General features: G+C 52.2%; 1 protein-coding gene across 1 annotated transcript; it reads left to right on the forward strand.

Moving 5' to 3' along the window:
- Positions 1–7126: 7126 nt before the first annotated feature.
- WDR1 (WD repeat domain 1) lies at positions 7127–51408 on the forward strand (the record flags this gene model as incomplete). The annotated part of the gene is made up of 18 exons (XM_080697273.1): positions 7127–7237; positions 11801–11866; positions 15155–15239; positions 20290–21015; positions 21065–21186; positions 29292–29382; positions 32364–32511; positions 33675–33855; positions 40550–40627; positions 40746–40826; positions 41282–41515; positions 43089–43181; positions 45197–45348; positions 46126–46213; positions 48686–48796; positions 49890–50063; positions 50257–50401; positions 51302–51408. 18 exons carry the CDS (start codon positions 7127–7129, stop codon positions 51406–51408), a joined length of 2793 nt encoding a protein of 930 aa, XP_080553399.1.
- Positions 51409–70684: the final 19276 nt, after the last annotated feature.

The raw sequence follows: 70684 nt of genomic DNA on the forward strand, positions 1-70684 counted from the left end.
TGCTAAGGGTGATCCAGGGCACTAGATTAAACCCCCACACAGTACAGTCTTGAAAGCAGGAATTCCAAAGTTACCACATGCTCCAGTATCAGTCCCTTCCTATGCAATGCCAGCCTGCCCAGCATTTCATTGCAATATATAAAGCTATTTATATACACTTCTATGTGCATAGAAACAGTTATCATCTATGGAATATATCCCTACTTTCCTCACTGGCTATAAGTTATACACCCGGTCATGACCTGGGCTTCACATCAGACAGCCAAATAGATGGACTTGGCTAAGGACCAAAGTTAGGATGTCCAGGAGCACATAGGTTAAAGCCAAAGATCACTAAAATCATTGCACCATCCAGTTGCAGTCCAACAGTAACAGAACCAGTATGTGCAAAGTAAGAGTCACATGTCTGTAAAAGTTGTAAGAACAGACCTAGACTCTTCTCCCGTTATCTGTACTGGTACCTGCTGGGAGTCAGGACACCTAAGGTTACTGCTACATGGTTGAACGACACCTGCTAGGCTTTGACACACTACATAGAGCATCCAAGCAGTAATTCAGCCTGGTGCCTTCAGGATGCTGTTGTATGGAAGAGTCAAAGGGCTTGTTTCCTCAGTTTTCAGAGGATATCTTAAATAAGAGGTTTTTGAGCTTGTAATTAGTTGTATAGCTAATCCTGGATATATTTTCCCAATCCCAAAGGGTAACCTAGTTGAACCTGCAGATATGTCTAGAGGCGGACAGTGTCCAGTTATTTGTGGGAAGATAATTCTAATGTTGAAGAGCCGAATTCCATCAGCTGAGGGGCATGACCAACAGCTGAGATCTGAGGAAGCCTGGCCCACAAACAGACATTGACCACCTGAGTCCCACAGCCAGAATTCCTGACCGAATGCTGCTAGGATTTTTACTTTGTTGTCCAACCCACACTCACGTGTGACAGTTCTCGAGTAAGTCTACTGGTCCTCTCTGGGGAAACACTGGACAGTAAGGTATGCTACCTCAGTTCTAGGGCATAGCCAAAAGAAATCTCAGGCTAATTTTGCCTCAAGGATGACTCAGGGAGTAAAGGCAGTTCCTATGGCCCCTACAGAGATCCAGGCTACAGCAGTCTTCAATGGGACTTTCTAGTGTCCATCAATCAGCATCCATCTAGAATACTAATGTAAGAACCAGAGGTGGTTCAACAAAGACAAATTACCAAGATTCACACCCATGAGCAAGAGAACATCCATCCTGGGAACAGTTTTGGGGCATGACTATTAGAAATTCAGCGATTACTTGGGGGCCAGTCAGTCTTACCCCTTACTGATGACATCACTGCAGTAGAAATGTTTCTTACTCTGATGTCTAGAGCTGAATATGATTTGACAGTATTTTATATCAAGACAGTGCTGGACTGTCTCATCTCAAGGTCATGAGGAGTTTACCACAAGTTGAACAGGTGAAGATGGATTCCTAAAATGTAAGGCCGGACAGGCAACTTTCAGAAGCCATGGTTACCGATTTTCAGAAAGTCATCTAAGGAGGCAGAGAGCCTGTCCTCTGGAGAAATTCCCTTGGCCTGTGAAAAGCCATCTAAAGTCTCTGCTTTATGAGGTCATTCTCTGCTTTCTGGGATGATGGGATCAGCTGATCCATCACATGGCTTCCTTCCATGCTGGGTCCATGGGAAGGAACACTCAAGAGGATCTTGTTTCTAGAAGCCTCAGCAGTCCTCCGCTGGTGTGATCAGCTTCTCCAACATGCTAACTTGTATCTATTTGTACCTGTCACAGCTACAGCAGTCGGAAGAAGACAGCCAAACTGCCAAATCTCATACCATGCACAGCCCCACAAAGCAGGCAGCCTAAAGGGAATAGTACTGGAAGTGAGCACGAGTACCACAAATTGGTACTCCCAGGAAGAGAAACCTAAATTCCCAGCCTTTGCATTCTGACCATAGGGACAGGTAAGACCTTTATTTTCTAAACATGGAGAATTATTAATACTCAAAATACTCAAGCCCCACCCAACTGTCAAAGCCTGTAGGCAAGAATAAAGTACCTTTCATCTTTGTAAAGTTTCCCCAAAGATCCTTCTTGTCCATGCATGGATTCCATTAAGAAGCACTCACAGAATGAGCTCTACATCCTATTTCCTTCTGAAGACAGACCACCGTGTGACATCAAGATACCAAAATTCTTGGTAGGTTGCCACGGCCTGCCTCCCTTGGCGTCTGTGTGCGTGACCCTGCACGCATGACGTGGCACATGCTTAAAGAAAGCAGGCCCTGAGGGAGCGTTGTCCCTGGTCAAACTACTCCTTGCTCTTAGATGTTCTTTCATAGCTATTGTTCTTTTGGTAATGATTCTGTTAACTTTCCACACAAATTGCTCTGGTGATGTAAAATCAGGACTGTGGGAGAAACCGATTCCGTGGAAGATAAATTTTCTGGCAAAATATGTCTGAGCTCTCAGACTTTCCCTGCCTTGCTCCAAGCTATAATAAAATTGGCTAAAGAAGACAGAGGGGAAAATGTGTCAGCAACTGCTGGTATAGTCAGAGCTTAGGTGCTGCAAAAGCATTTAGGTAGGGAAGGGGCTGCAGAGGTCCTTTCTATCTTTGACCTTCATTCTAATCATTAACCTATAGGAAAAGCTTTAGGAGTCAGCTGAAGCCATTTGCCCTAAAACTACAAGAAAGGCAACCGGTGCCTCTGTTTACCTTCTCTCCTCGTGATCCGTCCTGGATATAGGAAAGATAAACTTTGTATGTGACTTCAAATAGCCTAGTTGATGAGCAACCGATACTGCCCAATACAATAGAGCCAAGGGCCAGGAAGATTCTTGACCCTTGCACTTAGTACGTGCACTGCCCAGAGACAAAGAGGCACCACCTGGCTAAGGGATAAGTATGTCAGAACAAAAGACATAATAAATGTGCAGGTATGGAGTTTTGATGGAGATAAAGGAAATCTTGTGAGAATAAGAAAGCATTTTGTATGAAGAAAAGTTTATCCTAAGATTGTCCCAAATGGGAAAGAAAGGATCAGCATTAAAAGCAGGAGGTTAAAAAAGCAGGCTGCAGAAAGGTTTGTGGTATGTGATGAAAATGGATTAAAAGACGAATAGGTTTCTAATAAGCCTACTGCTTGAGGAAAGTGCTCAGCAGCTACAGGAGTACATCTGACAATTAAATCTAAGGACTCCAAAGTCTGCAATGATATTTATCAAAGAATAGTTATAGGAATCAACTCGCCTGTGCTTTTTGGCCATGTCTGCTAAAAAAAATATTGTAAGTGTTGTCTCATAGGATTGAAGCTTTCAGACTTCAGATGGTGTCACAGACAGGACCTGTCAGACATCCATTGCTGCCCTTTGGATCGTCAGACGTACACGGCTCGGATCCATCTGATCTCCCCATGCCAACTAGATGGACTAAGCCCTAGGAACGGAAAGTTCCAAAAGGGTTAAAGATTCTAAAAGCCAAATTCCCCAAAAAACTCTGGGTGTGCCTCTTGTCCTTTTTGGAATTTGCCCTCTAAGGCTGCCCATCTGCAAGGCCAAGGGGCTGGCTTAAATCACAAGATCCCGGGCTAATCTTAATTATAAGACTAGTGTTCTTTTACCTTGTTTACCCGTCCTTCACTATTGTTCTTTGGTGTTAACACTTTTCCTAGGAATCTCACTGGAAAGGATATAAAAATCTTGGTTTTAGAAAATAAATCTGTCAATTGCCTGAGAGGAGGCAATTGTCCATATCCGTCATTTTTCAGGTCTCTCCCTCTCAAGTCCCGGAGAGGAATCTCCACATTTAGGACCGTGAACAGGGATTTGAAGGAGTTTATTTCATTACAGGGGAGCGATCACTGCAGAAAAAAAAAAAAGCCTCTGCAGAAAACAGCCAAAGCCTTTACCCCCACCTTCCAGGAACCCTGTCCCAGCAGTTTCAGTGCTCCGACCGAGCTCGGTCCATCACAGTAGCTAGCTTAGAGGTGGCTGGATGCTAGAATCAGAGCCTAGGACCCCAAGCTCTGTGCTCCACACAGGAGCCCTGTGTTTGGGCCAAGCTTTTATCATCCTCTGTATTCCTTTCTCATGTGGAAGCTGTCCAGCACTGACCAAGGCCCCCAGTGATTTCAAAGACCAAGTTTTAAGAAACCAGATCACCTGTGGGATTTGCACTGCCCTCCACTGAAACTAGAAAATGAATCCTTTTGTTCCATGCATGCAGTTTGTAGAGCAGCACAGGGTCTCGACTCCTCTGGGCCAGGAGGATCCCCTGCTGTCCCCATATGGTGTCCTGCAACATCTGCAGGCCAGCTGCACTTCACAGCTCAAAAGTGCCACAAATGAAACTTCACTGGCTAACAACGGTTAAGCTTATAAAACCATTGTTTGCCAAAAATGAACCACCTACACTTCAGAGGAAAGAGTCCTTTCAACATCTGATAGATTTCAGACAAGTTGTGTGCTTCTGAGCTGAGTGGGCCACTTTCTGAAGCTGCCATTGTTTTCTTTGTCCCTATAGTGGCTCACGTACTCCTAGTCATCTGCCACGAGTTGTGATGCTCAATCTGTCGTGAACACGAGTCCCTGTGCCCTCAGCATGAGTGTGGGCCTTCATTAGAAACCTCAACCCTGGCAAGCTCTGACCTTCCATGATGGTAAAGGTCAGGCCCCAGACGCAGCCGGATCTAAAGAAGAGATCAAGTTCCTTGCTTCTGCTGCCTCCCTGGCCCCTCCCAAGTTCCTCCCTTCCTGTCCCATTGCAGTCTCATTTGATGAGCATTGACTACAAGTAGTGAATGAGCTGAAAATAGGGAGCAGCCAGAGGGAACCTGCCCCAACAGGTACCTTGGACCTGCTGATCTTGTTGGTCTGTAGGGGCAACAGGTGGTATGTCAGATGACCATGAAGACATTCTGTTCCAAATGAAGTCCACATAGTCCCCCATCATGTTGGCCTATCCTGTCGCCAGCCCTGCGTCCTCATTAAAAGACACTCTAAAAGATTAAGATATTGACTAAATAAAAGATATTCCCATGGGAGAACCAGAATATCCCTTAACCCAGAGCCAGACATGGCAGTCATGGTCTTTAGAGTTGCACATGGAAATTCAGACTGGCATTAGGGAGAAAATGTCCTGCTTGAGAACATGGGGGTCCCAGAGGCAGCCTTCATAAATCATTATCAGACAAGGAGAATTGTTCTTCCTATAAGAACCCCAGGAAGATGCCTAAAGCCACATTAAAGACAATACATAACACATAATCCACTTTCAGGACCCTAATCCTCAGACCGCAAATCTTCATTCTCCCTCAAGTAGCACAGAACCTACAGCAAGCCTGGCTCACGGGGATGCTCCACTACCTGACTAGAAGATGGCCTCAAACAGGAAACGAAGCTCAACCTGTTCTGAGTGTTCCTTCACCCAGGCCGTGCCCTCATGAGATATGTAAGACATGGCCAAACCTTACCAAAAGATGTCTCCTACCGAAGAGCTAAGGTGCAGACTGATGACCAAGCTAAAACCTACATACCAACTGTGTGACTTGCCTACTTCTCAGTAAGCACCAGATAGAGTAGGCTATACCTCTGGTCACCGCACAAGGCAGAATTCCTCCTGAAAAGCTGGCACCAGAACACTCAGGGGATGAGAGGCATTGCAGAAACAGAACTCATGCTCAGACATTGAAAGAAAAATGGAGAACAGGTCTGAAGCCATCTGTGTCTACACTAGGGGAATGCATCATTGATGTCCAGAGATATACTTCAGAGCTTTCCATAAGCCAATGTGAGCCACACATCACTACATTCACCATCTACCTCCAAATTTTGTTAATGAGAAAATGAGCTCTAGATTATAGTTTGACCTATTTTGATGCACCTGTCCCCATTTTGTTGAAATCTCCAAAGAACTTGCAACGTTGTGGGTTTACATGAACTGAAGTCATGTGGCTTGGGGGGGGCAGCTTACATGCACAGCATAAGCAGAAGTGGCTTTCCTATCACTAGTAAGGTTCCCACAGATTTCTACCTATGCTGAAAGCTCAGAACCTCACATCTGCCAACGGTCAAGCCTGGACCCTGGAGATAAGGCAGCCTGTAGAAAATGTGTACAGGACAAAAGGGACAGGACTTAAACTCAACTGACTTAGGAACAGAAGCTCAGAGGCATGTGAGCCAGTCCACCAGTAAGTTTCTCCATGCTCGTAAGTCCTTTTATTTAACATAAGACAAGGAGACAGAAATAGAACTTGTATAGAGTCAGGGGAGTCAAGGTACTAGAATGGAGATAGAATTAGCCACCAGGAAATGCTGCAGAGGAACTAAGGCACACTCAGCCCTCCAGGCGGTATCATGACTTCAGTTGAAGAGCACACAACAAGCAAACCAACCATCCTGCCAAAGCACTTCTCCCTCTTCAGTCTGTACCTCTAAAGGACAAATCTCAGTGGAAGGACCACAAATAGATGGCATGGTGGCATGATCCAAGCAATCCCAGGAGGAGGTGCTCACCGCCAGGCACAGTCAACAGCACATCAAGTAGGTACACAGACGGACCAGTTCTTAGGGAGCCGAGTCCATAGTACACGAGTAATGGGAGGACAAAGAATCCACGGATTCTTACTATTCTATGATCATCTACTCAGTCTGACCAAAGCCCAGTCCTGCACAGATACAAGACCAAAGGCTTGCCTACCTCTATAACATGGCCATCCCAGTCCACAGGTCTACATTGCCCAGACAGTGGTCAATTCCTAGCCAGGGCACAAGATGTATATAGCCCCCTGCAAATCAGATTCAAAATGGAAAGCCTCCTGTCACACCTGGCACAGATAGCCTTGATCAGGAGGACAAACTAGTGTGAAGAGACTACAGAGATTCTTGAAGACTGGAGACGGGCTTGTGTGGTCCATTCATAGAGCCCGATGCTCAGGGACTCCATGACCCTTCAGGGCTTGCAGTTTCAGCCTTGATCTGGGGTGACGGAGTGTTCCCATTTCCTTCTATGTCATCAACATCCCCAGTGACCCAGACATTCTAGAGGCAGGAAGGTAGGTCACTATTCTCACAACCGTGTTTTTCTTCAAGACAGGAGAATGCTAGGCAATTCTGAAATGGGGGGACAGACAGTATCAAGCATGGTGCAGTCACCAGAGCAGCAGCCAAGTTCATCGTTAGCCGAGACGCATCCCTGGAACTTGGATGACCTGCTAAGTCCTTACTCCATTGGTGTCATCCCCTTGGACACAGTAATGGGATGCAAGGAGGGCTCGTTGCTAGAGAAACTCCAAGTGAATGCCACTGTGCTAGCAAAAGAGATTAGGGCGGTCTAAAATGACAGCTGTCTTCTCACCTAGCTAAGGCCTTCAAACACCCTTATGTACAATCCACCCCATTCCACCTGGCTGCTGTTCCTGCCAGTCTCACTAGTGTTATGGGTCACCTCCAGGAGAGAAACACCAGTAGCCAATAGTGAGTTTGAAAGAAGCTGTATTACAGACTCGAGTCCGGTCTCAGCTCAACAGACAGCTGTGAGGAACAAGAGCCCCGAACAAAGGCTTGGGCTACTTTTATACCCCTCTGCAGGAGGCTGAAGCATAGAGCAAATACTTGTAACTTTTAATTGGCTAGCTAGAAAGGTGAAGTCAAAGTTACATTACATCTTGCAGTGAAAATGTTTTAACCTGCAGTCGCTGGGGCAAAACATACAGGCTTCATGGTTGATTGAACAGAATAGAACATACTCTCCTAACCATTAGAATGTTTAGTTAGGGCTCATTGCCCTGGTTGGGTTTGTTAGTAAGTTTTCAGGTGCCTTTGTACTCATTTTTTTTCCAGTTAAACATTTAAAATTTATTAAGCTTTTTGGTCAAAATAGTTGGAACAAATATATACAATTCCATTTTGCTAGAACTGTTCTGAGGACCAGGGTTGACCAAGGCCTGAACTCCGTCCCACATCTCAAACCTTGCAAATCGTGTCACGACCAAGATACAGTATGAGAATTATTTTCAAATGTTATTTTGAGGTTTGTTCTAACTTAATATAAACTAAAGTGGCATTCTGTAACATTAACCCAGGGCAGCAACGTTCTGCCTTGCACATTAGCAATCAAGACACCTTAATTCCAGCAATGGCCCGTGACACCCAGTCTCCAACCCCCGGGGGACACCGCGAGGAACTTGGGTTAAATCAAGCTAGTTTTGTCGCTCAGCCTTGGGGCCCCTCTGGATTGGGTGTTGGGAAACCTTGATTTCTGACACCAAAGATTTTTCAAATAAACCACCAAGGTGCTGGTGGCATCTCATGATGATTAAAATTGACTTATTGGCTTGGAATGCAATTTGAAAGTTAGCATGCATACAATTTTAGCAATATTTAAAAGGGTATTTCCCCCTAAGTACTTTTAAAAAGGTTTTAAAAAGCCCGCAGGCAGGCAGTGGGCCCTGGTGTCGGGCGCTCAGCACGGGCCAGGCCAGCTCCACGGTGCGGCCCTGCTATCTCCCTTGCGCGGCTGAGGTGGGCTTGGCGGCAGCGCTCCCCACCTTACCTGTGTGGCATACGCCCGGGCCGCTCCTACCAACAAGAGTCAGGCCAGCTTGGGGCTGCGTTTAGATCTGAAGTACCGCAAATATTGGATCACTCAGCCAAAGGAGGTCAGACATTTCTCAAACTGTTCTAGAGTGTAATTCGGCATGATCTCATTACACTGCAACCAGAGCCAATACAGGCAGCCGTCGGGTCTGCTCGCCAGCATCCGTGGTGTGCTGTTTATAGCTGAGGCGCTGGGTGCCGCGGTGCGGGAGCCCGCCTGGCCTGCTGGGCCACGTCACACGTCTGTGGCTGAGGACCCCGCCTGGGCTGAGGAGCGTGGATGTGCCCCGCGGGGCCACGTGAAGGCCATGGGTGGCAGAGAGGGGGAGCTGGAGGGCAGAGGGAAGAGAAATCGGACACCTTTTCTCTTGGATGTTAGTTTTTGGTCTATAAACTGGAAAGGAAGGCTCTGACTTAAATACATTTATTTGGAGTAATGGCCTTTATTGAGCAATGTCCGCCAACTTTGCCTCGACTGGCATTCCCTGGCGCGGCAGCACCCTCTCCGGGCTGAGGGCAGAGCGGTGCCAGGGCCCCGCCGAGGCCACCTCTCTGCTGTCACCGAGGGAAGTAGAAGTGTCACTGTTGGGAGCGCAGCGGGCCTTTCCTCTGACAGAAAAACGGCTAGCTCAACTATGCGAGACAAGACTGGTCTCCCGCCAGCTCCCTAGTTGATCTTGTCCCGGAATATGTACAAGTTATTGGTGGCAGCGACAGCTATGATGTTGTCCACGGGGTGCCAGGCAGCGTGTAGGATCTTCTTGTTGAAGTCCAGACTGTCCACACTGATCTCATGAGCCCTGGACTAGGTGAGTCCCAACCCTCACACCCTTGCTGGGTCCACTGACCTCATCCCAAGGGGTGCCTCATCCACTGGAAAGCCATATCCAAGCTCTCGTGTGAAAAGCACACAACCCAGCCAGCTGAGTCGAATCGGGGCAACGTAGAGGCCACCTGCCCCATAGCATCCTGTGGGACAAGCAGCAGCTTCTGTTGCAAGCACATAAGGCTCGGCTCTCCTGCCCTAGCTCACTACATTTCCTCTCAAGCTTTATGGTCAAGCACCCTCACTGGTAAACTTGTACACAGAAGCTCCCACCTCCAAGCCCGCATCTAGGAAACTCAAGACACTTGGCTATTCATGTGGCTGTTTTTCTATTGTATCAATGACACAAGTCAACCTTATCCTAGAGTATGTCTCCTTGGGTTTCAGAACAGTTATGGTGCAATTGTTTTTGGTTAAAGGGAAAGGACCATTTCCTTAACTGACTTCAGAAACTTCATAAGATCACCACAGAGATTCAGTGCTGGCAAAGTCATTTCTTGTTCCTGGTCTAGCAGTTGGCTGAGGGCTCCACCTGATGGCCATGTGGTAGCACAGCAGATGTAGGGACTAGCACATAGACCAGAAGCCTGGGGAGCTTGATTCTAACATCTCAGTCCCATCCCAAGATAACCCAGGGCATTCAGTGCCAGACCAAGATTCTCACAAGTCAAGCCCTCCCTGAGAGGGAACACATAACATCTCAGAGGGGGTAAGGAGATCATCTGAGTTTTGAGAGTGAGATGAAGGGCCATGAAAAAGAAAAAGATGGCAGGCACTGGCTTACAAAGGGCAGAGACAGCCTCCAAAAACAGCCTCTAAGTCATAGCTTGCCTGGATCCTGGGGAACCCTTGCTTTGTTGAAGGTGAAAGGCACGTGCTCCCTCCCTTAGGCAGGTACCTCTAAGGCTCCCTGCACAGAGCCACTTTGAGAATGCTTCAAGAAATGAAGAATCACAGAAGACTATACCTGTGTTGGGGGAGGGAGACCTGACCAATGGAGGAAAAGGTCAACTAAGGCAAAAAGCATACTGAAGGATGGCTGCCCAAAATCACTCCCTAGGACGGCTCCCTTATCCCCAGTTGAAGGTAAAGTATTTTCACCATATTCCTTCCCAATCCTTGCGTCCCAGGTCCACTTGCCCAAGAAGCCAGGCTGGCTCAGTTATCAGCAAGCCTGACTCCTGTACATGTGGTATATTCTGTGTGACACACTTGAAACAAGCTTTGCTATAGGCTTCTGGGTATCTGAAATATAACCAGAGCCCAGCTTCCAGGCCATCGACTGCACCATCTCTAAAACTCCTGGGCTTCATTGTGGAAATAAGGGGTGTTACATGGTGCAAAGTCAAATGCAGCATTACACCAGAAGCGGTGCTCCCAGAACACTCCTTGAGCGCTGGCTTTGGCGACTTCAGTGTGGTCCAACTGCTCACCATCCCATGGGGGTCAGTTTGTACATTCCCTTCACTGAGATCTGAAGGCCACCCTGAATACTCCATCCCCCTGAAGATCTTGTCTTTCTAGCAAGCCCCTCCACCTAGGACATTCCTCCAGGACATCAGATTTCCTCTGAAACACTATCTCGGGCCACCTTTGCAGCTGCATGGCTTCTAAGACATGCCAGGTATACATACTCCTGTAAGCTGCACCCTCTAGGCTGGCCCTACATCAGCATCAGGGCTGAGCTGGCCCCTTCTTAGCTAACAAGCCTAGTGCCAACTCATTCTCTGGCCCAACACCACCAGAACAGAGACCCCTTAAGAGGCTCCCAGCAACATCCATATTGGAGATGAAGTGTGTAGGCAGAAAGACTAGACATGCCAAGATAAATAGGGTTCAGGCACTCAAGACAGATTTCTAGCTCTGAGTCTCCAGGGCAGATGAAGATGCATCCACTTTTTGCATACAAGGACCCAGCCATCAAGCAGAGCAGGACTTAGTAGCTCTGGTGACCAGATACCTCTACTTACAGAATTATCCTCAGGGGTTGTTGGACAACAAGTAAACCATCCCACTAATTTCTTATGCTGCCCATGAATCACCTGTGGTAGGAAGCATTTGATAACAAATTGCAGTTTAACAAACGTGTATTTGCAGATGTTTCTCATGAGGTCTTTTTTTTGCGGGTTTGGGGATGGAACCCAGGGGCATTTGACCTCTGAGCAATACCCCCTGTCCTATTTTTTATTCTTTATTTTGAAACCAGGTCTCACTGGGTTGCAGAGGGCCCAAGTAGCTGAGGCTGTCCGCAAATCGCGATCCTCTGGTTTCAGCCTCCCAAATGCTAGGATTACAAGTGTGCGCCACCACGCCTGGCTTCATGAGGTCTTAAAATTTACTTTCTTGTGCAAGAAGACAAAAGTGTCTCTAAGCTCCTCCCCTTCATTTGCAGGAAAATCCAGGAGTTGAAGTAGACCCAAACTATGAAGGCACCGTATTCATAGCGTCTACCTTCAAGGTGAACAGTCTGACTTGAAAGCTTTTAACTCTCAAAATTGTGGTAAGGCTGAGATGCTTACCAAGAAGGGCCTTGATGTCTTCTTTAAAGACTAAAATGTGTAACATGAATAGCAAAGTCAAGTCGCCTAACAAACCAAGGATGATTGTCAAGTTCACTGCCACCAAGCAAAAGAAAAACACTTCACCTAGCATAAGCGGGAAGAGCCATAGTGCTTCCTAAGAAGTTGTCATACACTCGGGTCAAAAGGCTTCCTGGAAAAGCATTCTTCAACCACAATCTACACTACTGAAGTTCAGGAGAGTGGGTCTGACTCAGATGGCCCTGATGAAGCATGGGGAGGCAGTACAGAAGCTGAGAATCCAAGGAGGGTCTTGAATTACTCGAGGAGCCTTTTGGGATCAGGGGATGATGCAGTCCTCGTGCTGAGGTTCCCTGGCCAGAGAGCTTGTTGGCAAGGAAACTCAAGGACGGATTCAGACTTCTCTAGTCCCAGAGTTGGACAGTCGGGGCTGCCCATGCATGGTATCTCTGTTCTAATCTCACTTTGTATCTCTAGCCTGATCCTCTGTAGTTCTGCACTAGAGATGCTGGGCCGTGGTTCCACTTCTGAGGTGTGACTGGGTGGGGCTGTAAAGCATCTTTATGTCCTACAAGCAGCAGACCTGTAAGGCAATTCCTTGCATATACCCAGATGTAATGGGGGGGCATGTTTATTATTAGGGTAAAGGACATGCCAACAGGCCACGAGATCTTCCCCTATTCTGCACAGCCAATCCTTGCAAATCAGCTGCTTATCTCAAGTTAGCTGAACACACTTTGAAGGGTGCTCAAAGGGATATGGCTCCCACACAGATGTCCCTCGTCATTTTGGTAGTCCCCTCAGCATCCTTAGATAATCCAAGGATCTCACAGGCAGTTATCAACTGTATGTTGGTATGGTAGATAACATCCTAACGCCCAGCATATCTGGGAATACGCTGCACAACTTTCTCAGCTCCGAGACACTAAAGATGGAAGAAAACCAGTTTCCTTCATTCCAGAAGCATACCCATTAGCAATCTGAACACCCAATACAAACAGCAGGGACTCAGGGCCCATACACACGCCCAGGCCTCGACTCCCAGCTCGAGAGCCATTGAAAGTTCTCACCTAAACTCAACCCGATGTGCCTACTCATCCACCCTCAGTAGTAGCCAGGATGCTTTCATACAACTCATCCTTATCCAGGGGCGAAGATACTTCAGTTACCATTCCTAAAGTCTAGCCCACCCCTGCGAGCAGCCAACCTGACATTAGGGCTGTGTCTCCATTCCCAAGTGGAGGCCCCAGTCGACGTTTTCCCCAGGTACGCCTTCTTTTGATTTCATTTCCATCATCCTGAAGCCCAAATTCCTGCACCATCCTCTGGAAGATTCCACTTGGACAGGGGCCAGGCAAAACAGGAAGCAGCCAGGTACCAGGAAGTTCCCAAACAGAACCTGCCAGCTTGTGCCAGTAAGGAATGGGGGTCAGACTCCAGGGAGGAACCCTACATTCACAGGGCCCCATCCCAAACTTCCACAGAATCCAGACAGTCTGTTGCAGACAGTCTCAGTAACCCAGGACTACTGAAGGCCTCTTCCTGGTCTGTGCATCCTAGGAAGCTGACTAGCCAGAGATCACTCAGAGGTAAAGTAGCAAGGGACAATGATCAGGAAGTAGGAGCCTTTAAAAGCGACTAGTGCAAAACAGACGTCCGGCTCAGCCTTGGCAGCTTCCCTCCTGGGCCAGGCTGCCTCCCTGTGTTTGCAGAGACTTTTCCTGCCTTAGGCATGTCAGATCTCACCTGAGTCTGCCTACACGGAGTCTTCTGTTGGCAAAAGAGGCCAACCTAGTCCTAGACTGAGGAATGTCAGAATTTAGGGGACTCTGACATCTGCCTACACAGGGGAGGTCTTTGGATTAATAACCTACTTGAACCGCAGGTGCCCTGCATAACTCCAGGCTACCTCTTGCTCCAGGAAGGTCACGTAAGTGTCAAAAAATTCACACTAGCCAGGACCATATCCAGAAAAAGCCACACATTAAGAAAGCTGCCTGTGTCGACACGTCAATCACAAACTGTCCCACTCCAGACTATTAGATACCAAAAATCTCTAATATAGGCAACCCCAGGAAGCTCAAGGCCCAGGTGGTGTGCTCCAGCTGAGTGCCATCAGTACCCTACAGTGGGTAGCAAGGACTCCTTGCAGCCTTGAAGACTCCAAGGGCCATTTGACCCTAATATTAAGCAATGGCACAGGGACATATGTTCTTTTGTTACCAGAAGTTTGGGATCACCGGCAAGAGCATCAGGCAGCTTCACCCTCCAGCCTGCTTAGAGTGTACTGTCAGCAACTGCTCGTGTGAAACATCAGCAATATAGACTCAAAACCGCCTTTGTTTTCGATGCTCACAGATTTGTGCTGCGAGAAGCAGAGAAGCAAGGCTCCCAGGCCCAAGCGCACAGCATGGGACAGTTTGTTCCAGGGGCCCAGGCGCTTTGGACTCTGCCCTTGAGGAGGGTTCCCAAGCCTACTGGGAGAACGGGAAGGTGAAGGGCCGAGTAGGACACTGGGCCTTGTCCCCGCTTTCAGAGCCAAGTTACCGTGAAGCCCGTGGGTGTTAGCATACCGCCACTGAGGACATCCCATCCCTAGAGAAAAGCGGACATTCCCACCGTCCCCTAGAACTGGGCAGACTCGGCACCATCTCGCCGCACCCAAGGCAAAGCCCTCTCACCTCGGACGGTCCGACCTTACCTTTCAGGCCCCTGCTGTCGTTCACCAGGGCTTAAGATCCATTTCTATCCCCTTACTCATCTGGGTGGGGCTCAACTTCAGTTCAGACTTGGGGTCATCCACCCCCCACAGGTAAAGCTTAGCAGCACCCCAGCACCCTAGAATCCAGGGAACCAAGAGTGGAGTTGTGTGGATAGGAAGCTGTTCCCAGTGATTTCCTGGGAGAAGCTGCAATTGCCCTCCTGACCACCTTGCCCAGAGAGCCAGCCCCCCCAGGACTAGACTCCAGCTAAAACTTCATCCTATCCAACAGTTGGTGCTGCAGGGCTTCAGCCAGGCTCCAGGGGCCTGCGCCGGGAGGATGAACCAGAAGTCATGCTGGCCCCTGTGTTCCTGGAAAGTGGCTCCTGTTTGAGTCAGTGGGTAGCTGGCTGGGGGCCCCTCCTTCCTTGCAGCTCTCTCAGCTGAGTGTGGGGAGCCAGGAAAGAGTTGGCCCCTTGAGCAACCTGTGAGTTTGTCTCCAAAGGTGTTCAGTCTCCCTCAGGTGGAAAGGCGTGTCCCCACAGTCAACAGCAAACCTACAGGCAAGCTTTTTGTGTACCAACAGCCAAGTGCGTCACCCTAAGGAGTTTCAAGGTGCGCACCCCCCTTATTCCACAGGGATCTGCTTCGGTCTGCCCTTGCATGTACCTGGGAGCGGGTGGATTTTTTTCCTGCCGCCCTCTCATCTCCCTGCTCAGTTATTCTGGGGAGGGTGTTCTGCCCCATCCATCCCCCAGGCATAGCAGCAAGACTCTTAAAATAAGAGTTAAAGTTTAGAATTTCAAGACCATCTTTATTTGCAGTTCTAAAAAGTAACTTGATTAGATCTGCCCCGCCCCACTTGGAATCAAGAGCATCAGAAGGGCAGCACTTAGCAACAAGTCAGTTCTTACACCCACAGGTCTGACCATGCTCATCTCTGGGCTGAGCACAGATGGCCATGAAGTTATATGTAAGCTGGCCAGGACTAACGAACCTTGTTTCTGCCTAAATGCGTCAAACTGGCGACTGTTTCAATTTGGAGCAAGGCTTTCGGTCTCTGGGTACGTCTGGTTTCTTTGAAACCCTGACATGCTGGTTCTGGATTAGTTATGTGTCCTACTAGAAGAGCTGGTGTACTTTAGGCTGTAGGAGAGGCTTAAAAAGCGGGACAATTGAGGGTGGGCCCCAGGTCTTGTCCAGTGGTGTATTCACACATCAGCCACTAGCTATTACCCTAGTGTCTGCCTGGCACACTGGATGTTGAACGCAGAACTTAGAAGCGTGTTTCTTGGGAGAAGTCAGGTGTGAAGATAGCCGTTCCTGTGTTTTGGAGAAACTCCAAAGTTCTGAAGGGTGAGAGCAATGGTAGTGAAGTAGGTAAAGACATGATGTCCCCAGCAACAAAGTGGAATCCGCCCAAAGGAATGTCTTTGAAGCCTGGGAGGAGGGCTGGGGGAGGGCTGAGATAGCTTCATGGAGGGTGTCCAAAGCCCTCTTAGGTTGGGCACTGAGGAAGGGTTCCAGGACTTACAGCTTGGGTCTGTCTGGTGGGTGTCACTACCCCAACCTTGAATGAGTTGGGAGGAACAAGTCTGGAGAGGGGGCACCAGCTGAAGGGAGGAGGAGATGCAGAGCAGGGAAGCCCAAGCCGTGCAGCCCTGGGCGGAGGGGGAAGGGCCCAAAGGGGACACCGTTCTGACCTGGAAGACTGGGTGGGTGGTCCTAGACATTTAAGGGAAGCTACAGGTCTCTAGGGCTCCAACTCCCTCCTTTGCAGATACAAGAATTGGCAGTTTTCTCCAGCAGTAGTAATGTCATGCTCCCGAGAGCCCTGCCAAGCTGCAAGCGAGTGGGACAGCTGGTGTAGCTTGGTGCTTGTGGTAATGTGTTTTTTCCCTGAATACCTAATTCCATGTGAGACAATTTAACTAAAAAGTATTAGACTATTTCTTCCAAAGCAAAGCTCTGTAGATCAGGTCCATGGCTCTCCATTTAGATTTCACTGCATTTTGAGTTCCTGTTCTAGAGATAATTACTGGGCATACTTTCATCCAGCTTGATACTGGTGTATGCAAGTTTATTAAGTGGGTTTCATGGTCCTAAACCCATCAGCCTCAAGCCTAGGTAACAGCATCAGAGTTGGCATCAGCTGCCCCGAACACGATCGTCCCAGCCACACCAGCCAGTTTCACTTGAGCTGTGCTGAGGGGGGCTGCAACACCTGCCCTCAGCCACGTCCACACCTGTGCCGTGTCCTGCTGGGTGCAAACATGGACATAAAGTGCACAGTGGACTTTAACGCCCCCTTGCTCCAACCTGGATGTAGCAGAGCTCTTGCGGGGCCCTTGCTCTGCTGGAGGAATTCGAATCCACACTTCTTGCAAAGCTGACTGGGAGGTGGTAAGCCGACTCCCTCGGTGGATGGCTCATTAGTGATAATGAGCTAAGTTAAACTTCAAATAAAGGGAAGTAGCTGAACTGAGCATGCCAGGAGACTACAGCAGAAACCCAAGTGCTGGTAAGTTATTTCCAGACTTAAGTAGATATCTTGGGCAAAAAAAAAATACTTATTTCCTTTCCCATGGCAAGTCAAAAATCACTGCAACGTGACCAGAAGTTACTGCAAGATAGCAAGTCACACTTCAGCGGCCGACTACGGAGCCGAGAGCCATTTCACTTTGGTCCCTAGGACATGTGCAGTTCTTGGAGAGAGTTGGTCTTGTCAAGTTACCCATTGGGTTCTTTTGAGCTGATGTAGGATGGCTGGAGCAGTGTACCCATGTGTAATCTGGTCCTGCAGACAAGCTTGGTTTTTCCCCCTGCCAGATGCATGGCATATATGATTGGATGTTACACATATGGTTTTGACTCTTGGATGCAGTGAGGGAATGGGATTCAGGGTACTTCTAGATTTCAGTCAACAGCTTGATACTAGAGTATGCAAGTTCATAAAGTGGCAGAACTATGAGACTTGGAAGGTACGTTGTAAATAAAGTGCTCTTTAGGCAAGAGGCAAAAATAAGGAACTACAATTGCCTAAGCTTTCAGGTTCTAGATACTGCACCAAGTACCCAAGATGTGTCAGCTAAAAGGTTGAGAGGCCCCAGAGCTCAAGTCCATGCTCATGACTCAGCAGCTTGACTGGGCTGAACAAATGTGGCCCCTGATGTCACACGTGCGCAGGGCTAGCAGGGATAAGGAGAAGCTAATCCTGCAATCAGCCGAATATGGATTCAACGTTCTGCATTCAAAGTGTAGTTTGGGAAGTGACAGGCCTTAATCATCAGGAATAGCCAAGAAACGAAGTGCAGCAGCCCAAGGCAGGTGCCAAGTGGATTAAACTTTGAGCCAAGGCAAGGTTGGGGCCTTCTAGGGCTATACAGGCCTAGGGAGGAGTCTGATTAAGGAGTGGGGGCATTGAAGGTTTTTAAGACCACTGACTGCAGTGAGTAGATACCGAACACCTGTGGGCAAGTAATTAAAGTCACCTAAATAGAATGAAGCCGCTTGGGGCAAGGCAGGCAGTGCTAGTGGGTTACTTTCAAGGTGATTAGGTTTGTTGGAGGATCAGGTGCATGGGGAAACAAGGCTGGGGGTGACTGAGGTTTCTGGCCAGTACAACTGGAGTAACAAGGCTCATCTCATGATCACTGTGGGAAGGGACATTCCAGAGTGTATGTTAGGGGTGGAAGGCAACTGGTCTTGAGCTGTGCTGTGGCCTGGATAGGTGCCTTCCACACATGCCTACGGAAACACTAGGGGTGCAAGTAGATACACAAAAGGGGTGAGAAAAGTAGCCAGCAAACATATGCAGATATTATCAGAGTCCCCACCCTAACAGGATGAATTAGGAGTGCAAGCTTTTTTTGTTGTTTTTGTGGTCCTGGGGGCGAAACCCAGAGGCTTTCTACCTCCAGGCTATACTCCCAGACCTATTTTTATATTTTGTTTGGAAACAGGGTCTCACTGAGTTGCTGAGAGCCTCACTAAGTAGCTGAGGCTGGCTTCGAACCTGCGTGATCCTCATGTCTCAGCCTCCCAAGAGAGGGGATTACAAGCGTGCACCACCACACCCTGCAGGAGTACAAGTTTTGCAAGCCCCGCTGGGGCTTTTGTGCCTAAGGAGCCTTCAGGGTTAGGAACTTCAAGGCTGTTACAAGCCCCCACAGCTGAGACAAGCAATGGATTACCCAGCAGGGAAGAGTTGAGAAATCACAGGTGGCCCTTTTTCCTTTCAAACCCTGTGGATTGCCCAATTCACAAGTGATTTTTGTTCACAGCTGCCCCACATCCTAGCTTTTTCTAGCTAGTTACCCACTTGACTTCCTAATTAAGCCAAAAAAAAAAAATAAGTCGGAGCTGAGCATCCTGACAAAGGTTCAGAGACATTTGAGCCCCGTCTTTGCTGATCAGTCTTGCAGTATCAACTCAGGTTGTATGAACACATGTGAAGGTGATTATTTTCCTAAGAGTCCTGATTAGATGCACGAGTGGGTGTAGCTGTAGCTCTTGCTCTAAGCCTCATATAGGCCTGCCTGATAAGTTCTGGTTTCTCAGAATAAACTCGTCCACGAGGGGCTCCATTTCAGGAACCACAACATTTTATGGAGACGTTTCTAGGGCTCTTCAAAAGTTCACAGAATCACCTTTACGTATTTCTCAGATGATTACGGGTGGAAAGTGTGGTCATCCACTCAAGCCCTGAGATAGCCTCTAGCCAGCCAGCGGCACCACAGGTAAAGGAGGAGAAACCAAGAACTTGTTTAAGGGCTGGAGGGCGCAATTCAAGGTGCATGTTAAGGGCAGGTGACCAACATTTAGCTGATATCTGAGCACAAGTGCTAGAAAGAATCCCAGATAATCACAGAAAGCCTGTAACACGTTGCTGGAACACCAAAGATACTGAGGTCAGAGCAGGAAGAGGTTTCGAATGAGAGCAGTAGACAGTCTGATGTAACCCTCAGGCTCATCAACGAGCTTGTTAGGCCCTTTAAAAAGATAGCCTTTATGAATTTAAAACCCCATAGGGTTTAAGCTGATACAAAGTAGGAAGAGGGTACCCAGGTGGAATCGATTATCAAGTGAGCCACGAGGAATACCAGCTCCACGGTGCAGGAGTAACAGCTCAAGCCTTAAGTGACAAGCAGAGCCAGTAGGACTTCCTGGCATATTAGAGAAAAAGCCAAGGGTCCTGAGTTTTAGAAATTTAAGTACCCACATACTACTTATTAAGCCTTCCCTTTTGCCCTCTTGTCCCTACCTTAACTTGAGCATCAATATTTGGTCGGCTTTGTTTTCCTTCCCTGCCTGGGGGGCTAACCCCTACCCCCCCCAACCAAGTTCTTTCCACTCCCCTGGTCTTCTTGGCACCCACATCCCCTTAACCATCGGCTTCTTAGCTTTGTAAGAGGTTCTGAGAGAAGGAAGCCCTGAAGCTCTTACGTGGAGGAACGGAAACTCCCGACTCAGTTACGCCCAGGAGAAAAATAAGATACACGAAGTTCGCAAAACCCACACTAGCGCTCCCAAGCTTCTGTCACCGCCCGGCTCCCGCCGAGGCTGGCTGCTGTGGCCCACCCCGCTGCCCACCGACACCCCCGAGCTTCCCCAGCCCAACTTCCACCGCCCTCCACCCAGCAACAGCAAGATGCTGTGGGTCTGGCTCCCGCGCGCCTTTTGAGGCCGCCGGCTGCTCGCGCCGCCTTTTCACGGGGCCGCGGGGCGGGGCGGTGCTCTGCGTCACTTCCGGGGCGGGCCCGGCGGGCGGGGAGGAGCGCGGCGCTCCGCGCAGGCGCGCTGGGCCGCAGCCGCCGAGCCGAGCGCTTGACTATATATGGTCAAAGCTGGGGGCGAGCCGCGCGCGGGGCCGCGCTTCCGGGTCGGGCTCCGCAGCGGCGGCGCGCAGGCAGGCGCGAGCCGGCCTCGGACCGGCCTCGGACCGCCCCTCGGCGCGCGGCACGCCCGGCGCCGCCTTCCGCCGCGTCCCCGGCTCGGCCTCGGCCAGGTGCGACTCGCAGCGCGCGGGCCCCGCGGTTTCTCGGCGAGCGCGGCGCGGTAACAAGTGGGCGAGGATGCCGTACGAGATCAGTGAGTGCGCTGGGGTCCGGGCGGGGCGGCGGCGGGAGGGTGCGGGGCGGCGGCGGCCTCGCCGTCGGGGGTGCGGGGCGGCGACCCCAGCCCAGCCCCCGGAGGTGGTGCCGCGGGCCGGCGGCGGAGCCCCGCAGGGCCCCCGGGAACGCGGACCGGGAAGTCGAGCCGGTCCCCGCGCGCCCGGGAAGTGGCGATCGCCCCTCCCGCGGAAGGCAACAGGTGGCCGGCCCAGGCCCGCCCGGGACCCTCGGCGCCCGCTCGTCCGCCCCGCCGGTGCGCAGAGCCCGCCCCTCACGCGCCCCGCGCGTTTGTGTCTCCGCAGAGAAGGTGTTCGCCAGCCTCCCCCAGGTGGAAAGGGGCGTCTCCAAAATCCTCGGAGGAGACCCTAAGGGCAACAATTTCTTGTACACCAATGGCAAATGCGTCATCATAAGGAACATCGACGTGAGTACCACCCCTCTACTTCACGGGGCCTGCTTCTGTCCTGCCCCGGTGTGCTACCTGGGGGTAGGTGAAGTCATCTTCCGCTGCTGCCCCCTCATCTCTCTGCCCAGTGGCCTGGGGAGGGCGCCACGCCCCCTCAGCCCTGGAGCCACACCTCGGGGCGCGGCTGGGAAGGTTCCTGTTCAGCCAGCCCCCCCTCCCGTTTTTTTGATGGGGAAATTGAGGCTCGCATTAGTTTGGATTTTGAGGGATCACGCAGACCCGGTCAGCTGCTGCTGGTCTGGGCTTGGTTGGTGATTTGGGCCTCTCTGAGCCCAGCTTCCTTATCTGCAAAATGGAGAGGTGAAATGATTCCCCCACTTCCTCTGGCTGCCTGGGCCGGCCGAATGAGCTGATAGCCGGCAAGGCCAGCCACGCCTGGCACACACTGTGCACTTGGTAACCGGCCCTTCTGCTAATCATATTAATACCCTCCCACCGGGGCTAACACACTCTGTCCACTAAAACACCCAGTCCTCTGGACTCCAGCCTTATCTGCTGCTGTGGATCTGAGCATCGGAGCAGAAACCGGAACCAGTTTATTCCCATGAATCATCCTCTGTGGGCACCCTTTACCCAGACTGAGCGTGCTTCTAGAGCCAGCTTTTCGAGAAATCCTGCATATTCGTGTTGTCCCCGCAAATATTTAAGTGACCCACTCTACTTCCAGGATTCCAGGTCCCCTACTTCCAGGATTGCATGCTTGAATCGTGTTGCTCCTTAGATACCAGGGGGAAGCTGGAGGCACCAACATGGCCTTTGGGGGTTTCTCCTGTGCTCTGCCTGGTGTGGGACTGGTACGGAGGTTCTGATTCCCTGGATCACAAGGGATATCTGCCTTAAGTCACATGGAGCACCCTTGGTGGGCTGAGGGTGAGGCTCATCAGCCACACTTGGCCCCCAGAAGCGTCACAGCTGGCTGAGGGAATGTGTGGGCTCTATGAACTTCGTTTCTCTGCCTGTAAAAGTACAGGCCACTAGCTGATCTGAGGCGCAGCCTCTGTGCCCCATCCATTTGGTTAAGCCAGCTGGTTGCTGCTGCCCCTTCCAGGGAAGATGGACCTCTACTTGGTGGTTTCTGCCCTGCCAGGGATTGCTGGGCACCTAGAGCGAGGGGGTGGGGGGTGCCTTGAAGTACTAACAACTTGCTGCTCAACGTGGACTCTTAGAGAGCTGATCCATCCTTGTGTAGAACTGGGGAATTCTCACCAAGGACCTAAAGTAGTAATGACCCAGAAATCTAGAGAGTAAGGGCCTGAGATTTGGAAAAGCTGAAAAGCTGCGATGGCCCTAAGGAGGCCCTCACTTGGTAATTTGACACGTAAGATGCACCCGGTGGTGTGCCGGGTAAGATTCACTAAGGCCTTTTCACAGGCATGGAGCAGTAGGATATTTGGTGTGGGCCCAACAAGGCCTCCCTGCTCATTGCAGGGTGCGTTCACTTGCATCTAGAAGGGCTGTGCAGCGTTCCTGCCTCAGCCGTGCAGGCTTGTCCCTCCCTGCAGTGAGCATGCCTGTGCAGGAGGTGTTCCTGATTCACAAGCCTGTTCTGCCTGCCCCTTCTGAGGGATGGTGGCTTACCATGAAGCTGCATCCTCACCCCACTAGTTTTTAAGTTTCTGCAACACCAGGACAACGTGGGGTGCCCCAGCCCATCCCTCTGTGCCAGTGTGGGATGCCCCTGACTCGTTCCTCTCTGCCAGGTGTTGTCAGCCCCTCTTGCTTGGTCCTCAGATAAAGGTGGGTCAGACTTTTATTAGGGCAAAGTACTCCTGGGGAAAAGTGAGACGTGAGTTCTCAAGAACTCTGAGGGTATAGGAGGGAAGGTGGTCTGGGTAGAATAAAGGCTTAGGAAGGAAGGAAGAGACTGGGACCCAATTATGGGAGATCAAAATGTCACATTGGCATCTCACGCCACACATGCCCCGAAGCATATTTGGAGATTCCGTGCACTCTCTCCCCAAAGGGGCAGCTCCATCCTTGTGGCTATTGAAGCCCGAGACTTTGGACTCCGCTCTGCCCGCCTTCCCTGCTGGGTCTCAGTTGGCCCTCCAGTAAGTCCTACTGACGGCATTAGAAGAGTCTCCCAAACCTGACAGATTCACACCCTTCTGCTGTGGCCCTTGCAGGCTTCCATCTCTCCCCTGGACTGTTGCCCCCAGAATGAAAGTCACCCAAACTGTTTTCTCTGTTTCTGCGCTTGCAGTCCAGCGCTCTGTTCCTACCCAGCAGCCAGGGGTTCTGTGCAGATGTGACACCAGCTCTCGTTGGCTCTTGGCCTCTCACCTCAGTGAGAGCCAGAGTCCTTCTGCAGCTGAGGGGCCTCACCGTGGGCCCTGCACCTCATGGCTGTCTTCTCTGGCCAGCGCTTCTCTTACTATGCCACGTGTGCCTCTCAGCACCAGCTGTGCCCCTGCCTTGGCCTAGATGGTCCTTCCCAGATGGCTCCAGTGCTTGTCTTTTAGGTTTCTGCTTTGATGTCACCTCATTATAGAGGTTCCCCCTAAATCTACTCTTGGTCTTCTCTGTCACTTAGCGCTGACAACAGACACGAAGCTGCCTGGCTAGCAGGCCACTTGAGGTCCCTGGCTGGACCTCCGCTCCGGGGAGGGAGGGCTTCCCCCTCTGCCATTCATCACCCATTCATTCACCGCCTGTCCTCTCACCGGAAGACTGCCTGGCACATGGCCGCTGCTCAAGAAGATACTCGTTGGTTGCAGTACTGAGGATTTGCTGCGTGAGAAGGAATGCTTGTCTAGTTTAGATCACAGGAGCCCCCTTTTAAGTTTCCAGGAGAGTACGCTTGCCAACTCCCAACTTTCCACTGGGGAGCTACCTCTGGTTTATTTTGTTGACTTCAAAGTGTTTGTGTGAAGGCGCGCGTGGTGGCACACGCTTGTAATCCCCGCACTTGGGAGGCAGAGACAGGAGGATCGCGCAGGTTCGAAATCAGCCGTACTGACTTAAGAGACCCTGTTTCCAAATAAAAATATAAAATAGGTCTGGGAGTGTAGCCCAGAGGTAGAAGGGCTTCCAGGAACCCCAGTACCACCAAAAAAAGAAAAAAAAAAAAAACCAAAGTTATTGTGTGAGCTGGGAGAGGTCACACGTGCCCATAATCCCAGTCCCTGGGAGGCTGATAGAGAAGAGTTGCAGGTTTGAAGCCAGCCTCAGGAAATTAGTGAGCTCTTAATGTCAAAACAAAAAAATAGAAAGGGTTGGGGATGTTACTCAGAGGCGGATGCCCCTGGGTTTAATTCCCAGGACCAAAAAGAAATTTATTTTGTGAGCCTAGCATAATGATGCTTCTTAAGCTGGTAGGAAAAGGGTGTTTCTTGTCTCTTTCAACACATCCCATTGCCTCACTTGGAGAGGAAATTCTCTCCAGGGTTAAAGCATGAAGTGACTCCTGAGGAGGGGAGTCTGCGCACGCGCAGCCGGTGCTGGTGCCTGCTAGGGTGTGCAGTGGTCCTTCCAGGTCTCTGTTCTGGGGGCAGTGTTACCTGAGGCACTCTGTCTCCAGGCCCACATAGCCTCTGCTTTCTGTGACCTCTGCAGGCGCTGAGGAGGGTTGCTCCCAGGGACCATGAAGGAACCTGTTTATGATTCATGCCTCGCATGACTTTGCTGAACAACACCAGCTCTTGCAAATGAGCTATTCAACAGAGGCCTTGCCATGCAGGCAGGCCTGGGGCTGGCTTTTTAGAGTATCCAGTTCCTGGATTCAGAAGCTAAAATATTCATCTGGAAAAATTATGTCTGCAACATTGAATTTCAGGGAGTGAAATATTTTGTAGCAGCTTGACATTGCTGTGTAGCCAAGCACAGCATCAGTGTACTTTGTTCCTTGAATGGGGCTAGACCACTTTGGGGGATGTTGGACGCACACCAGGTTCCACTTGGCATGGTCTGCTGAAGGCCCCCTTTATGTCCGTGCATGTGCAGGAGGGTGGGACCAGGCTTGGAAACTTCATCCCCTGTCTAGGCACATAGACCCGCGAGACCCTGCTGTGTGTCCAGGACAGCGGTCAGCCTGCTGGGGTTCAGGTTAGAGGCCCTGCCCGCACAGAGCATGCTATCCTAGGAGGAAGCGGGATGAGTTCGGGCAGCAGGAGGAAGTGATGTGTTTCACAGAAATGAGCACCCAGTGCTGTGCTCCAGGGCCAGACTCAGAAACCCCATGCCCTTCTTGTTGCAGGGGATAGGTTGGGGGGGAAAGGTGCGTGGTGTGTGTGTGTGGAGAAGTAATCCCCCCCCCCCACTATCACACAGACAGACAAACAGAAAAACCGTGGATTCTTGTCCTAAGCTAAGAATAAGTATTCATCGCTTGGACAGCTGCTGAAGATTTAAAGAAGTTTATTAAAAAGATAGAAATATAGAGATAGTTACAGCCCTGTGCCGGAGCGGGGCACAGGGGGGCAATTCGATTGAAAATGCCAACGAACTCCATTTTACTGAGTTTTTATCCTGTCTAAGTCCAGCAGGTCCCTCTGATTTTTGGAGATCATGTTACACCTTATCTCCAACGGCTCTGCTTCTGTTATCTCTCCAGCCAAATTTATGGCCTAAAGGGGGAGACATCTCTGTCTCCAAACACAGGCCCAGATTTATGGCCTGAGAGGGAGGCATCTCTGTCTCCAGACACAGGCTTTTACCTTTAGTCTTCTCCCCCAAAATGTGTTAAATTGTTCTTAGGAATGCAAGGACATGTTAGCTAACCCTGGCTTTCTTAGTAAAGAAGATATCTTTCAAGGTTGGACATCTTTCCCAGTATTGATACATTAATACTTTTTAAACTCTCTTCCCAATACCAGTACACTTCTGACCACCTGACAGGCAAGAAGCAGCAGAGGCCCCTGCATCAAGGGACGGGGGGCTGGGGCTGGGGGTCTCTGGGCTGCAAGTAGTGATGTGTTGCTCAGGCAGCTCTGTTCTAGAAACCACTTGAGCCATTGAAAGGCAGAAAAGTAAGACCGAGCCTGCCCTGGAGAGCAGTACCTCACTCAGTGCCCACCAGCAGGTGCAGCCGTCCCTCCCTTGTTTGCTGGTGTTCCCAACACATGTTCAGTGAGCTGGGATGGCGCTGAGCCATGCCCATTCGCCGCTGGGCCAAGACTTCAATCATGGTTCTCGGGAGGGCCGGTATCCCCACCTTTGTGTCCCTGAGAGATACTTGGCAGTGTTTGAAGACCTTTTTCCGCTACTGATATCTGGTGGGGAGAAGCCAGAGATGTTGCCAGACATTCTGACGTACAGAGGCTCAAGCTATAATAGAATTCTCTAGCTCGAAATGCTGGTAGTGCTGGGATTGAGAACACTGGCTAAAAACACCTGGCCACTGGATCACGCATCTCCCAAGGACATCTGGCGTGCCTTAGGAACACTCGGGAAGGACCACTGCTGCCGAGTAGGAGACAGCCAGCTGCTGGAGAAGCAGCGCATTTGAGTTGGGTCGTGGAGGGCGAGTAAGAGTTCCCCAGGAAGAGGATGGAGCCCCGGCAGCTGGAGGAAGCAGCAGTGGCTGGTGCTGGGGTTCTGTCAGCCATCGCTGTGGACTCTGCAGGGGCGGCTTTGATGCTGGGGGGCGAGAAGTCATCACACAGCAGGCCCTCTCCTGGGGTGCTCCATAGCCCTCGGGCGGCTATAGAGTGGAAGGGCCCTTCCTGCTTCTCTTGTCCCTGGAGGGCAGGAGAGTGTTCCCTGCCTAGCAGTGCACCCTTTTCCCAAAAAAGACTCAGGTTCCCAGCTTCACTGTTGGCGTATCACTGGAGGGTCTCACCTAGGGAGCCCCCACCCCTGCCGCACCAGTCAGCTGTGCTGCAGGGCCTCGGCCAAGCGCCCAGCACCTGTGTGGGGCAGCCGAGTGCTTGGCTCACCAGTGCTGGCCTGACATTTGGGGTCTTTGCCTCTCACCCGTTTCCCCAGCTGGGAGAGTGTTAGTGTGCGACAGAGCAGGATGCAGCTGGGCTATCCCGAAGAGTGGGCTCAGTCTGCCATCTTCGCCACCACTATCTCCTGCCAGCCTCTTTCTGGGTGCCCTGGCACCCTGGGAGGTGCGGGAGCAGGAGTGAAGGCCACTGGCCCATGCGGGGGCATGGACATCCTCCCAGGTTGGGCCTGCAGGCTGGGGCTGGCCATTCTTTTCGTGCTGTGTCTTATGGACTTAGGTCAGGGCCTTGGCCTTGCCGAGCATGAATTCTGGTCGAGAGTGCAAAGGGTTGCTGTGCTCCCTTGGACCTGGGTGTCTGCACTGGATCAGCTTTTGGCCTCAGTCAGCGAACAGAAGGGCCCTGTGCTGTGTCACCGGGCCCAGCCATCTCAGTATCTGCTCCCGCCCTGCTGTTCCTGGGCCTGCGTATTGGGAATGCCAGTGCCCTGCCTGCACGCGAGTGCTAAGGCTGCCAGTGCTGGCCATGGAGGAGGCTGCTTTTGCAGCACTGTGCTGGACTGCTGAAGTGTCTTTGGGTTGGGAGTCCTCCCAACCTTAGTGTGTTCTGTTCGCCGTGGCTTAGGAAATTAGATGCCAGCAGTCACAGCCTGCCTGCCAGGCGCCCAGCCTCTGTACCGGCCCCACCCCCACCCCTGCCTCACCCACCCCGAGGGTTGGGAGCTTTGGAGGGCAGGGACCAGGCTGGGAGCTGCCTTGGGCACCGCCTGGCTCAGCAACTCCCTTGGGTGAGCTTGTTGGCAGGATGTCCACCGTACACCCGCTCCTCCCTGGCAGGGCAGGGACTGAGTGTGTAGAAGGAGTCGCTTAGGCTTCCTGTTTGACAGGGTTCCCGGAAAAGGGAAGGACTGTGGTTCCCAGGCAGGACATCAGTGCAAGGTGAGACGGGGGATGGTGGTGTCTGAAGACAGACTAAGGAAGGCAGAAAGCCATGACCACTTTCCCCAGGAAGACCTGGATCAGAAACTTGAACATTGCTAGGCAGGGAGTGGGGTGAGAAGAGGACGCGATTCAGGGACCCACGCAGGCTGGCAGGCCCAGGGTGGAGGGCCAGGCCCTGGAGGCCCCCGGTCTCCTTTCCCAGGCTTCCTGCTTGCTGCCTGGAGTGCTGTGGCCTCAGGTTGCCAGAGCTGGCTCAGCCTGCAGGGCTGCAGCTCAGGAAGGAAACCTGGGGGAGGGGTGCCCTGGGCAGGAGTGGCGCCCCGGCCCAGGGAGAGGGGCCCAGCCACAGCAGTAACTGCAGGCATGCCTCCTTCCACCCGTGGCAGCATTCTCATTCCAGAGCTTCCCCAAAATTGGCTGCTCACCCCATCTTCCTCTTATGCAGGAGAGGGAGGAGGCCCGGGAGAGGGGGTGGGGTCTGGATAGAGCCGCACACCCAGAGCAACACACCGGGACTGTGGGCCGGAAGCACACCATCTTCCTGCCACTAGAAGCGGCCTCCCGCTGCGAAGCGAGCAGGGCGGGGAGGAGGAGGATGACTCAGATGCAAGTCATTATCTGTAATTTGGAGTCTCTCGCCCCACAGCTGACCCAGTTGTATGTAGAGTACAGACGAGCGTGAGTGAGCGTGTGATTCACGCAGCGCGGGATTCTGGGCCCTTTGGAATCTTTTACACACTGCCTGCAAACTCCTTGACCATTTAGGGGCAAGAATTTTAGGGGCAGAGCTTTCTCATGGCCTTGTAGGGTTTTCTATGGCCCCGCTACCCCTGCCAGGGAGGAGGTCACTGCCTTCTAAGCCAGCGAGGGGTTCTCCACCCTAATGGTTTGGTCACCTGTAGAGTGGGGTGGGGTCCCCACCACATGGGTGTAGGACCCTCGGCTGCCAGTGGACACTGAGCCAGGGATTCTCTCTTAATCAAACTTTTGCTCCATGTTTATTTTCCACAAATACATATTTGGCCCATATTCTGGAAAGTCCAAACAGAACAGGCAAAGGAAAAGTGGCCTGCGGTCAAGAGTTCATCGCCTGCAGGGGCGGGCAGGTGGGGCACTGCCGGGACGACTTCTGTGCCAGCCTGACTTGGTGTCTGTGTCCTCCTTCCCGGGCTGGGAGAGGAGGCATCGTCACCCTGGGGCCCTCCCTCTTCATCCTGCGCTCTTCTCCCCGCAGAACCCAGCGGTTGCTGACATCTACACGGAGCACGCCCATCAGGTGGTGGTGGCCAAGTATGCGCCCAGCGGCTTCTACGTCGCCTCGGGAGGTATGTGTGTGAGCGCCCCCAGGTGCATGGCTGGGGGCCCAGAGCCACGCAGGGCTCCTGGTTGCAGGCGGGGAGTGGTGGGTCGGTGGGAGGTGAGAGGTCGATGTAGTTGGCCAGTGGGGTGTAAGCTGCCAGTGTGCCCGGTCTAGACCTCCCCTTAGCACTGTAAGTGTGCCTTGCAGATCACTAGCAAGTTCCAGCTCGGGGTAGTGAGCTTGGTCACAGACCTCTGGGTGGCTCTGTCATGATGTGTTGGAGCTCGTGGAGGGGGCCGGAAGGATGGATGGATGTTATCGCTCCCTTTGTGTCCGTTGGCTGCTCCTTTCAGGCACCCTGGCCTCAGCAGGCTGGCAGCGAGTCTGAGTCCTGGCCTCTGCTCCCTAGCCTGGCGCTCTGTGTGGCTCAGCAGGAGGCTGGGCCAGAGGCAGGGGTGAAAGCCTTCACATCTGTAGGAGCGCTATTCATTGACTTCTTTTAAGTAGTTTCACTTTTTACAGATGAGGAAGGGAGGCACAAAGGGCGCCCTGCCCTTCTCCCTCATTTGTTCATTCATTCATTGACTCAGCAGGTCCTTACAGCCCTGCCCTGAGCCCAGGGAAGGCTGCGTGCCCAGGCTAATGCAGCCGTCTTGGCCTGTTCGGCCTCTGTAGTTGCGTGTGTAGGAGGGGTCAGCTACAGGGTTGAGGTGCCTTCCTGGGCCTCAGCTTTCTCCTAAGCCAGGGCTCCGAGGACCTGCCTCGGTGCAGGTGGGACGGGCCCTAGCACGGGCCTTCCAGGGTGCGTACCTGACACCAGGCCGGCAGTCATCCATCACTGGAATGGGGCATGCTTCAGAGAGAAGGGCTTTGTGCCGATTGAAGCAGTATGGCCAGTGCGTGTGTGCGTCACGAAAGGTGGCGCCGGGTGTCTAGAGCGTAGTGGGCATCTAATGGCTTTTGTGTTTAGATCCGCTCTGACGTCCTCTTAAAACTTAGTGTAATCCCATGATTTAGCCCTGTGATTCCCACCCCCCTTCAGGCCTGCATGCCAGCAAAATGTCTCTTTGATTAAGCTCCAAGATTCGGCCTCGGTGCCTTTTGCAGTTGTGTATAACACCAAGCTGGGTGCTCTAAGAAATTTTCTCAGGAAAGAAGAGTGGCCGGCAAGGGTGTCTGCCCGGCTTGGCAGAGCTCCCTGCCCTGCCAGCCCAGGTGCGGCCCGCCAGTCCCCAGGGGCTGCTCCCAGGACAGAAGTCAGTGGCTTTCAGATCGAATGCAGTCTGTGCAGAAGGCTGGCCCAGACAAGTGACCATTGCTTTGCCAGGCTCCTCCTCGAGGTGGCTGCTGGTGGAGGAACAGAGGGAGTTCTTGGGTGGAGGTCACATTTCTATGTTTCTAATCCATTTCTTTGAATAAAATGATTGTCAAGGGTTCTTGTGGAACATTTCCTGCAGAGATGAGGGCCCTGGGCTAAAAATAGTGTGAGGGTTTGGGGCAAGGAGGGGAGGGAGGCTCAAGAGTGGATACCGGGCCCTGGTGTGCCTGGCAGGGCACGGTCCCAGTACCTTAGGAGGCTCGCCGCCCTGTGCGGCGTCTGTAGATGCTGTCAGTCTGACCGGTGAACAGCCATTGGGGATAGAACCTTCTGGAAGGACTACTGCACGTGAGCTCATGCCAGTAATGTTAGCCTCAGGGGGCCGTGCTCCCAGTGATGGTCCTCAGCATTGGGGGACCATGCTCCTGGGTGATGTGACAGTCCTCTGCCTCGAACGGCAATGCTCCTGGATCCTCAGCCTTTGGGGGCTGTGCTCCTGGGTCATGGTCCTCTGCCTCGAACGGCAGTGCTCCCGGATGATGGTGCTCGTGGGGGACCGTGCTCCTGGGTGACGGTCCTCAACCTTTGGGGGACATGCTCCTCAGGGTCATTTGCAGGGCAGCCCCCATTCTCTTCAGTGATTTCCTCAGGTAGCTGCTGCGGATCTGGCCCTAGGCAGTGATTCCCAGAGGGCCCCAGGAGTGCAGCAGGGTCCCTGAGACAAGGCCTGGTGTGTACAAATGCTCAGGACGGGCTTTGTGCAGGAGAGGCGACTGCCAGAAGGTGAAGTATCGCTCAGGCAAGGGAGGACCAGGCTGAGGTTCCTGTGAGCTGAGGCTCCTGGGGGATGGACAGGCTGGCCCCCTGTACCCCGGCCTCTCTGCTCTGCCCAGGGCGGATGCAGGATGGCTCGGGTGCACCTGTTCACATACAGTGGGGATTGTGCACACACAACTGTTCCCAGCTGGGCACAGTGTCACTGTCTTTAATCCCAGCTTCTGGGGAGGCAGAGGCAGGAGGATGGCAAGGTCAAGCCCAGCCTGGGCAACTTAGCGAGACTCAAAAGAAAAAGGGCTGGGGCTGTAGATCAGTGGTAGCACCCTGGGTTCAGTCCTCAGTACACAGAGAGTGAGTGTAAAGCCCTCCCATTTGTTCGCTCCGCCAACACAGAGCTAATTCGGGAAGGGGCGTGCCGGGCTGGTGTGTGAGGCAGGATCGCGGCACTCCTCTACGATTTGCTGCCAGTGCTTCGGTGAGACGGGGCTGGCACGAGTGCAGCGTACAACTCTTCCTCTGCGGCGCCTGCCTCCTGCTCGCGGGGGCATCTTGCCCAGCTGCAGGCCGTGCCACCGCATCACAGGAAGCTGCTCGGGAGAGGGGTGCAACGCTGTCACTGGGGAGAGTTTCGTTCTGGGCGGCAAGGCGGTGCCGGGGCCCGTGCGCCATTTGGATGTTCTGCGAGTCGTGAAGCCATTGTGTGTCCTGGGCCTTTCTGGTACTTAAGCAGCTCTTGGTGTCCAGGGGAGACACAGAGCTCCTTTGCAGCCTGTGGAAGCTGTGGCGTGATTTGAGTCTGGCTGAGCACTGTGAACCCGGAGAAGCCAGAACCGGCACCCAGGGGGCTGTGGCCAGGCACGCAGTGTGGGCCTGGCAGTGGTGTGGTCACTGAGCCTCATCGTGTTCCGCAGATGTCTCTGGGAAGCTGAGGATCTGGGATACCACACAGAAGGAACACCTCTTGAAGTACGAATATCAGCCTTTCGCCGGGAAGATCAAGGATATTGCCTGGACCGAAGACAGTAAGAGGATCGCTGTGGTCGGGGAAGGAAGGGAGAAGTGAGTCCCTTGCCTCGGTCTCCCCACTGCTCCTCCTGCGGCCTATCCCCGGGGGGTGGGGGCGCTCGGCCAGGGCTGTGCCGCCTGACACTGCAGTTGCTGAACGGAGAGGCCCCAGCCCTCCTGTCTCCTCAGAAGCGTGGCCAGCACAAGCCTCCGGTCCCCTCTGGGTTGGCTGTGCTGTTTATATGGGAAAGCCCACATCGCGATGGTGGCTAGGCACCTCCTCTGTCCCTGTGTGACAGCCTGGGCCCTTTGCTCCATGGAACTCTAGCAGTCATATGCACACCACAGCAGTAGGAAAGAGACAGGCGAAGGAGATGCACTTTTTTATTGGGGACCCCCTAGGAGCTCCCTGACAGCACAGGAGCTGCGAGAGGAGATGGCCGGGCACATCCCCTGGGTTTCCCTGAGCAGAGGAGGTGGTGCACGCTGGGCTGGTGGCAGCGGGGCCGGTGCTGGAGCAGTCCAACACCACGAGCTTTGGGCTTCCGTCTAGCCTCGTAGCACTTGAGCCGGACAGTGCGTGTGTTGATTTCCCGTACTCAGAGCTTCTTTACGCGCTCTTTCTGCTTAGGCATTTGTTCTGTTTTTTTCAAGTCATCCCTGTTAGTTTGTATAATTCCATTTTTTTCACTATTACATATACTTATTATTGCATGTATATGTATTATATATATTTTTTACTATGGTATATTTTTTTTACCAAATAGTTACTATTTGGTACTAATAAATTTGTTGCTAATAAATTAGTAACTAAATTGTGTTGAATGCCAGCTGAGAATAAGGCTTCTCTCCAGCAGGGGATGGTCACTGGCTTATTTCCTGGTTCCCCAAACAGAACTTTTAGGGAGGTGCTGAAGCCAGGAAGAATCTCCCCACAGCTGCTTCCACAGAATGGCTCCTGGGCGCTGGGCTACACACACGGGGGCCCCGCCACTTCCCAAAGGTGTTGGGTTGCTCCTGCTTGTTCTTGGATCCTTTGATAAATATCTGGTTCAGCCAGAGTCACCGGCTGCCTGCCACACATGCGCCCCTCGCGTCCTGAGCCAGGGCTGCGTGGACGTCCGCCCCTATCCTTCCTGCAGACGGCTTAGCTGTCGCGCTTCTCCTCCACCTTCCTGGGCTGATAGTTTTCTCCTTGCCTTCTCTCGCGGGTGAAGGTTTGGAGCTGTCTTCCTATGGGACAGCGGGTCTTCGGTGGGTGAGATCACAGGACACAACAAAGTTATCAACAGCGTGGACATCAAGCAGAGCCGGCCGTACCGGCTGGCAACGGGGAGCGACGACAACTGTGCGGCCTTCTTTGAGGGACCCCCATTCAAGTTCAAGTTTACAATTGGCGTAAGTGGACCCCTCTCGGGGTGGGTTTTGGGGGAACTTTGTAGTGTGCATGGGGGACCCGTATTCTAGACCTGTTGGGAAGGCGCAGCATGGAGAACCCCTAACCCTAGCCCTGGGAAGCCCAGGCCCAGGCTGACACAGAGGCCCGAGCAGGGAGGGGCCCATACCGGCATCCCGTGGCTGTGTCTGAGGGGAGGGCTGTGAGGGCCGGGACATCTCAGTTCTGTAGCAACAGACAAGTATCTGGGCTGGGGTTGCTTGTTGGAAAGGGGGCCCAGGAGCCTGCTCTTGGACCCTGTCAACCTCAGACCTGCCGAGCAAGCGCAGGAGCAGAGGGCATGGCTTCCAGAATGGCCAGGTTGGCTGAGAGCGGAGCCTGCAGAGGCCCACAAGTAGAGGAAGCCCACCCTCACTCTGGGGGGACCGTGCCAGGTGCCCTGGTGGAGTGTTCAGGCTTTGGTACAAGTGGGTCTCAGGGTCCCCTGATGGGCTTCTCATGCCTGCGTTTCCCATTACGAGATGGAGATGTGGGCGTGGCTGCTGGCACCTGAGGATTTCACTGAAGCTGAACCATGAACAGTGGCCTGGCAGTCCAGAGCATCTGTAGTGCTCGTTTTCCTGCCGGGCGATGGGCAGGACCAAGATGCACGTGGCAGGGGAGCGGTCCAGCAGCCCAGGCTTGGAGTGACCCGCAGTTCTGTGGCTGGTGATGGAGTGACCATGTTTAACCAGAAAGAATGAGCTGCTGCTGTCCTTTGGAGACGGCTGAGTCTCCTTGAGTGTGAGGGGTTCCAGCTCCCATGCCTCAGAAGACTAAATGAGATAATGTCCTTAACGTGGCTCGCTGAGCACTGCTCATTTTGCTGACTCAGCACAGTGACTCCTGGGTGAACATGGCATGGGAATGGCAGGGCTTAGAGCGGACAGGGCTGCCTGGCCGCTCCTGGCCAAGGGTGCAGACGGGCTCCCAAGGATTCCCTTTCTAGTGACATAGCCCCCTCTTGTCCCTGGAGCCTCAGACTTAGCAGGCTCTGGGTGGCTGCCAGGCCGTGTGGGAAGCTGCTAAGTAAGGGCTGTGTGCAGCTCACCCTGTGTCTCTCAGCTCCTGTCTCCTGCGGCTGCTGCCTAATTGGTAGGTAGTGGAGACCTGGCTATTTTGGGAACTTTTTGAAGGTTGCAGCTCAAGGTCAGCATTCTTAAGTGGGTAGAGGTCCTACTGATTACAGAGAGAGTAGTGCTGAGCCAGCCAGACACAGATCTGAATGCAGGGTAGGAAGGAAGAGGGCGATGGCGAGCCTCCGCCAGCCCACAGCTGTGGGGAGGGCGCCAGACATGGGAATGTCCGCATGTTCACCAGAGCTGGTGCAGGCTTAACTGGCCTAGAGTAGAAAGGACAGGGCCCTGGGGGACCTCTGTCCACGATGCAGGAATGTGTCGATGGCTCTGACATCTAACTGTGGCTGCTGATGGCCTCTGGCCTTGGCCTGCTGGCCTGAGGGAGTGAAGCTGCGGTCTTGGGGCCTGGGGAGCAGGCTGACTGCCCCCGTGGGCTCTCCTGCCACGTTCCTCTTGACCGGGGGTTATGGCTGGGCCCTGAAAGCCTCTTCCTTCCCCAAATGAAGGAGCAAGGGCGCAGGCAGGTGGGGAACTGAACGGAGGTGTAAGTGGCGGCCGGAGGCGGCGCAGATGCTTGCTGGAGGCTTGGAGAGTTGAGCGCCTACTGGCCTCTCCTCTATGTGGGTTTTCCTGAGGTTCCCAAAGCTTGGGGTGCAGAGGTTCAGAGGAATCGATGGAGCCTTTCTTTAGTAAAAGGTTTTAAAAATAAAAATGCATTTTTTTTATTTTAGAGAAAATTAAATTCCTTTTACTGTGAAATCCAAATAGTAGCAGTCTTTTGTCCCAACCCTATGACTGCTGGGACACTTCCTCCCCAGCTCTGCAGGCGAGCTGGCCAGTGCTTGCTGGAACCTACCTCTTGAGAGCGAGCAGCCCACAGGCAGCTGGATTCTAGGGCTCTGCCCACGGCCTGTGAGGCTGGGACCTGGGATACAGGGGTGGGGGGCGGCGTCATGGGATGTTTCCCAGGCACTCGTGGCTGGGAGAGGGCACAGAGGGTCAAGTTCAAGCTATTGCCTTGTAAAGAGTGAATTTCTGGGACTTCAGTGCAGTAGGCACGAAAGATGTAGAGGAGTAGCAGTGAGGGGCGGGGTTCGGGGGCGAGCAGGAGGGACCGTCTTAGATGGCCGCAGGCCGCCTCCCATCCTGCGGGCCCAAATTTCCTTTCCTTTTTGTTAAAGAGTTCATGAGTGAGGGTTGGCTCCTGGCGCCTGTGGATTGGAGGTCTGGCCAGAGGTAAGCCACCTCTAGTCAGACTTGCCTGCCCCTCCTGCCTGGGGGCCTCAGCCAGCTTTGTCTTTGAAGATGGGGGCGGTGGAGAAACTCTTCACCTAGAATCGGCCCGGAGAGCACCTTGGCCTGACCACCCACCTCTTATTTTACTTAAAAAGCCTTTATTCTGAGACACAATGTGAAAAGCTTATAGGTACACATAGAAAAGGGCATGATCGGAATCAAGTGAAGACAGGAAAAACAGGAAAACCTCAGTGCCTGTCAGCTGCTGTTGACGTTGGAGTTCCGGGAGTGTGTCCTTGTGACGTGCTACAGAGCTGCAAGGGACCAATACGGGTCCTCTAGTCCTGCCTTCCTCGCGCCCTCCTGCAATGGGATCCACACCAGCCACCTCATGAGCTTCCTCTAGGGAAGCCATGTCCGCACGAGCCTCAGAAACTCTCCTGCCAGTGCCCACCCACATTTCAGATGCAGCGGGTGACCTGAGGAGGTGCCCCTGCCCCAGTATCACAGGAGAGACCGGGCGTGAAATGGGGTCCCATGATCTCCCATCTCCAGCGTTCTTGTTCTGTGGACAGAGGCCCTGACTGTGGCCCGGGAATGAACGGGTGTGGACCTTCCCTGCAGGGGTTCTTTTGGTTCCAAGCATGGCCCTCTAATAGATCCATCGGCTGTGTGAGCATGTGATAGCGGCCCAGCCAGTGTCTCGTTTGCCCTCCACATGGCCTCGGGCGAGTTTCTGTGTCCTGTCCTGGGTCCCAGGTGCTGCTGGGGGATGGGCAAGTTTGTAGGCAGCAGAATGATGGCATAGGGCAGCAGGGGCCCTGTGATCTGGAGCCAGTAGTGCCCTGCCAGGGCTGCCCACGTGTGCACCGAGGGCCCGGGCTTCCTCCTCCAGGGCTGCACACCACGCAGGCTTGAATGCCGCTTGCCTGCTTCCTTCTAGGCAGAGGAGAGCAAAGTGGACTGGAGATCTCCGCCTTGGCCGTTATTGGACCAGCAGTGTCTGCTCTGTAAACATGCCAGGCTTCTGGCCATTGGGATTTTTCTTCTCCCCCTGTTTCCTTTCTCAACAGGACAGAACGCAGACATTTCAGTTACTCCTGGGGCTCAGCGCTGTCTGACCATGTGCTGGCCTTGCCCTCCCCCACTCCAGCTTTACAAAGGCTGTCCCGTGACACCTCCACCTCTGCACAAACATCAGGGAAAGTGGCCTGGCCTGGGAGTGGCCCAAGGTGGTCACAGAGAGCCTCTTGGCCAGTCACCTGGTCCTTGTTCTCCAGAGATGAGTGGTTATAGGGCTAACCTGTCCAGGGTGATGGGAGAGGCATCGTAGGGCTCCTTTGGGCTTCTTCACCACCCTGACCTGGGTCAAGGACACTTAACAGGGGAGACTTTGCCAGCACTGAGGGAGCAGCCAGGTGGAGGGATGGGTGTTAAAAGGATGGTGAGCCTGTCTGGGGAACACCAGTGGCCTTGGGCTGTGGAGGCACATGCTGGGAGTTGCTGGTGGACGAAGGTCATGTCGGGGTGTTGGGGTGCTCCTGTATACAGCTGAGGCTGCGGGAATTGAGGGGGCTCCTAGAGGGTGCGCCCAAGCTGTACCCTGGCAGCCTGGGGGCTCTCTTACCTTGTTGCTGGAGTGGACTTGGGTGCATTTCTTATGACATAATTGCCTCAGGCCTTGGTTTCCTTTGCAACAAGAAGGAGATGAAGATGGGAAGGCAGGGAGAAGGGGGTTCGTGGTGGAGGAGACTCGTTAACAGCCCACACCTGGGCTCTAAGTGTTCACTACAAGGGATAGATGGGAATGGAGGGGGACAGTGGTGTCGGCCTCAGGCAGGACCCATGAGGCCTCGCTGGGCCGGGGCCGGGCGGTGGCCCCGGGAAGCTGCTGGGCCGGGGTCTCCCCTCGCCATGTCCCCGACACTCCCGCCCTGCGCTGCCCAGCCTTCCTGCGGGAAGTGCTATTTTTAGCCCTGTGTTTCTTTGGTTGATGGGCTGCTCTCTGCTCCCGGCCTGTAAAGGGCTATTTCAGGAGCACACATCAGTCTTCTATCCATTTGGACTCCTGGTGCTTGGCTTGGTTGCAGGAAATGGTGACTGGACTGAAGCTTTGAAGCAGCGGCGCCCTGGGCTCTTGCAGCCCCTGCACACAAGGGCAGCTGCTTTGCTGGGCCTTTGATTTGCCCACTTTTGCAACGCCACCCCTGCCGGGCCCTGCAAGATAGACTCGCAGAGGTAGGCGCTGGAACGAGGCCACAGGCAGTTTGGGGTCACAGGGCCTGGCTGCCTGGGTTCCTTCCCGAGAGCCACCATACGTGGCTCTTCTGTGTGTCCTGCTTCTGGTCCCGCGTTTGGAATGGGAGTGTCTGTTGATCCCAGGAACCTGTGATGTTGGAGTTCATTATAGGTTGCAACGGAGTGGTGGCTTCATGCACTTAATTACTCCTACACCCAGTGGAATCCACACCCACTGTGCCCGCCTCTCATCCCCAGGCTCTGCTATCTGGGATGAGCACTCGGCCTCCCTGTTCTTGAACACCCTGCTCTCCCTCCAGGCACTGCAAGGCCCAGGACGTGGGTGGGCCCACGCACACCAGGGCCAGCAATCTGAAGTTCTGGTCTCGTTCCGCCTCTTCAGGAAGGCAGGATGTGCACACTGCCCCTGCCCTGTGGGTGGTCTCACTGCCTGAATCAAATATTAACTCAGGCAGTGGAAGCTATTGGAAAGAATCGGCTTCACTCAGAGCTGGCCCTGAAGAAGACAGTGGAGGCTTCCCGTGTCAAACCTCCATCTTAGGGGATTGTAGGGCGCACTGAGCTCTTATAAGGCCAAAAGGAGCCCCCCAGCAAGACAGCCGGCAGGGGCGGGCCTTCCTCCGTAGAGTACAGGACGCCTTTCCTCCTCCCAGAACGTTGAAATGGACGCCAGCTTCCTGGGGCCAGCCCCTGCGTTGTCTTCTCGGGAGACACGCTGCTTTTCTGCAAGCTGGCTCACGTGCTCTACATGTTGGTTGGCGCCGGGACAAATGCTGCTTGCCATGAAACCGAGGGGGTGGCGTCGTGCTGAGTGAAATAAGCCCGGCTCGGAGAGTCGGGGGCCTCGTGTTCTCCCAGGTGTGGGAGCTAGAGAGAAATCAAAGAATAAAAAAGCCACCTCCTGAAAAGAAGGGAGACTGGTAACGCAGAGAAAGGGGGCTGGGGGGGGGGTACCAGGGAATAAAGTTGGCCTGTTATGTTTCGTGCATATCTGGATGTACCACAAGGAATCCCACTTTTATAGTTACAGAGGAGCAGCGGGGATGGATTATGAAGGGAAGGGAGACCATTTCTGGAGGGACCCGCACAGTTAGCGTCTCTGAGGCCCTCCTCCTCTGTCTCCTGCAGCCCCAAGGAAACTGATGGTGTGAACCCCTTCACTGACTGTCGTAATCAGGGGACGAGGACCCCCAGTGAGGGGCTTCTGTGCAGCCGGGACCAAGGCAGAGCGGGCGGCAGTCGGCCTGGGGTGCTCAGGATCTGACCTGGGGTGGCTCCTGCCTGGGTCTGCCCAGCACCTGCCAGGGCCCGAGGCCAGTGCCGCTGGGACAGAACTCTGGACAAGAAACCAGAGCCCGATTCTCACGGCCGGCACAGCTCAAGTTACGCAGCGTCTCTGGGCCTGGGTTCTCAGGTGAAAAGCTTGCCAGGCGGGGAGAGAGAAGGCGGTAGGCAGCCTGAGAGGTGATTGTAAGGTTAGCTCGGTGGAGCATGCCTACCAGGAACCTGCTTTTCTCTAATTTCACATACCTCGAGAGGCTAGAATACATTGTAAAGAGAAGAGTTTGTCCTTAGAAATAGCATGAAAGTACAAAAAGGGCTTAAAAGCAAAGCTTTCGCTCAGCTTAACTCGAGGAAGGGGCTTTTCTGTACTAAGTTCCAGGACCTGTAGAGCACCATGCCTTCCCAGGCTGTGTGGAGCCCTGGGCCCGCCTGGGCGCTGCGGCCTCTGTGAGGGGCCCCTTCAACTCTCAGTCAGACCCGTGGTCCCTGTGAGTCTTAGAAAGGTCATCTGTTCATCGTACAGATGCCCCCAGCACCTCTCGTGGCTTGGCCTTGGCCGGGCCCTGGGGCCAGGGACAAGGGCCTCACAGTTCTCACGAAGCCTACAGGTTGGGACTTGAACTCTCTGTGGGGTGCGTGGGAGGGGGAGAGGCCTGGCTGGCGTGAGCCCCAAGGCACTGCCAGTGACGTTTTCCTCTCAGAGTTTCCTTTCGACGGCTATTTCCCACTGTCGTAGCTAGTGTTGGAGGCGGGCCGCTCACTCCATAGAGACCTCTCCTGAGCTGTCCTCTTCCCTCAGGACCACAGCCGCTTTGTCAACTGCGTGCGATTCTCTCCTGACGGGAACAGATTCGCCACGGCCAGCGCTGATGGCCAGGTAAGAGCTGGGGGGTGGGGGTGGTGTGCACACAGGGCCACGAGCACCCCACCCTCCCACCTCCATGGGGCCTCCACGCCCTGACACCCGATCCACGCGCGTTCTTGTCTCTTGGAAGATTCACATCTACGACGGGAAGACGGGCGAGAAGGTGTGCACGCTGGGAGGAAGCAAGGCCCACGACGGGGGAATTTACGCCGTGAGTGACTTTGCGTTTCCCCGTGGTTGTAATGTGGCAGAGTCTGTGTCTATAGTTTTCAAGACTCATTACGAGGGGTGATAGCCGGGCGTGGTGGCTCACGCTGTCATCCCAGCATTTGGGAGGCGGAGACAGGAGGGTCCGGATTCACAGACAGCCTCAGCTACTTAGGCCCTTTGCAACTCAGACCCTGTTTCAAAATAAAGAATCAAAAATGTGGCTGGGGGTGTAGCTTGGAGGTAGAGTGTCCCTGGGTTCCATCCCCAGTACCTCAAAAATAAATAAATAACAAGGGGTGGTGACGGGAGCATCGTGGCCACTGTGAGGTGGCAGCCCACCCTGCCCAGGCTCCCTCTGCCCTGCTCAGAAGTGCGGCTGTGGGCTGTGGGCAGGCGGCTTTCTGGGCTCTCACACTCTGGATCCTCTGACATTGGCCCCCTCTTTCTGCTGTGTAGATTAGCTGGAGCCCTGACAGCACTCAATTGCTTTCTGCTTCTGGAGACAAGACCTCCAAGATCTGGGACGTCAACGTGAACTCCGTCGTCAGCACCTTTCCCATGGGCTCCAGCGTCCTGGACCAGCAGCTGGGCTGCCTGTGGCAGAAGGACCACCTCCTCAGCATCTCCCTGTCCGGCTACATCAACTACCTGGATAAGAACAACCCCAGCAAGCCCCTGCGGGTCATCAAGGTACGGACAGGTCGGAAGTAAGGGGCTGAGGGAGGGCCGAGCGGAAGCTGGAGAGGTGGCCCCAGGACCTTGGGCCTCAGCGTTTTGGCAGAAGGGCAGGATGCTGGGGGCCAGTTATTTCCAGCGAGGCATGGCCTCCCCCCACTAGGGCCTGAAAACGCACAGGATATACTGCTTCACAGAGGGGGGGGCGGGAGAGCAGTGGGCGTGGGGGCCAGAGAAGACGCTTCAGAACTGGACCGTGGATGTGTGTGTGGTTCAGACGGGACCCCTGAGTATGAGGAGGCCCTGGGTTCTGTGTGGGAGCAGTGGGGAGCGGGAGCCTGGGAGTTCTTCTCGGGTCAGCTGCTGCAGGCCGTGTTCCACTGGCTTCTCCCTCCACCCGCCCTTCCACTTGACCTCTCAGGACAGCTGCGGCCAGGTGTGGTGGGGCCCTTGCGTGTCCTGAGGGCTCTACATCTGCTTGGAGCTTGGCTCACTCTATCTCGTAGGCCTGTGGTGACCCCTCTAATAACCATGAGCAGCAGTTTTGAAGGAGGGGCTTCCACCTCCAGGTTCTGTGCCACGCACCCGCTCCTGGCGGCTGAGACTTCTTAGGGTTCCCATTTGAATTTGCCGTGGGTGGAGGCCCTGGCTCTCCCCCCTCCTGCAGCCCAGCTGCTGCAGAGTTAGGAAGACAGCATCTCAGAAGGGCTGGATGGGGGATGGGGGCATTGGCCCTGTGTTACAGTGAGCTTGTGCACAGGAAGTGGCCTTCCTGGGTGGGAGGCTGGGCGCTGGCCCCGAGGATGGGGAATTGGGCGTCTCTCCATGTCAAGTCTCAGCCCGGGATGCTTTTGGTGAAGGGGGGAAGGGGTGTGCAGCCTAGACACAGGGCCATGCCTAGGGAAGCCGGGGCTTCCAGAGACCAATGCTTCTTAGCTGGACCTCCCAGCGTGACCCTGAGAAGTTGTGCTAGGAGACTGGGGCTAGCTGTCAGCCAGCGTCTCTGCCCCGAGCAGTTGTGCCCCGGCTGCCGCGTCTGTCCCCGGGTCTGCCATGCAGTCTCTTGGTGTGGCCGACACGCCTGCTCCTGCTTATGTCTCTGCTGCTAACTTGGTGGAGCCAGACTACCTTTGCTTGGCCAGGTCAGCTCGGGGAGTCTCATGGACTCTTAGCTTAGTTGTTAGGAGAGAAACTATGCGCTGGTCCCATGACACATCTGTGTATAACACAAGAGGTGGTTGGTGCTGGGCCACACGACGAGCCCAGAGAAGCATGGGGCTGGAGCAAGTTCCCAGTGCGTGTCCGCAGTGCACAGATGCTGCTTAGGTTTGGACTCTCCTCCGTTCCCGTGGGGCTTAGCTGCCTGGTGGGAGGGGCAGAAGTAGAGAGGGTCCCTCAGGTGATTGTTGGCCTGGGGGGGCTAGCTGGGTAGTGGGGGCATAGGGGAGGAGCTGCTGCCAGAGTCTCAGCACACCTTTCTTGTACACTGTTGAGGAAGCCTCCTCCCTGTCGCCCAGAGTTCGGTGGACAGTAGCAGAGGGCCAGGCAGGAGTCCTCAGCTCACCCTGCCCTGGTATTTCCTCCACAGGGTCACAGTAAATCAATCCAGTGTCTGACGGTGCACAAAAACGGCGGCAAGTCCTACATCTACTCTGGGAGCCACGATGGGCACATTAATATCCTTTGACTCAGAGCTGGCTGAAGTCGCTGGCAGAGAAGGGAAGTTCCTGTTCCCCAGGGCTGGAGGCCCGGCCAGCCAGGTGGCACCAGCCCGCTACGTGCCCCGAGCAGCGAGGCCTTCAGTATGTGTGTCTGTAGCCGGGCCTCCAGCTCCAGGCCTCAGGCTGAGGAGACGCTGCAGCCTTGACCCGACGGGCACGCCCACGGTGCCACCGCGTGCTGCGGGCCTTCTCGGACCTCCACTTGCTCTTCTCCCTGTAAGTGGCAATCGGGGCCAGCCTTGTCTCCATCAAAAGCCGTGGGGTCCTAGAATCCTAGAATTCAGAAGGCCTTGGAACCCATTCCAGGCATCCCCTTGTTTTGAAAATGGCAAAATGGAAGCCCAGAGGGATGAGGGACTGTCCAGACTCACAGCCAGTCAGCAGCAGAGGGTCTCCGTGGCCCCCTCTGCTCCCGTGCCTGGGACCTCTCCCACCGACCAAGGCTTCTGCTGGCTTTCCCTGGGATGCAGAACAGCACCCCGGTACAGGACTGTCGTGGCCCCAGGGCCCTGCACGTAGCATCCAGCCTGCCTGCCTCCGCCCCTCAGTGCTTCTGCTGTGTCGAAGGCTGCCTCTGCCTAGACACCCTCCCGTCTGTGCTGCTGTCCCTCCTAGAGGGCATTTCCCAGACCCCCAGCTCCATGCCTTGACTCAGGTTTTCACACTATCCAGGGATGTTCTGCAGCCCAGAGAGGGGGCAGATAAGCTCCCCTGCCCATGGGACATAAGGAAAAGCGCACGCTGGCAGTGGAGGCGGCTCAAGGACGCAGTGTCCTGGGGGCAGTGTCGGCCGGGCCTCTGTGGCCACAGGAGCTGCTCCCTCCTGTCCCATGTCAGTGCACAAACTTCAGCGCCTGGCTGTGTCCTTCCCTCCTGGCCAGCTCTCCATCCCCCGCATGAACCTTGGAGTATATATCTAGCTTCCCGAGAAATCTTTATTTAACAAGATTCCCATCTGTTAGTGTAGGCTTGAGCCACATCCCTTTTTTGTGGCACTGAGGATTGAACCCAGGAGCTTTCTACTTCTGAGCTACACCCCAGCCCATTTTTTATTTTTGTTTCAAAACCGGGTTTCACTAGGTTGATGAGACTCAGTACTTGCTGAGGCCGTCTTCGAGCCTACAATCCTCCTGTCTCAGCCTACACCACACCCTGCTTAAGCCACGTCTTTCACCTGAGCGCCTGGGAAGGTAGTTCACCCCAGGCTGTCACTCAGGCCCTGGGGAGACCATCGCCGAGCCACGTCCACAACCAGCCTCCCTGGGGAAGCTCCCAGGCCTGGCTTCTGTAACTGCAAACGCAGCTGCGGTGCTGGCCCCCGCCCGGTCCCAGTGGACAGCGGTTTTGTCTACACTGTCCCATTGCCACAGGAGCCACCGCGGGGCAGCTGCAGGAGTACTCAGTGGTTAGTGAGCATCCCTTGTCTGACACACGTAGAACCAGAAGTGTTTTGGATTGAGAATTTCCTTGGATTTTGGAATATTTGCATCTACAAATTTGCCTGGAACCCAAGTGAACATGAGGTCTGTTTGTTTCCTGCACACCTTCCACACACATCCTGTGTAAAGATGGTTTTGCACAGTTTTTCAGTGTGTCTGCATTTTGACTGTGGCCATCATGAAGTCAGGTGTGGAATGTTTCGTTTGTGACATCATCTCTGCACTCAAAAAGTTTGGGGTTTTTGAGCATTTTGGGTTAGAGGTGTTCAACCTGTATTCGATATCAGATCAGTAGTTGGGCTGTTTCTGCCTCAGTCCCGGGGATTACAGATGGCCTCTGCCTTGCTGTCAGGACATCTTCCTGGCTACCACTGCATCTGCTTTCTGCACTGTGGGCTTAGCCATCTGCGGGGTCTGCTGTCCTCTTTGTGGCGTACTGCTCTTTCTTGCTGGAAGGAGAAGCGGGCTGTGCCTCCCCAGAGGAGCAGTTCCACAGTCATGGCAGCTCAGCTTCTCCTTAACCCCGCCCACATTACTGGGATTCAGAGACAGGGGAGAACGACTCCTTCTCTGGGAAAGGCCACACAAATCAGGTGTCCAGGATGACTGTGGACGAGTCTGGGCAGCTCGTCAGCTGCAGCATGGACGACACTGTGCGGTACACCAACCTCATGCTGAAGGACTACAGGTGAGGGGCCCTGGGGGCCAGGGGCTTCCACAGTGAGCCCAGATGCCCGCGACGGCCCGTGCAGGCACAGTTACTGGCCTCGGTGGGAGTACACTGGATCTTTCCCTTCTGGGCACTGTCTGTTGTCAGTTACTGGACTACAGGATCCAGGAAACCTGTGGCTCCCAGGCAATGCCAGAGTAGCTCTGCCCTGGGAGCAGGCAGCAGAGGCCCGAGAGCCTACCTGCCTTCTCCCTGACCTTCTCTCCTCATCAGTGGGCATAGGCAACAAGGGCGTTGCAGCCACTGGAAAGGTGGCAGGAGGCCCCGGAGGAGCCTGCACGGCAGGCGCCCAGCACAAGGAACACTGCCCACGGTGGTGCAGCTGCACCGTGCTGATTAAGAGGCGCCGTAAATTGGCACCTTCAGTTAACAGTCCTTAGAGCCAGAAAAGTGGCTGTGCACAAGGGACAGGATGTTCCGAGCGAAGGCGAGGGCGCTGGAGAGAGCACCCCAGCTCCCTGACTTGGGAGGAAGACTCAGCCCTGGACAAGGCCCCGCGCCCATCGTCCCCGTATCTGTGGTCGGCTGTGCCCTGCCCGCACTGTACCTCTTATGTAGACCCCATCATGACCTGTGCTCCAGAGTATGGGTGTCCTTTGAACACCCATATTGAGCAAATTTAGGTTACAATAGAACTTTCTCTTAACTAGCTTGGCTCTGGTTTTGCTTTAAGTATGTGTGGATACCCACATTGAGCCACCTAAATGTGGATATAACGTGTCCTTTCTCTAACAGTGGACAAGGAGTTGTGAAGCTGGATGTCCAACCAAAGTGCGTGGCCGTCGGCCCTGGGGGATACGCTGTGGTCGTGTGCATCGGGCAGGTACGGATCAATCGGCTTAGTGTGCGGCGGGAGTAATGGAGTGAGCAGAGCTCCGGGCCACATGGTGTCTGCGCTCCACGTCCCATGCGTGACCCGTTGGCAGTAGTCCTGGCTGGCGTTTGGTCGAGTGCTCTGGTGCGCTGTGCCGAGGGCTTCCACGTAGATTTGCCCGTGTCGTCCTACGAGTTAGGTAGAGTATTGCCTGCGTTTCATTGGGAGGAGAGTGAGGCACAGATGGGTAGGTTGCTGCCCACAGTCTGGCTGGGAAAAGGGCCGAGCTGGGTCTGCAGGTGTCAGGCCACGCTGCAGGCGCCCGCCAGTGAGGGCTTGGAGCCCTGCGACGTCGGCACTTCACTCGCCCGCCCTGAGCTTCAGGGCTCCCGTCCTTGACAGACTGGGATGCTCCTTAGAGCACAGCGGCCATGCTCCTTACACTTTGGACTCCCTACCAACAGGAGCCCAGGCTGAAGCTGCCTGGTGATTTTGCCAAGGCCACGTGCCCCGGGGTGGGCTCTTATTCCCATACTGAGGCCACTGGCACACCTGTTCTTTGGGAGTTTCTGGAACAAAGTGTCCTTGTCTGAGCTCCACACCTGACCCACTTGATGCAGAGCTCTGCCCTGGCATTTGTCAGCGGCCTGGGCATCCTGTGTGTCAGTGGGGAGGCAGGTGGTGGCAGAGGCCCCGCTGGCACCAGCAACAAACCCTGTCATAGAAAGCTGCCATTCACACCCCACCCGCCCCTCCCTTGTTCTGTGAGCCTAATTGCTTCAGGGAGAATGGATTTCTGTGTGTCCCAGATAATAAGAACTCCCTGCCAAGTAATTATTGCCAGCAGCCTGGATGGCCAGTGGGGTGCTAAGGGAACACACAGCATGGGGCGCCGCGGGCGGGAGCTGCTTCTCCAAAGCTCCGTCTCCCGGCCTTGGCATCAGAACACCTGGCTTTACGGCAGCGGGGAGAACTCGGTGCGGCATCTCTGCACAGGCCTGGAGCAGTTTCGGCATCTGTGACACGCGGGCAGCTTGGGCTCACCTGGCCTCTGAGGCCCGGTGGGGGTTACCCCGGGGTTTGGTTATGGCCCAGCCACACGCTGCTGGGTGGGTTTTGACGAGTACCTCTGCAGCGTCTTAGCACACCAGGGGACAGGCTGCCAGGGGCTCTGGGACCCAGGGACTGTGTGAGCCTCCTCCCGAGCTGCTGTGACCTCCCCAGTTCTCTAGGAGCATCTGTGGCCCCTCTCCAGGTGAGGACCTTCTGTAGAGGCCCCACCACAGGTTACAGAGCCCAGGATGTCACATCAGGAGAGAGCCAGGCTCGGTCTCATTTCGGGCCCATCTGGGCAATTCTTAATGATCCACTTTCACCTGTCAGGCAGGTCCATGAGACGCACAGATAGCAAGGTGCATGTTTTCTGAGGCACGTGTAGTGCATTGTAGTGGCACTGTCCCTGGCTCCCCGACATGGACGCAGAAGCCCCAGGTGGGGGGCAAGGACTGCACTTGGAGGCGGCCGATGTCTCAGGCAGAGCTACACTAGGACCAGGCCCGTCATGAGTGAAGGTTGTGCTGTTTGGAGTGGTCCCTTGAGTCAGAACTGGGGCTGGCAGGAGGGTCTCGGCGGCAGCACCTCTGCCTCTTGATCTCAGACAGGAAGGTAGGTGCGGTGTGGCCGCCAGGTGGAGGGCCTCAGGGCCTTGGGCATGCGCAGAAGCTCTCTGCACCCCCCTCTCCCGTGCTGTGGCGGAGCTGGTGGCTGCTCTAGGGCTGAAGCATCCCTTGTCGGTTTTGCTCTCTGTATCAGTACCGTATTTATCCTGAGCGTTCAGTTCCATCTTTGCGAGGCTCAGGGCCCTTAGTTGAGTGCTCCTTGGCCAGTAGGTGGTCAGTAGTATAAGATGGACACAGTGGAGTCCTAAGGACAGAGACCCATGCGGCTTGGCCTGTCCCTTCAGAATAGGCCGGGTCCCCTACGATTGGAATGGCAGCGTTCCTCGCGCCGCAGGGCAGCTGGGGTGGAGCAGGCCTATGGGCCCCTGCTGTGCTGCCTCAGGGCAAATGCTGGGCGCTGGATGTCCAGTGGTCCCTGTTGCTCAGCTGCCCCTCCGTCTCTGGGGGCCTGACAACCCCTGCTGATGGCCCTGGCTGTCCTCTGACCCAGGAACCGGAGCCTGAACTGCTGCCTGGTCGGGCCCTTCCTGCTGGCTGCCCCTGCCCTCATGTCCTCGGGACCACTCAGCCACTTCACTCGCCTGGCATTCAGACCTGCACTGGTGGTGATGTGTGATGGCGGCGTGGCTGCCAACATCGCTGAAACCCTGAATGAAGGGGCCTGTCACTCTGCCTGGCAGCCAACAGCTTGGGTCGCGAGTACGGGCTGAGCCTGGGGTGTGGCTCAGCCCAGGGCCGGGGTCCTGGCCGTCCGCACCTCCTGTTGAAGAGCATTGTCAGCAGGGGCCGCCGTGTCTTGCAGATTGTCCTGCTGAAGGACCAGAAGAAGTGCTTCAGCATCGACAGCCCCGGCTACGAGCCTGAGGTGGTGGCGGTGCACCCCGGCGGGGACGCGGTGGCTGTCGGGGGCTCGGTAAGCCTTCCTCTCCCTGTGCCCGCTGACCGTGGGTTTCCAGCGGGCCTGTCGCAGGAAGCCCTCACCTCAGCACCCTTGATCTGCCTATAGCCTCATTCACGTGTGACGCTGACTCAGACCAGGGCCGACCTCAGCCCTGCACCTGCGGCTTTCATTACCCACCGCCATTGGTGCCAGCGTCCTCAGTGTCTCAGGACTTGTAGATGAGTTTTCTTTGACTGGCTAGGTGCCCGCAGTGTCCCGGGTCTGACTGCGCCCTCTGGCCTGAGCCTGAGCCACACAGGTGTGAGCTGGTCCACAATGCTCTGTGCACTCCTGGGCCAGGCACTGCTCCCTGGCCTGTGCTCGGGCCTCCCCCGGCTGTGCCATCCTCCCTACCCCTGGCTCACTTGCCTGTTGTTGAGGGGAGAGAGAGTAGCCAGATCCTCGGCGGGAGCAAGGCCGGGGGTAGGCCCCCATCCCAGGTGATACTGAGACAATTAGTAAGCGGGTGCCCGCAGCTCACTGAGCCGGTGCTGGACATTTAGGGGTTGGTGCCACTGTTTGCCATGTGCCCTGAGCGGCCTGAGCAGCCCGGGAACACGGTGTCCTTCAGTCGGCAACTCACCAGGCCCCAGAGCCCGGACACCGCAGAGGAGGGTGCTGGGGCTCCCAGCCGTGGAGACCAGCCCTTCCGCTGCTCCGTCAGCCCCCAAGCTGTGTTGAGCCTGTGGCGCTCCTGGGGCCAGGCCCTGGGGGCCCTGCGGATGTGACAGGCAGGGAGGGGCCGCCCACAGGGGCACTGGTGCTACGGCCCTGGGAGGGCTGTGTGCTCTGTTCTTTCCGGTCCTCAGCACCAACACCGAGTCAGTGAGCAGGCCTGGAGTCACATTTTGCTCTGCCCAGAACGGGGGAAGTAGGAGAACTACTGAAGGACTTAGGGGGCGCCCTCGGTGCCTTGGGGAGGAAGGAGCAGCTCCCCTGGCAGCCAGGGCCCAAGGTACACGCTGGTGCCCACAGACCCATGGGCCGAGGCGGGGTTCTTCCTTACTAGTGGCCTTGACTGTTCCTTCCTAAAGAGGGGAAGTGACTCCCTCCCCGTCCCCCGCAGGATGGCAATGTCCGTGTGTACTCCATCCTGGGCTCCACACTGAAGGACGAGGGCAAGCTCCTGGAGGCCAAGGGCCCCGTGACAGACGTCGCCTACTCCCACGATGGCGCCTTCCTTGCCGTGTGCGACGCCAGCAAGGTGGTCACCGTGTTCAGCGTGGCCGACGGCTACACGGTGAGTGGGTGGCGCATCTGTGCACACGCTGGGGGGTCCCTGGCATAGGCTCCCAGGCTCCCCCTGCGCGGTTTCCACGAAGAGGCAGAGGCAGCTCAGGGCCGCAGCCCCCTCCTCGCGAGGGCAGCTGAGGTGGCACACCATAATGCCGCGCTGCAACCTGACCTTCCACCTCTCTGTCACCTGTAACCAGGAGAACAATGTCTTCTATGGACACCATGCGAAGATCGTCTGCCTGGCCTGGTCACCTGATAACGAACACTTCGCCTCCGGCGGCATGGACATGATGGTGTACGTCTGGACTCTGAGCGACCCGGAGACCAGAGTCAAGATCCAAGGTGACCCGCCACACCTGCGGGCTGCTGTCCCAGCTAGGGGCGCAGAGCAGTGGGCGCCCTTCTGAGCTGGGGGCCTCCCTGAGCCGAATAGGAAGGGCGTGGAGGCACAGGCATCCATCTGCTGGAGTCAAGCATGGGTAGGGAGGAAGAGAGAATGGGCTCCAGGCTCCCCTAGTGTGGCTGGCAGAGGGGAGGTAAGGCGAGCCCAGCCTTGCGTTTCTTGGCCCATCATTCAGCGTCGCCACCACCCCTCCTCAGGTCCTAACACTGCCCACGATACTCTACAGCCATCCCCAAGGGAGTGGTCCAGGACCCCCAGATACAAGAATCCTAGGATCTCCAGTCTCTCATAAAATGGTGTAGGAGCATGTAACTGAGGCACATTATCCTGTACACTTGAAATCATCTCTGGATGAGTTAATACCTAACACCGTGTACGTGCTTTGTGAGGTTATTACCCTGTAGTGCAGAGGGGAAGATGACAGGGAAAACGCGTCTGTGCGTGCTCGGCGAGACACTGCCGTCGTGGGCCTGACTACATTCTGACCCTTGGCAGGTCAAGTTAGCAGGGATAGAACCCAGATGCAAGGACTGAGTGTATCTGTGTCTTGCGTGAATCTCATTGCTTTATACATAGAAAGGTGTTTTCGCCATCTCGGAGGGAGGGGACATCCTGGTGTTGGGGTTGGAGACTGCACACTGCCCCGACCCCGCCACCCATGTCAGTAGTGCCAGGCTGAGCGAGCCTCCTCCCCACCGCCCTGCCTGGCTCTCACTTGCAGCCACCGTGGTTGGGTTCTCGTGACCTGTGTGTGGTGGGGGGGCACCAGTGTTCCCCTCTGCCTAGTCCCAGAAGCAGAGAAGCTGGGCCTCTCCTTAAGTCGCACCCTCTCTCCCCAGACGCGCACCGGCTCCACCACGTCAGCAGCCTGGCCTGGCTGGACGAGCACACGCTGGTCACGACCTCCCACGACGCCTCCGTCAAGGAGTGGACAATCACCTACTGAGATCGCCCCTCCCGCCCACCCGCGGACCGAATCAGGGACTAGAGTTTAACTGCAGCGGAACATATTTCTCTAACTATTTCTGTAACGCCCCCACCCCGGCGCCTGCCCTCCTGCCCGCCTCGGGAGGGTGGAGGGCCTTCATGGCTCCCCTCGTCTCTGCGGGGTCCATGCCTGTACATGTCCTTCTGAAAGCTTTAGACAGTAACAGTTTGCACTTGAACAGCGTGTGGAGCATGACTACAAACCCACCGCCCAGCCAGACCTTGAGAGCGCGGAACATTCCAGAGGCGGCAGCCTCCAAAGCACAGGCGCAGCCCGCTGTCTGGCAGGAGGTGGGCGCGCATAGCTCCCTCTTGCCCGCACCAGGAGAGGCAGGCGGGCGCGCGGCGGCTCAGCCAGCCTCGCTCTAGGTAGAGCAGAGTCTCCTCCTGGTGTTACCATGCGGCTGCCTCCAGGAAGCCGCCCCAGGTCACCGAGACACGAACCTGGGTGTATCTCATCGTCAGACTTTGTGCTTGGTTTTAAGAATGGAATTGTGAGGTTTCTTGTCGTTTTTTTTTTTTTTTTTAACGTGTCTTAACTGTTGCTTGTGTTCCTGAGCTGCCGTGCTGACGGCACGTGTCCAGGTGTTTAGGGCCCGTGTCAGCCAGACGCGGGCATCCGGGTCTCCTTCCCCACCACGCTTCTGTGTTCTCTCTCCTGCTCTGCTCCGGAGAGCAAAGGCTAAGGGCGGAGATGAAGTCGCTGTAATCTAATCTGTCATCATTTCTACCTTTTCTTTTTCAGTGCAGAAATTAAAAGTAAGTATAAAGCACGGTGATTTGGAGTTTCTTTGCGTGTGTCGGAATCGCTGGTAAATGTTGGCTAAGAACAATCCCTCCCCTTGCACTTGTGAAACACTGAGCGCTTTAAGACATTAGACGGAGAAATAATTAAATATCTTTTGTCTTCATTGCGGATCACTGCCTTTGTGTGGCGGGGCCTGTGGGGGATCTGAGGGGCAGGACCTGGGGACCCTCGAGGTTTGGGGTATCTCACCAGCCTGCAGCTTGGGACGGAGGATAGTCAAGAACCGAGATCATTAGAGCCATCCGTGGAGGCCAACCCTGACCCCGGGATCCCTCTCCCCACTGCCAAATCCTCCGTGGCCTGGGCCACATCTCTTTCCTTCTCTGGGGCTAACTTTCTTCATTTGTAAAACTAAACCTGCAACTACATCATGTCTAGATCCCACCTTAAGCATTTAGATGTTGAAAAATCGTGCATTTCCAGGTGTCCAAATAAATTGCATAGTGAAAGGTGCTCTTCTTTGGTAGGAAAACAATATCATCAACTTGTATAAACTAGCAGTCCCAATGAAACATTTTGCCTTTTTTTAGGGGTTTATCATTGCTTCTACAGGTCACATAAAAAAGGGCTACACAAGACAGAAGTGTTACTCTGTGATGCCTAAAGCTGGAGCTGCCACAGAACAAAATTTTCACAGTTCTGAGGAAGCAGGAAGTCACTGATAAAGTGAAAGGAATTGCTTGCCCCTTGTCCTTGGATAAGACCAAATTAGATGTGGATTGAAGGTTGTTGTTTGTGGGTCTGGGGATGGAACCCAGGGGCATTCTACCTTTGAGCTACATCCCCAGCCCTGTTTTTTTATTCTTTATTTAGAAACAGGGCCTCACTAAGTAGCCGAGGCTGGCCACGAACCGCCATACTCCTGTCTCGGCCTCCCAAATGCTGGGATGGATTAAAGTTTTTAAATAATGATGTATTTGCACTAGAGTACAGGAAGAAATCGTGGAGAATTCAGTCACAGTGTTGCTAATGACAACTAAGGAACTGATACACTTGACTAGATAAATATTTTAAATCCACATCAAAGGGGAAAGATCTAAAAAACAAGACAAATAGCATAAACTATCAACATGTAGCAGACCAAAGTATATGCATGTTTGGCATTTGACATATTTTTCCTTACAACACTGAATATTTCATGGAATTTTATATATGCCATGTAATTTTCAAAACAATTGAAAACTAAATGACAGAACAATGCGCGTATGAAGTGCCAGGAGCCCAGGAATTTAAGTCAGCTTTGAGTTTTAGGAGGCCGACGGAAGGAGGTTCATTCCTTCACCAAATTTAGAAGCTCTTATAAACAAGAGCCACAGCCAAGATCTTGACCCATTTAAGGGGGGAGACTTGTACCCACGCTTCAAAAGAAAAATAAACATCCACTGGAGAGAAGATGGATGCAGGTAGTATTCATGAGCCAGCCACCCTTCAGTGGCCTTGAGCACCACGGGTACCATCATGGCCACTGTTTTGGTGGAGAGCCATAGCCTCCCAGCTCCATTTAAAAGGCAAGGTGCAGCTGGGTGTGGTGGCACAGGCTTGTAATCCCAGCATTTGGGAGGCTGAGACCTGGAGGATCGCGGTTCGCAGATCCTCAGCTACCTAGTGAGGCCCTCTGCAACTCAGTGAGACCCAGTTTCAAAATAAAGAATAAAAAATAGGGCAGGGGGTGTAGCTCGGAGGTCAAATACCCCTGGGTTCCACCCTCAGACCCGCAAAAAGAAAAAGAAAAAGAAAGAAAGAAAAGGCAAGGTTCACTGTGTGTGGTGACACACACCTGTGATCCCAGTACCTGGGAGGCTAAGACGAGGATCACAGGTTTGCAACTGGCCTCAGCAACTTAGCAAGACCCTCCAGAGTTTAGACTTTCAAAATAAAAGGGGCTATGCGTGTAGTTCAGAGGTAAAATTCTCCTGGGTTTGATACCAATAAGTAAACAAAAAAGGCGAGGCTCATTTCACAGAGCAGCTTTAACTAGCACTAAAGTCTCTGGCTCACTGAATCAGTGCGCCCTGTCCAGCAAGGCTGCTCCCTTGGGAGGGAGCGGAAGGGAAGTGCGCCCGCACACTCCGTCAGCCTCATCTGCCAGTTCTGGGCTGCAGGGAGGCCTGGTTCTCATCCTAGACGAGGCAGTGGAGCGGGAAGAGAGCTGGGCCAGTCGGACACACCTAGTACTTGGGAGACGGAGCCAGGACATCAGCATCAGCCACTTAGCAAGGCCATGTTTCAAAATGTAAGGATCAAGAGGACTAGGGTGAAGCTCAGTGGTAGGATGCCCCTGGTTTCAATTCCCAGGACATTAGAGGATGGATGGATGGATGGATGGATGGATGGATGGATGGATGGATGGATGGAACATGCTGGCCGGCCCACATAGTCCCCAGCCCTCTTGGTTGAGAAGATGAGAAAGCCTAATTAGAAGAAAGCTAGCTCCTGGGGCCTGTTGGTGTGTGTTTTAAATCTGGTTCATCAGAATGTCCTCAAATTGTACGTTAATGCCATGCGTTTGAGCACCTAAATCAACTTTTAAACTGTCTGTGTGCTTGCACATGGCAGACTGAATGTGTACAAACTGGCTGGAATTGTGGCAGGGATTTGTGTGCACACAAATGGAATATAAGGATGCACTGGGACTGAATTCCTGCCACAAAATCTTCACGTTGACAGCTTGGACCAGTACATTTACTTTTACTACTACTACTACTACTACTACTACTACTACTACTACTAGTATTTATTATTATTATTATTTGAGATAGGGGCTTGTTAGGCTAGTTAGACCAGCCATGAACTTACGTTCCTCTTGCCTCAGCCTCCCAAGTATCTGGAATTACATGTGTACACCACCACTCCCAGGTCATTTACATAATGGCATTGATCACCAGAAAAGCAGCTGGGCATAAAAAATACTTTTTCAATGTTTTCTCAACCTTTGGATTGAGTCGTGTGTGAATTACCCAATGAGTGGGCCTGAGCCTGTTAGTCTAACTACTGCACACCTAGTGGGCCTCTGAGATGTGGGAGCCCTCACACGACGTGGGCCAGTCAAGGTGGAGATACTGTGGACATCATTAAAGACCCCAAAGAGGTTGGTGGAGATGTGCTGTGCCAGAAACTGAAAACCAGGCAAAAACTCAAACACTCATGTAACTAAAAGAAACCATTATAAATCCATTACTTGTTACCATCACACACTTTTAAGAAAAATATCTTCCAAAACAAGAAAGAAAAATCTTTATTTTTTTCCATTTTTATGTCTAGTTCTATATTTCTGTGTCTTCTATTTTCTGATTTACCCCTAGCTAACATAAGCCTTCTAAAATCAGGAAATGTTGGCATCGTAATTAGCAGCTACTAGGAAAAAGAAACCAACGGAAGGCAAGATCCTGAGAAGAAGACCACTCAGAAAGCCTGGATAAGGGATGACTGTTAGGAGCACAGTAATGGTGTGTGTGCTTTTCTTTTTGGGGGGTGTACGCTTTGTATTTCCCAGTTATCATCCTGCGCCATAGCTTGTCGTCACAGAAGTGCCCTTACTGGGAAAGTCTTCATTGATTACTTTGCTATCAACAACTGCTAAATTTATCATTATACTAATTATAAAAATCAATTGATTTTTGCAGCACTGGAAATGGAACTCGGGGACATTCTACCTCTGAGCTATGCCCCCAGCCATATTTTTATTCTTTATTTTGAAATAGGGCCTCACTAAGTTGTGGAAGGCCTCACTAAGTAACTGAGGCTGGCTACAAAGCTGCGATCCTATCTCAGCCTCCCAAGTACTGGGATGACAAGCCCACCATTCCAGGTGTGAAAATTAATTTAAATGGTAATATTAAATAGTAATAAGTAATGATATAAATTAATATAGTTCAGAAATTAATTCTTAATAATTAACTAATTTTGAAAGGGGAGATAGAATCCTGGATAGAATAGGACAGAGGTCTCGAGACCTTAGAAACCTCAGGCCAGCCAGGAATGCTTGTCTCCCTGTCCTGTGAGACAGGTCAGCTCCGGTGACCCTAGGTTGGGTCTTGTAATATGGGTTCTGCTGCAGCTTTGTGCGACTGTGTATTGAATCTTGTAGTGACCATTCCATTGAGAAGAAAACGCCTGCCCACCCACCCCACTGGTGCCTCGCATGGAGATGCCATCATGATTTGTGCCTAGGTGGCCAAGCCATCAGCCATACTGCAGAACCTATTGTCCTCCTTGGCCCCATGTAGGCTTGGTTAGCACCACATCACTCTTCCCACTCTCATGTGTAGGAAAAGGAATTGCAGAGAAGCCAGGCTCAAGTGGCTGGTACCGCCTGGAGCAATGGAGACGGCACAGGAAGCCTCCACTCAGCGGGCACCCTGACGGGTGATCTCACCACTGCCGGGATAGAATGGGATAGAATGCACTCTGAAGCAAGTCCACGGCTGGGCAAAGTAAGGTCAAAGCAAGCAGATATGTGCAGAGTTGCCAGAAGAAATAGTGCTGTATTTCTGGGACTCACCTTCCATCCTGGAGTTACAGACATGCTGCTCCAGGGGTGTGCACTGTCGGGACCAGAAGAATGGCTTCGCCTTGCACCTACCTCCCACCTGCTTAGTGATCCTGGAGAAGCTGATTGTACACTCTGAGCCCACATGGAAAAAACAGTATAGCCCCAATATGCACACTCCTCAGAGCGTGGTGAGGTGCAGGGAAGCCAGATTTGAGGAAAATTTATTTCATACAATCAATGAGGCGCATGTGTATGGACTTATGTCTTAAAAACAAACTCAGGGCCTTGTGCTCTTATATAAGAAATCAGTTCAGCCTTCACATAAGATCATGTCATGAAGAAGAAGAAGAAGAAGAGGAGGAGGAGGAGGAGGAGGAGGAAGAGGAAGAGGAGGAGGAGGAGGAATGGTAAAGAATACTGGCCCAAACCATTACTGTGGTCTCGTGGAGGGCAGGATGAGTACTTTACAGATAAAGATAGACACCGTCTCACTAGAAACTGACTTCAAGTCACTTGGTGAGTCTGATTTGTGATCAGATCACAAATTAGTCGAAGAGACATCATTTTTTAAACCAGTTTGTGATAGAAAAGGTCACACTTTCTTAGCATGCTCTAGAGAGAAACAGGGGTATCCTTGTCTTCTGAATTCCAGCTTATCCTAACTTGTGTCCATGGCGCTAAGAGGCATGTACTTCAGCTCACTGGGATATGTGGCAATGATGCCTTTTTAATGCCTGTCTCCTCTCCCTTCTCCTTCACTCCATTTTTCTCTTTCCTTCCTTTTTTCTTTTCTTTTCTTTTTTTCTTTTTCCAGCACAGCATCTAGTTCATTGGATTTGGAAACACTGATAATATTTGGAAGTTGCCATTCATCAAAATGAGTAGGTTTGTCACCAATGACCACTGCCTGTGGCCTGAGAGCAAAGCTGCCTTTATCACTGTCTCAACCAGAAGGAACAAAACATCTGGAGGTGGAGTTGGCATGTTCTATAGGAACCCCACACATTCTTCACTTCCTGGCACACAGATATGCCAATACATTGGTGTTTGCTAATATAACGTATGTGTCGGTCAGCTTTGCATTGCTGACTAACAAATACCTGACAGAAACAACTTAGAGGAGATAAGAGTCCTTTTGGTTCATGACTTCAGAGAATTCAGTTCACAGAGAGCCGACCATAAGGCAGAAACATCATGGCTGAAGCTCATGATGGGGGAAAGTTTCTCAGCTCACGGCGGCTGGAAGCCAAAAGAAAGAAACTAGGGACAAATATGGTCTTCGGTGCATCCATGACCGCAGTGACCTACCTCCTCCAGCCACAACCTAACTACCTACCATTACTAACCAGTCAGTCCATTGGTTTAGAGATAAACTGTCCCCTGAAAAAGCTCATGCATTTATGTTTAGAGTTGACGTAATGAGGGTTGTAATCTCATCGGTGGATAGACCCATGGACTTATTGGATGGTAACTGGACAGGCGTGGTGTGGTGGAGGAGGTGGCCCCTGAGGGTGTGGCCTTGGGACTGTGCTGGTGTCCTTGAATCCCATTGCTGGCTCTCTTGCTTCCAGCCTCCATGAAGTGAGAGCAGAGCCCTCGCTCTCCCCCTCTCTTTTACCACCATGCTCTGAGCTCTGCTAATGCAACCTGGCCTAACACGGATTGAACCTCAGAAATCTCCAGAACTGTCAGCAAATAAATCCCCATCCTCTAAGTTGTGTGGTCAGCTGTTTGGATGGCAGCAGTAGGAATGCTGCCTCAGGCCCCATCAAATGGCTCCATCACTGAGGAGGCTTCAGCTCGCACGATCCGCTCATTCTGTAAACTCACCTCCAGATGTTGCCAAATAAATGAGCTTTTTTTTTTTTTTGAGTAGATTAAATTTATTTATTTTTTTAACAATTTTTATGGAACATAAATAGTATACATTTAAACTATATTTGGTGCCCTCTCCCCCCCGCCCCCGTTTTCCCTTCCCCCTCCCACCAATGGTTGGCCAGGTTAACCATGTCTTATTCATAATTTTACACATGTTCAGGTGAAGATGCTCCTTAATCAAGATCGGCCTTTCTCCTCTCCTATCTTCCCATTAAAACTTAGCTAGTATTTCCCCTCCATTATCTGGAGTCCCACTGGTATCCTTTGTGTTTCCTAGTTTGGGCATATTAGAGGAAACATATGTACCTTCTCCTTCTGTGCTTGGCTGATCTCACTTAACATAATGTTCTCCAGGACTTTCCATCTTCTTGCAAATGATATAATTTTGTTCTTCTTTATGGCTGAATAGAATTCCATTGTGTGTATTTCCCACAGTTTTGCTATCCATTCATCTGTTGATGGTGATCTGGGTTGGTTCCATATTTTGGCTATCACAAATTGTGCTGCTATGAACATAGGTATGCATATGTTGCTGTATTTCTCTGAATTCAACCCCTTTGGAAAGATACCCAGGAGTGGTATAGCTGGATCATATGGTGGATCTATTCCCTCCTTTCTTAGGAATCTCCACACAGATCTCCATAGTGGCAAATAAATGAGCTTTTGAGGGACGTTCAGATCCACATAGTTCTTGTCATTACAGTTTTTTAATCTTCGCTGTGAGCTGAAGTAAGATCGCAGCAATCTGTTACCCTAGCCCTGTGCAGACCACACTCTGAGAGCTGTGGGCTTCCTCGGCCATGGCACTGCTAACATTTCAGGCAAAACAGTTCATCACAGCAGGGCTGGGACGACATCCCTGGCATCTTGCCAGCGGCACCCTGGCTCCAGGTGTGACAAACCAAAAGTGCAGTGTCTCTGCCTCCAGATACTGCAGATTCATCAAAGAAGGCTCGCTTTTTATTTCCAAAGAGCTAGATTTTTTTTTTTTACCATTGTCGTTTTATGTAGAAGAGCTTTACAACTTCACAATTCCAAAAGTTAATTTTCTTTTAAAAAAAAAATCCCATGAGTTAGATATTTGACTTCTTCACTTTTTGCATTCATTCCAAGTTCGCTCCCCCAATCATTTGTTCACTCGCCTATTCAACGGTGGGGGCAGTGAACTCTACTTCCGTTTCTCCTCCTGGGTGGTCAGCCCTGGGGAGAGGGCTCTTGAATCTTTCACTCAAGAATTTTTTGTTCTCAAGCAACACCAGGAAGGCCAGCGTGAGCTTCTGTTACCCTCCATTTTCAAGTGCCCTCGCTTATGTAATCGACAAGCCAGGACAACATATTTTTAACTCCTTCACCACCGCTGCTCATGGGTCAGCCTCTTCATCCCAAGCACCTGGCTGGCTTCAGAAACGTGCTGAGCTCTGATAGCAGGACAGACATGGCTTGTGGCATTTCTGGAGCAGCAGGGAGGGTTAGAACAAGGGATTCTAGGAGAGCAGCAGCACCCTGCATGCCGTGGTAGAAGACTTCTTCAGAGCATGAAGGAAAGACAGAGAACCACGGTGGGAACAGATAGCAGTTACCAACTCACCTTTCATGTTCCCATGAGATCGTGGATGTACAGACTTGGCATAGTGCCATCTCCTTCATCGCCTGCCTTTGGTGCCTCCTGCCCACCCTGCTGCTCAGCCTTCTCCCCTTTCTGAAGGTCTGTGTTGTTTTGGGCTTCTGCGGCACCTGGTTGCAGTGCTTAGCTAAAAACAGCAGAGAGCAGCTTCAGATCATGGCTGGAGAGACTGAAATGGAGACTAGACTTCCAGCAGAGAAAGCCTAGTGTGCTCCTCCTTCCCCACCTCCAAACAGGAAGCCCTATTTCCTGGCGTCCTGCCCCCTGAGAAACTGGCTGGGTTTGTTTAGAAACACCTGAAGCTGGCTAGAAGGGACAGTTTCTCCTAACTGGTGGTTTTCACATCCACCGCACTCAGCAGGAGGGGTGCCAGCCTTTGATCTCAGCTCCCCTGCAGAGGCCATGGGCTGACAGCACACTGTTTTGTAATTACCTTGTTTAAGACAGCTAAGATGAGCCCAGGAGATAGTTGCTTCCTGCAAGGATAACCACAGTTCCTGGGCAGGTCCATTTTTACTAGTAAATAATGAACATTATTCTATCTCATGGTCAGGGTGGGAGGGGGCTTGGTGGAGGCTCAGCAGACTGGCTTCTCCCTTTCCCAACACTATCTGAGCTTTCCTATTCTTTCCTATTTCTCTCTCAGGCAAAAGAGGTAAGTGGTACAGATTTGTTCCAAGGGGATTGATGGCAGCGTGGAGTGGGTTTCTCTTATCTCCTCTCCCCCACCCCGTCACCTCCCTGGGACCTCAGCATGAGCAAGCTCTTTCCCACTTGCACCTCAAGAAGGGATATATTTGCCCAGATCGTGGGGCTGTCAGCCAAGCAGCATTTCTCAAAGTGTGGTCCAAGGCCACTTGCGTGGGGAGTTCTTCTGAAGTTGTGTGTTTCCCTGTTTGGTAGTGGCTCTGGACAAGGAGGCACACACCCAGCCTACACCCTACCGATCCCCCAATCATTCACAAGAGCACAGAGAAGACATGGCTGAGGGTACCTATGAACAGACTGTTCAAAAGAACCCCAAACTGGGACCAGCCTGCTGCCCACCAACAGGAGAACAGGGAGCATTAGGGAATGCACTAACATTTCAGAGTTTTTTCACCCAAAAGTGAAAAGACTGTGACAACCAAGGGGAACTGCCAGAGCCAAAGAGAGGAGTGAGGATGAAAGAATTCAATTCTAAGAATTTAATTCAAAGAATTTTAATTTACTTCTCTTGAAGCATGGAAGGGTCACCAATTTCTACTGGGCCGACTGCAGGTTTATTTCTCTTGAAGTGTTTATACAGTTTTAGCTCAATCAATACCCTCGTGCCATCACCACCTGATCTTCTCTCAGACCTTTTGCTACTTTCCATGATCCCAAACCTTGTTGACTCTGGGCGAAGGACAGTCAGCTGAGTCAGAAATATTCTTTTAGGGGAAAGCCTTAATGGCTCCCCACAGGGGACGTGTGAACTCACTTCTATGACATATCGGCATGACTACAATGCACCAATAAAAAAAAATAAAAATCAACCACATGATTTTAAAATGTGATCTTTGAGAGTTGATGTCCTCTCTTGCTTGTCTTGCATCCCAGAGGATGCTTCTAGGACGATGACCAAAACAGAGGAACATGAGAAGGCAGCGCTGCATTGAGATGAATGGGCCTCATAACCCCTGCACACCCCACACATGGAAGGCGCAGGGGCTGCTGGGCAACGTGCAATTTGAGGGACACATGCCATCGGAGCAATTCCAGGGGAGGTAGTGCATTCCGGCTGCATGGAATCAAACTAGCGAGTATCTGGCTCTGCCAGCAGAGGAACTGGGGAGCGCAAACATTGCTCCACCCAGCAGTGTGGATGGATTCCGCAGAGTCGTGTTAGGCTGAGGTGGAGACCTAGCCGAAAGGGACAAAGTCGAGGGAGCCGAGGCTCTGTGGTAACACGGGTTTATTGGTGAAAACGGCAGAGGGTATAACCAACTGAAAGTCAGCTCCTGCCCTGCTCAGACGGAGCAATGTTTATGTGTTTAAGAGCCAGAAGTTAATTAAAAGGCAAGGGAATTGCTTGATTTTTGAAGTTTGGTCTTTTCTCAACAGCCCCGGTTGCTTTTCACATAGAACAGTGGCCCCGGAGGCGCGCTGACCGTGCATTCAACTTGAACGCTTCTCATCCGTCATGGGACCTCATTGCTTCTCTAATTCTGCACACATACCTTGCAAAATGGAATCTCCTTGGTTCTCACTGACACCAGGCACCACACACTAAGAGAGAAACATGTCTTACAGGGTTCCTGGGGGGAGGTCCTTCAGACCCTATTCTCTCCATTCATTCTTGTCGTCATTCCTTCAGCAAATAGTTCCTAGTACTGTATGAGTCTCCTGAGGCTGCTGTAACAAATTATCACCGACTTGGCGGCTTAGGCCACACAACTAATTGCCTGATGATTCTTGAAGTCTGAGGTCCAAAATGCATCTTAAGGGGCTGAAATTGAAGACTGAGCAGCACTGTCCTCCTTTGCAGAGCCCAGAGTGGGCTCTGCTTTCTTGCTTTCTTGTTTTCTAGAGCTACTAGAGGCCAACTGCACTCTTGGCTCATGGACTTTTCTTCTGAATTAAAAACCAACAGAGGCAGGTTGCTCATGTCATATCTCTTTATCTCTTTCTCTTTTGTCTCTTTAGCCCACTGTTTTTCCTTTTAAACTGAAGAATGAACCCAGGGCATTCCACTTCTAGCCCTCCTATGTTTTTTGAAACAAGGTCTTAGTTGCAGAGGTCCTTGCTAAGTTTCTGAGGCTGGCCTTGAACTTGTAATCCTCCTGTCTCAGCCTCCCAAGTCCTGGGATTGCAGGCATGCATCACCACACCCAGCTCTCTTTCTCCTGCTTTAAGACCTCTTGTGACTCATTGGCCCAGCCAAACAATCTGGGGTCCCCTCCCTGTGGTCAGGTCAGTGGCTGTCAAAGTCCTCTCAGCCTCAGTCCCCCTTCACGGGGTAAGGTGACACAGCAGCAGATCCTGGGGCGGATGTGCCGTTGCTAGGGAACGTGGAGGCCAACAGGTCACCTGCCACCTGCTCCTGGCAGAGCCGCCACTGTGCTAAGTATACGTGGGAAAGGCAGAAGGCCATCTCTCCTCTCCTGGGAGTGGACGTTCTAGAGAGGAAGGCAGGTGTAAAATGTAGCGACATTTACCAAGTGGAGCTAAGTGAGAGGAGACCGGATGCAGTCCAGAGTTCCGGGTGCCCGGTGGCCCTTTTCTAAAGTGCAGTTGTGGAAAACCCCGCTATGGATGCCACTTCTGAGCAGAGTTCTGGGTGTTGAGGAGCCTCTAGTCTGGGTGAGTATACTGAAGACAGAGGGGAAAGCAAAGGGCCTGAGGCAGGTTTTGGGGAACTGGGAGAAGGTTGCTGCGAGGTTGGGCGAGGTGGAAGGGGGAGGTGGGGGAGATGATGATGATGATGATGATGAAGACAGATCCTGGGGTCACTGTGGGCCAAGTGACAGGCGTTGGTTCAGAGAACATCGAGGGAGCACTGTAGGCTCCCAGCCTGTGGGGGACCTAGGTCAGGGAGACATGAGCACTGTCTTCTGACGCTTGGCTGCCTGTCGTGGGGAGCAGTAGTCTTGATTGTCTGTGACCTTAGAGGTCTGAAGCAGTGGCCAAGGAAGGTCAGTTACACAGGAGCAGGTGTCGGCCTGCCTGGACAGGTCATTGTAGACGTGGGGCAGAGAGTTGCCAACTCTGCTGTTACCAGCAAGGCAGATAGGACAAGTTATCTCAGGCATATGAAACTCCAATTTGATATCTCTTAAATGATAGAGGTAATACTACTGCAATGTCCCAAACAATAGCAAACGTTTATTTATAGTTCTTTGATTACATCATGAAGTGTTCTAACAGCGTTGCATGTACGAACCCATTTGCTCCCTCTGGAAGCCTTGTGCTGCATTATTGACATTTTATTTACTTGCAGTCTGGAAATGCCAGGGGCATGTTGCCACTGAGCTATATCTCAGCCCTGTTTTTTTAATTTTATTTCAGTTAAAGTCTCCCTAGTTGCCCAGATTAGTCGCAAACTTGTGATCCTCCTGCCTCAGCCTCCCAAGTAAGTGGGAGTAAAGTGTCACCATGCTTGGCTCATTACTGCTCATTATTTAGAGAGGAGCCAAGAAGAAGTTGAATTCCTTGCTCAAGGTCACACAGTGTTACAACACGTCACACCATCATTATAAGATATGGGATGTCCGCAAGATACAGAACCCCCACCACATACAGAATTGGAATGTTCCCATCTTTCCTCTCAACCTACCAAAGATGTCAGCCAAATGAGATGCATGTCATTATTAAATGAATTGGTAATGCCACTACGCTGTTCAGTTCTAAAATCAAAATTTAGCACGCTCCCCATCTGAAATTGTGTAGAAATGAAAACCACGGTATATAATGTGGAGTGATGGCAACACAGTTCTGTGGTTAGGTTCAGACGCAATTACACATGCACTCTTCTGCTCAGACCAGAATATCAAAATATTTAGGACAGCTGAAATATTTTGGTCTGTTTTGGGGGCTTCTCTGACAACTGAAATCCATGCAGAAAAGCACAGAAGAGTGAAGACCTGGCGTGTAGTGTGGTCTGGGTTTTGATGATGAGGATGTCAGCTTCAACAGACAGGTACTCTTCTGCCTCACCCACCTGACATCTTGGGACAGGAGAGAGGTATATTAAATTCACAAAAGGTAAGACTCTTGATTATTAGTCCCAGGTAGAGATTTAAAACAGGGTGGTAAGGAACAGAGTGAATGACTGACTAATTTTGAGAAACTGGGGCCCCCATACTTTTCTAGGAAGTAGAGAAAGTCAGGAAGAATGTTCCAAAGGAGAATCACTCAGCAAAGCCCCAGAAGGAGCTGAGCTCTTAGGTTAGAGAAAAGAACAAAGCCGGTGTGGCTCAGACAGACGGAAGGGCCAGCAGACCTCGAGGACAGCGCCGTGCCACCCGGCGTCTGGAGCTTTAGCTTGTGTTCCGGGTACCACTGGGCCCCATGGGAGAATGGAGACATAATGTACGAGGCATAATGTTGCACATTTTAGGGCATTCTCTCTAGTGTGGAATATGGCGGCTGGGATGTCAAGTGTAAAAGTAGCAACACTAGTTAGGAAGATTCTGGAACGGAGTTTGCAGAACAGTGTCGTGGACATTGAAGACAGACTTTTAGCTGACCTTGGAGGCCCTGTGACCTTTTCCCCCAACTAGGAGCCGGTTTGCCATTTTTAAAGGAGAAGGTGTGGTTGTGAAGCCCTGTGGGGGAACTTGGACTGGTGATGAGACACAACCTTAACAAAAGGCTGCCAGGAATGGATGTCAGATGGGAGCCACATGCAACGTGGGTTCATGGGTAAGTTCCCCTGCACATCCTCCCTGTGGCTGCAGAGTAGATGATGGGCAAACAAGATGTCAGGACATCGTGTCCTGTTGGGGACCTCTGATCTACAAGCAGTGCTGCTGCAATTTCTGGGATGAAAATGAGAGTACAAGGGAGAGGACCCCTGAGAGAAGGCCAGCACCCTGTGGGCACATACCCTGCCATCTCCTCTCTGTCCCTGCCCTGGGGCTCTGCACTTACTATGATTCTGTTGAACTTCAAAGACCACTGTTTTGGAAACAGGGAATAAAACGGCTTGATTTCACTGGCAGTGACCATTACTGTCTAGAGCTTAGTGTCCCACAAGAATATACTCTGGTAGCTGATGCAGTGGTACACACCTGTCATCTCAATACTTATGAAGCTGAGATAGGAAGATTGAAGGTTCAAAGCCAGCCTCAGCAATTTGGTGAGACCTAGATCCAAATTTTAAAAAATTAAAAAGGGTTGGGGGTATAGCTCAGAAGTAGAATGCTTCGGGGTTTCATTCCCTGCCCCAAAAAGGGGGGGGGTTATACACTCTAGTAATAGTTGAGCCATCTGAAATTATCCTTTTAGTCCTTAGTCATTAAGCTTTTTGGCGGTGCTTTCTATGAACCAGCCACTGTCTGGCTTCTGCTTATAACAGTGAGCTAGAGAGACAGTCCAGCTTAGCATTTCCTGGAAGAAAGCAGAGGTTTGTGCTGTTGTTTTGGTTTTGGTCTCTATGAGATGAAGTTGAATCTTGTCAACTGCCTTTTCTGCATCTAAGGGTGATCATGTGGTTTTGTTCTTCATTTTGTTAATGGGTTGATCGATCTTTATCTGTTGAACCATCCTTACATTCCAGGCACACATCTTGCCTGGCTATGATGCATGAATATGGTATACTATTGAATACGCTTTGCTAGTATTTTATTTAATTTCTTTGTGTCGATATTCATAAGGGAGAGTGGTATTTCATTTTATTTTCCTGCTATGCTTTTGATTTTATGTGACTCTAACCATATAGTATAGGCGTAGATGTATCTTCTCTTTAATTTCTAGGAAGAGCTTAAGAAGGCTATGTCTTCATTTTTCCTTAAAGGCCTGGTAGCACTCCCTGGTGATTTTATTCAGCTCTGGACTTTCCATCATTGGGAATTATTTGATTGTAGCTTTGGTTTTCTTTCTAGTTATAAATTTGTTCAGATTTTCAATTTCTTCATGATTCAGTCTTGGTAGGTTGTATGTTTCCATGAATTCACCCATTTCTTCTAGGTTATTCAAATTTTTAAAATTATTTTACTATTGTTGCCGGGCGTGGTGGCGCACGCTTGTAATCCCTGCGCTTGGGAGGCAGAGACAGGAGGATCGCGCAGGTTCGAAGCCAGCCGCGCGCGCTGGCTTATGAGACCCTGTTTCCAAATAAAAAAGTATAAAAAATAGGTCTGGGAGTGTAGCCCGGAAGTAGAAAGGCTTCCAGGAACCCCAGTACCACCAAAAAAAAAATTATTTTACTATTAAAATATATTAGTAGAATACATCTGAACACTTCATGCCAAGTAAATTTTAGCATGATTTCAAAAGGATTGTCAAGCAAAAGAGAGCCTGAGCTCCTTTGCATAGACTTGGAAGGCAATTAAAAAGTCAAAAACCATTTTAAGCACTTTATTTTCAAATTTAAATTTCACTATAAAATAATATGTTTTCATGAGTATATAAAAGAAAAAAAATAGAAACAAGCTGATAATTTAGAAGGAAGCAAAACTAAACACATACCTGGAAAATGCTGTGAACGTTTTTCCATGTTTTCTTTTTCTGTGTTTTGAACGGATGGCTCAAAAGTCAATGGTCTGTTGCCGAGCACTGTAGCCACGCAGCTGAGTAAATAGGTGTGTCTCTCACACACCACAGCACCCACTCATCAGCCACCTCCCTGCAGTCACCAGGGAAGGAAGGACTCTGCTCTTGGCAAAAAGAAGACAGTGTTCATGTTATACCAATGGTTCCACTCCAACTCTTCCGTCATGTCCCACCTCCAGGCCCCTGGGCTGCCTTATTTTGCTCATGTAACCAGGTCTTTTTCCATTTCTCTCTCTCTATCTCTCCTTTTTTTCCTTTTAGGAACCAAGCAAGAGGGAAGGCCAGTTCCCATACTTGGAACAATGAGTCTGGTTTTCAGTTTTTATGAAAAGTCCCAGCAAGATGTTTCACTAAAATCAGTTCCACAGACCCTGTTTTTGCTGAGTGGTACCTTGGCATGGCAGAGTGTGCCAGAGCACACACCCCTTATGGGGAGGGATGGGGACTGGCAAAACCTCCATCTCCACGACACAGAGAAGAGCTTTGGCTGGACGCTAAGTCCCCCATGCTGGGAAGTATGGCGACACTTGGTGAGGGTAAGTCCTGCTGGGAGATCTGACCCTGGCTCTCTCCCATTCAAGTCAGAAAGGTGGGGCAACTCCAAGTCCATTTGCTGCTGACAGTGAGATGTTGAAGATTTGTCTGTGGTTAGGCCAACACAACAGCTGGTGAATATTGTAGGTCACATACGAAGCCTGTTGTGTAGAATACTTTAAAAAGGCGCCTGACTGACACTGTGTAATAGCTCCCAGGCTCCTGATGCTCCAGGTCTGGTTCTTCTTCTCTAGATGTTTCAACACAATAGAGTGTGCGTGTGTGTGTGTGTGTGTGTGTGTGTGTGTGTGTGTGTGTGTGTTTGTTCTGGTCTGCATTCTCACAGCCATACTCTAAAAAACTGACCATGCAACATAGAGGAAAGAAGATTTATTTTGTTAAGGTTTTGAATTCAGTCCATGTTAGGCTGGGGACCAAGGATCTTAGGCATGGTAGCGAGAGACAGAAAGACAGAGCACATGGGCTGAGCTCCTCACATCATGGGGGCTGGAAGCAAGAGAGAGAGAGCAGGAGGAGGAGGAACCGTTTATATAATCCCTAAGGCTGCACTCCCAGAGAACCACCTCCAGCCACACCCTGATGGCCTGGGTCACCATCCAGATAAGTCCATTGTTTATCTGGGGCTACAACTCTCATGACTCAGGTACATCAGCTCCAAATACGAATAAATGAGTTATTTATGTAACGTGTTATATCTAACTGTAACAGTGTGTGTGTATGCACATATGTGTGTTACTAGGGATTGGCTCCAAGGGCATTCTATCTCCAAGCTACACCCTCAAGCCCTTTTTACTTATTGTTTTGAAACAGGGTCTTGCTAAGTGCCGAGCATCTCACTAAGTTGTTGAGGTTGGCCTTGAACCTGCAAGTCTTCTGTCTCAGTCTCCCAAGTACTAAGATTTTAGGTGTACTACACCACTCCCAACACAATACTCTCTTACTGGTCCAAACACCAACAGCCTAGGAGAATTCTTACCTCCCCAGCTCCTCATCTCTTATAAATAAAAGTCCCTAAAGTTTAGAAGAAGTTCTGGTCCTGAAGTTGAGGCTGTTGCTGATGGACAGAGCTCAGCATCTCTTGTGTCCAGGGATAGCATGGCATGAGAAAAGACTGAGGGCATGGGCCACCACACTTCAATGCCAGTCCCTGGCTGTGTGTCCCGAGGCTAAGAATTTGACCTCTCTGAATCCTGACTGCTCATGAAGTCCATGGAATAGCAGTGCCACTGTATCACTGGAGAAAAAAGAAACAGCCAGCCAGTCCTTCGCAACCTGGAGAGCAGGTTCTTCCGCAGAGTGCCCGGGTGCACTTTCTCTGTCAAGTCTCCGCCTGGCATCGCTCCCTGACTCATTTTCAAGAGTCTCTCAAACAATTACAGTTAAATGCTGGTTGGTGTCGGTTCTTGGAAGTAGAGGCCACTGCCATCTACAAACCCAGCTCCTGTTGGCTTTTATTTTTAGTGCAAATAACAAGTTTATTTTCTTTAATATGGGATTAACAAAGGATGATGCCAAGATGAGGTTCAATGGCCATATTTGCATATGAAAACTTTCCGCCAAATACTGATTCAGATCACTAAGTTCTTGATTGTCAGATTAAAGGCAGTGAAATTCCAAATTTGTTCACAGAAATAAAAAAAAAAGTACTAATAACCTGGGACATTTAAAAATGGTGATTTTATTCTAGAGTCATTATTACTGGTGAGAAAATGTGCTCTTGGCTAAGACTAAGAGTTTGGGGTAGCATCGTAGTACTGCTTGTGCTTGTTTCATAAAAATGCACATGCATCTTGCAGAGAGAGTGCTTATATTCTTATTGTACCATTTTTGGAAATGTGTTCGGTGGTCTCCTAGTCCCTGACAGGGCCAGGCTAACATGAATTTAACAGTGACAATGATAAAGAGCTTACCAGCCATTTCCTTACAGCTCTGATAGACTCAATTAATATGGTTATGCTGTTCTATTATATTGGAGAAACCTGGGCCTATAAAATAATAACCACAGAATATACAAGGATACGCGATGAGCTTTCAGGTTGATGATTTGGGGCTCAGACAATCTATACCCCAGAGCAGAGGGGGGGGCTCTGTTGGGGCTGTCTCTGAAGGCCGTGCAGGAAAATGTGAGTGGGAAATGGTCAGCAAGCTAAGTAGGCAAAGGGGCACCATTCCAGGGGTGCCACATGCCAAGGGGCACCTGGAACTGGAGCCGAGGTGTGTGGGAGGGCTCTATGCTCAAAGCCGGGTGTCCATGGGGCACCTATCAGAGGTAGGAAGATTCTCCAGGTACAAGGTGTTTGTTTGTTTGTTTGTTTGTTTGTTTGTTTGTTTGTTTGTTTTTGGTGGTACTGGGGTTCCTGGAAACCCTTCTACCTCTGGGTTACACTCCCAGACCCATTTTATATTTTTTATTTGGAAATGGTCTCTTAAGCCAGAAAGGCTGGCTTCAAACCAGTGCGATCCTCCTGTCTCCTCCTTCCAAGCGCCGGGATTACAAGCGTGCGCCACCACACTCAGCTTCCAGGTACAAGGTTTTATAAATGTTTCCATTTCTCCTCTCTCCCTTCCTTAGAATTTTCTTTAAGTGGAGGGTTCATGGAGTAGCATCTGGGAGGCATCTAAGGGTTTTGAGTCAAGGGTGG

Source organism: Muscardinus avellanarius, assembly GCF_963383645.1.
Source record: "Muscardinus avellanarius genome assembly, chromosome: 6".
Lineage (NCBI taxonomy): Eukaryota > Metazoa > Chordata > Mammalia > Rodentia > Gliridae > Muscardinus > Muscardinus avellanarius.